A 72,089-nucleotide genomic window follows, 5' to 3' on the forward strand; every position below is an offset into this window, starting at 1 on the left:
TACAGGTAGAGGTATAGACTATGGGAGGCTCCCTACTACTGCCTGCATCACTAATGTCACTATTAACTAGAGGTGTTGCTGATGTATGGTGGATGTGTGGACCTGCCAGGCGGTTGACCCCCCATTTTGAAAGGAGATTGTCAGGGCACATGTGCTTTGGCCAGTCTGATAACACCATTGCCTATTATTGAGGTTACAGCTAACCAACTTCTGGGAGCTGCACATGACACAGAGGCTCGGGACCAAACCAGGAGACGGCAGAACCGTGACGCTCCTTGGTCCGAGGGTACAGATAACATCCACACCAACCTGTTGGGGGTCCCAATAGGGGTCCCCCACGAATTCCAGGCATTAAACAGAAATGATGGTCTGTGGCATCTGATGCCCATCATTGGCCCAGCTATTGTTGATGCTAAACAAAATGCCTGGATCAATTATATTTATTATAATTAACAGCGATTTGTTAACTACACCCACACAGCACTTACGAGGATGGCTGAACAATTGGATGCTACCTCTCAAACCAGTAGACAAAATATACTAGCACTGGACATGATTCTGGCCAACCAGGGAGGTGTATGTAAAATGTTTGGAGAACAGTGTTGCACGTTTGTCCCTAACAATACTAGTCCGGATGGGAGCATTTCAAAAGCTCTGAGTGGGTTGGCAAGGTTATCGGTGGAGATGAAGGGTCTTGCAGGTGTGGAGGAGAGTGGACTGTTCCCCTGGCTGGGTGGTTGGTTTGGTAAGTACACTGCAATGATGATTACTGGATTTCTGACCCTAGTTGTTGTTTTTCTTATGCTCATGTGCTGTGCTGCCTGTATCATACCTTGTTTGAAGAAGTCTGTTACAGATGTGGCAAGGGCCTCTGGTATGATGCCGTTGCTTGATGCTCCAGTTGGAGAGGCTGATACGGATTCAAGCTTTCGCATGAGAGTGGGCCTGACAGAGGAGGACCCTTGGTTTGCTGTAGTTGATGTTGTCGAATGAATAAAAAGTGATGTTTGTCCTCCCTGTTGTGAAGGTTTGAAGTTCCCGGGTGGCGACGAGCCCACCTGGTACAGGTTGTATAGAGGGATGGACCTGAGGGTTTAACATTTTCTCGTTTTTTGGTTACTAATGTGTGATTTTGGTTAACAAGGCTTCGAGGCGGTCCATGGCCAATTGGCAGCTACATCCCTGATGACATTTTAAAATAGAATCGCGGTCGATATGTGATTGGCTGAAGGGGGGGGGGGGGTCTGTGCCATGTTTGGGGAGCAATGTTGTACTTTCATTCCCAATAACACAGCAACTGATGGTAGTCTTACTGTTGCCCTAGAGGGTCTTCGTACACTTAATGGGAAGATGAAGCACCACTCCGGGGTTGACACCTCTATGTGGGACTCCTGGATGGATACGTTTGGTAAATATAAGACCCTGATCTCCTCTGTCCTAGTGTCCGTTGCTGTTTTTGTGGCTATCCTAACCCTGTGCGGTTGTTGCTGTATTCCTTGCGCTCGCACATTAGCCACTAGAGTGATTACCACTGCCATTACCCCTATGCCCAAGGACCAGGCCCATATGTACCCGCTTTTGGAGGTTGAGGACCCTAATGAGGCCTTTGCACCTTTTCAGGAACCCCTCCCTCCTGACTTCTCCTCTTGGCCAGTGTAGTTCTTGGAGTGGTCTCCTTTTTGTCCTTGCTCATTTACCTCGCTTCGCTGCATACTTGAGGGGGCTTCTTGTTTTCGTTATATCCTTATTTTTGTCTCTGCTATAGTTTTCACGTCTTAAAAGACGTGAAGAGGGGGACTCAAAAATTTGGTTTCTACCAAATTGTTTGGTTGCTTTTATTTTTCAGACGTGAAGAGGGGGATTTGTCATATATACATATATGACAAATACGTGGCCTAGGGCCCTCCGGCTGCTTTAGAGCCTGCTTGTGACCATAGGATTAAAAGCTTGCACAACACACCCCATGACTAAAACACAAGACTGCTGTTGCACAGAACAAGGTTCCCCATTGACACAATGGTTCCCCATTGTCACAAGGATGCTAACCGCACAAAACAGTTATAGAGCGCCAAACTAAACCGCCTGACTTAAGTCATTGCTCACACCCCTCTAATTAGGAAATACCCTAGCCCCAGACAGTAACTGCCAGTTACAGTTCCCCTTATCTCACGACTCCTTGACACACAGACATTTCATCGCATGAACACACACACTTCACTCCCCTCTCTACTGGTCGGGTGCCAAGAGTAGAGGACTCTGCTGTGCACCAATGGGGCTCCTGCTCTGGCTAGAGCAGGCCCGCCTCCAACTCTTCAGGACCAGTCAGAAGACCAACACGACGAGACTCTACCTACATTGTTCCATGTATTTAATCTGCTGCAATCTCTGTTTAGGCAGCCTCTTTCAGCTGACTCCATACTGAGTCATATGACAAGGTCCGTGCACGCTAAACTGCAGGACAAGATATCTTTGACTTTAATAAACTGCCTTTTGCTATACTTGATTCCACTCTGTCCAGCGTCTTGATTTGGTCTCTCTCTCTGGTAGTTATTCATCAACAGTTGGAACAGCATTGGAACGTTTGCCTTGTCTCTTCTCTTGTCTCCCCACTCGCAGGGCGCTCCAAGTGTCTACCGAAAGCTTTGGCATCGGGATTATGCTGTCCTTTTGTTCATTGGCAAATTCAACAAGGCAATCCTTTCACTACAAGTGACTTCTTGGTGTAGATGTAAATGTAGACAAGGAGGCTTGTGGCAGTATTTAATGCTCATATCACTGTATGATTTGGTTTTTCAGGTTCATTACACATATGAACATGCCAATAATAGACCCACACAGAACACCTTATGTAAAATGATATTTCCAATTCTAACATTTGTATAAAAAAAGGTCATCAAAATGTAGAGACAGATAGATTGATTGATTACGTAAGTATTCAACCTCCTGAGTCAATACATGTTAAAATCACGTTTGGCAGCGATTTGCAGCTGAGAGTCTTTCTGGGTAAGTCTCTAAATGCTTTGCACACCAGGATTGCATGTTAGTCTTCAAGCTCTGTCAAGTTGCTTGTTGATCATTGCTACAAAGCCATTTAAGTCTTGCCATAGAATTTCAAGCCAATTTAAGTCAAAACTAACTAGGGCGCTCTGGAACATTCAATGTCGTCTTGGTAAGCAACTCCAGTGTATATTTGGTATTGTGTTTTAGGTTATTGTCCTGCTAAAAGTTGAATATCTCCCAGTGTCTGTAAAGCAGACTGAACCAGGTTTTCCTCTAGGATTTTGCCAGTGCTTAGCGCTATTCTGTTTATTTTCATTATAAACATCCTTGCCGATGACAGGCATGTAGCCACCACCATGCCACATTTTTTTGCAGTATTACTTGTGCCGTAATTGCAAACAGGATGCATGTTTTGGAATATTTGTATTCTGTACAAACTTCCTTTTCACTATGTCATTTACGTTATTATTGTGGAGCATCTACAATGTAGTTGATCCATCCTTAGTTTTTTATCACAGCCGTTAAACTGTTTCAAAGTCACCATTGGTCTCATGGTTAAATCCTTGAGCGTTTTCCTTCCTCTTCGGCAACTGAGTTAGTATGGACGCTTATATCTTGGTACTGACTGGGTATATTGATACACCATCCAAAGTGTAATTATCAACTTCACCATGCTTAAATGGATATTCAATGTCTGTTTGTTTTTTTACTTCTTCGCGAGGCATGGGAAAACCTCCCTGGTCTTTGTGGTTGAATCTGTGTTTGAAATTCACTGCTCATCTGAGGGACCTTACAATTATCTGTATGTGTCGGGTACAGAGATGAGGTAGTAATTCAAAAACCCTATTAAACACTTATCAGATGAGTCCATGCAATTTGTGACTTGTTAAGCACATTTTTACTCCTGAACTTCATGCTTGCCATAACAAAGGGATTGAATACTTATTGACACAATACTTTTAATTCATTCATTTGTAAAAATCTCTAGAAACATAATTCCACTTTCACATTATGGGGGATTGTGTGTAGGCCAGTGAAACTCAATTTAAACCATACAACAAAATGTGGAAAAAGTCAAGTGGCGTGAATACAGTAATGAAAATGTTCCACTTGGCCATAGCCTTTTTATATGAAGAAGTCATGTCCCGGTCGTGGATGGCGTCCGAGAGGACTTCTGTCTGCAGCACAGAGAGGAGTGTCACAATGCACTTGGGATATGTGAGGTGAAAGGCGTAATAACACCTCATGAGATACGTCACATTGGCATAGATGTCCTCTTTTGGGAAGGTCACCACAGGCATGGTTCCAATAGCCAGTACGCAGTTGGTTTCGCAGGCAATCACGACAGGGCTGAAGAGTGGTCTCTCCTGAAGAAAGGTGTTGGGGTCTTCTGCAGACTGACACAAACACAAAGAGAAAAACAAATATGACCACAAAGACAATTCACACCCTTTAGGTAAGAAATGTGTGCATGTTTTAGAATTAGCCAGGATGGAAGGTGCCGGTTCAGCGCATCTGGCCTCCAGTGCATCTCCACGGCGCAGGATATCCTTCGCCGGCTCTGCGCACTGTGTCTCCGGTGAGTCTGCACAGCCCAGTGCGTCCTGTGCCAGCGCCTCGCATCTGCAGGGCGAAAATAACCATCCAGCCAGAACGGGTTGAGCAGGCTCTACGCTCAAGACCTCCAGTGCGCCTCCACGGCCCAGTGTATCCTGTGCCTGTCCCCAGAACCAGGCCTCCTGTATGTCTCCGCAGCCTGGTGAGTCCTGTGCCTACCCCCAGACCCAGGCCTCCTGTATGTCTCTCCAGCCTGGTAAGCCCAGTGGCAGCTCCACGCACCAGGCTGCCAGTATGTCTCCTCAGTCGGTTGAGACCTGTTCCGGCTCCACGGAGGAAGCCTCCAGCGATGATCAATGGCACGAAGCCTCCAGCGATGATCCATGGCACGAGGCCTCCAGTGATGATCCATGGCACGAAGCCTCCAGCGAGGGTCCCCGGTCCGGAGCCTCCAGCGATGGTCTCCGGTCCTGAGCCTCCAGCGACGGTCCCCAGTCCGGGGTCGGCGACGAGGGTGGTGTAGCGGGGTCTGCGTCCTGCACCTGAGCCGCCACCGCGGATAGATGCCCACCCAGACCCTCCCCTATAGGTTCAGGATTTGCGGCCGGAGTCCGCACCTTTGGGGGGGTACTGTCACGCCCTGACCTTAGAGAGCGTGTGATTTGGGGTGGGCATTCTATGCTTTGTTTTCTATGTTTCTTTATTTCTATGTTTTGGCCGGGTATGGTTTTCAATCAGGGACAGCCGTCTATCGTTGTCTCTGATTGGGAATTATACCTAGGTAGCCCTTTTCCACTCCTTTCAGTGTGGGTAGTTAACTTTGTTAGTGGCACTATAGCCCTGTAAGCTTCACGGTTGTTTCTTTCGTTTCTTGTTTTGTTGGCGACATTCTAATAAAAGGAATATGTACGCTCACCACGCTGCACTTTGGTCCACTTCTTTTGACGGCCGTTACACGTTCATGGTAATTACCTTTGTCCAGCAGCGGTGGCTTCATGACCTTTTTGAACACTCCATAAAACTGTGCCTTGTTGTTAAAGGTCCCCCAGCGGGTCTTCAGTTCAGGTATAAAGCAGTTCCCTCGATCGAGGATCCGTCAGAGTTCATCAATAACTTGACAGACAGACAACCAGACCGAATTCTCGCGAACTCACTGTTTTACATTTGACCGAAGTAGTTTACCCCCGTCCCTGCTATGGCTTCTCACGCTGCTCATTTCCCACACCGTATCTCATTTGAGATTCGGTCTGGTGTTAACCAGGCTAAAGAAGCATAGGCCTACTTAAAACTTCTTAGGGCTGCAATCCCTTTAACGGGATCGATATGACAACAGCCAGTGAAAGTGCAGGGCGCCAAATTCAAACAACAGAAATCTCATAATTAAAATTCCTCAAGCATACAAGTATTTCACACGATTTAAAATATACACTTCTTGTTAATCCCACCACAGTGTCCGATTTCATCTGAGGTCGGCGCTCAGAGCCCAATCAAGACAAAAAGATATCCGCCATATTGTGCAGTCAACAGAAGTCAGAAATAACATTATAAGTATTCACTTACCTTTTATGATCTTCATCAGAATGCACTCCCAGGAATCCCAGTTCCACAATAAATGTTTGATTTGTTCGGTAATGTCCATCATTTATGTCCAAATAGCTACTTTTGTTAGCGCGTTTGGTAAACAAATCCAAAGTCACGAAGCGCGTTCACTAAAAGCAGACAAAGTGTCAAAAAGTTCCGTAACAGTCAGTAAAAACATGTCAAACGATGTATTGAATCAATCTTTAGGATGTTTTAAACATAAATCTTCAATAATGTTCCAACCGGAGAATTCCTTTGTCTTCAGAATTGCGATGGAACAGAGCTCGCTCTCACATGAACGTGCATGTTCAGGTCATGGTAGACCTTACTCAATCCCCTCTCATTCGGCCCCCCTTCACAGTAGAAGCATCAGACAAGGTTCTAAAGACTGTTGACATCTAGTGGAAGCCATAGGAAGTGCAAAATGACCCAAATCCCGCTGTGTATTCGATAGGTGATGAGTTGAAAACCTACAAACTCCCACTTCCTGGTTGGATTTTCTTCTCAGGTTTTTGCCCGCCATGTGAGTTCTGTTATACTCACAGACATCATTCAAGCAGTTTTAGAAACTTCAGTGTTTTCTATCCAATACTAATAATAATATGCATATATTAGCAACTAGGACTGAGGAGCAGGCAGTTTACTCTGGGCACCTTTTCATCCAAGCTACTCAATACTGCCCCTGCAGCCATAAGAAGTTAAAATGAATATATTTGCTTACATTATCCAGTTCTCTGAAGCAGGGATACGCTTGAAGTATCTTGGTAGGCCTCTCCTGCTCCTTAGTAGTAGTAAAAGTTGCATTTATACGGAAACACACTCCACTATTTCAATTTGTGTACTTACCACCCAACTGTTCGACCTCTGGGGTGCTGCATCTAGATAGTGGGGATCTCTCCAAGATCAGGGTTGAGGAGGTGGATTCGTCAGTCTCATCAGTGGACATCTCCTGGCTGCTCTGAAATCTAAGGCTTTGTGGCCTCTTTCTTGAAGGGGTCGCTCCCTGCTTCTTTTTGGGGGTTGTCACATTCTGAATCCTTTTCAAAAGCTGCTTCTTCACAGATTCCTAACAAACAACAAATAGTTTGTGTTATAAATTACATTAAACAAAATCGAATCCAGAAATGAAACGATACAAGCAGACACATGTTGCCCTGATTGATCTGGATGAAGCACATCCCTCCTATTTTGAGTGTCAGATGTTTACACTTTGGCTGCCAGGTATCCAACAGTGCTGCATTTGGAAACATGTGTTGAATACCTGAGTAGTGACTTACCTACTCAGCTCCACTGGTTGTAGATCTGTCCCGCAGCATTGGGTAGTACTCTATGAGACGCTTCACCATTACAGTGAGTTCACGGCTGCATGAATACTGGAAGTCATCCCCTGCCGCTCTCTTAAGGGAAATCATGCTTGTTACTGTATTCCTGATTAATCGACAGCGAAGACCGTTGGAAAGGATATAGTCTCCTTGTCCAGCACGCTGTTTTTCAAAAAAGGTGTTTCTTGATTGCTCCAACTCTGTGTCTGTGTATAAGACATACTGTGGGCTGACAAGCTGTACGGTTCTGGTGGCACCATGTTGGTCTCTTGGGTTTGGAGGGGTGGGAGGATGGAGGGGACAGGAGGATGGAATCACAGGTCCCAGAGGAGGTGCCTGGTCTACACAGGTCTGATTCTTGACCCTGTATAAGACATATATTCATTCAATAGTAATTATAAAGGCAAAGAACACCACACTGTAACAACAACCTAACAGCAAACACCAAAACAAGTACATCTGTAGATAAATGTATTGTAATGATGGCCAGTAAATGCTACTTTGATAACAGGAAACACTGTCTGCATGGTTAGATTAAATGTCTCCCAAATGTCCAATTCTAACATTATGTCATTTTCACCATGAGTAAATCTCCAAATGGTTCTCCTTCTGAAGAAGTGCTCTGGCCCGGGAAAGAGATCACGTAAATCCTCCTTAGAGAGGCTAGGCAGCATGTCTGTGCTTATATTAGCAGCTGAAAAACACATGTAACCACATGGTAAATAGTTAAGTAATTAGCAACTAAATCATAGTCTATAGACGCAAAGTGTCAGGTTGATATAGGTTGTGAGACATTAGCATACTGTCTTCCCTTTCCAGTTAATGCAGGAATGATTTACCAAGCTAGCTAATGTTAGCTAACAAAATTAGACTTCCAGTATATCATTAACGTTGACGTCAATTAGTTTAAACCGAAAGATTGTGCAAGCTAATGAAACTAACATTAACGCTAAATTGTCTCTCATATTGAAAATCTTATTTCATCTTTGCTTGCCTAGCTAAGATTGTAGACAATGACTGACACCATCGATAATTTAGCTTCGCCGTCTTTGGCGCCATTTCTATTTATTTTCTTTTGTCAATAGAAAGGGCACCAAAGACTGCGAAGCTAAATAATCGACAGTGTCAGTCATTAGGTCACATTTACACCTCATTAACACTATTTCTGGAAATAAAGCACCCTCAATCTAACCAAAGTTCAATTTCTTTCAACGAATGGTCGTTCATGCAGTTATTAACTGCTAAAAGTCAACGTTACCTAGTTAAAATTAGCATGCTAACTTTGTTTACCAACTTTCCAATTTAAATTAACGTTAGCTTGCTAAGGAGAAAGGTAGACGGGTATAAACAAATGAACATTACCTTTTAATACTGAGGTTGATATATGGTCCATGCCTGGATATGTGTAATCCATTCCATCTTCATTCATGGTGTTGTTAGATGACTCAAAGATTTGCACCGTATTTGACTTTTTAGTTTTTTAGGTGGAAATCTGGTGGAAACCGGCTCCCCGGTCCGGCTCCCCGGTCCGGAGCCTCCAGCGACGGTCCCCAATCCGGAGCTGCCAGCGAGGGTCCCCAGTCCGGGGGCGCCAGCAAGGGTCCCCAGTCCAGGGCCTGCAGCGAGGGTCCCCAGTCCAGAGGCGCCACCAAAGTGGGGGGAGCCAGAGGTGGAGCGGGGTCTGCGTCCCGCACCGGAGCAGCCACCGAAGTAGATGCCCACCCGGACCCTCCCCTATAGAATCAGGTTTTGCGGCTGGAGTCCGCACCTTTGGGGGGAGGGGGGGGGGGGGGTACTGTCATGCCCTGGCCATAGAAAGGCTTTTATTCTCTATTTTGGTTAGGCTAGGGTGGGCATTCTAGTTACTTTATTTCTATATTTTCTGTTTCTATGTTTTGGCCAGGTATGGTTCTCAATCAGGGACAGTTGTCAATCGTTGTCTCTGATTGGGAATCATACTTAGGCAGCCTGTTTTTCCACCTTAGTTGTGGGTAGTTGTCTGTGTTAGTGGCCTGTATAGCCCTAGTCAGCTTCACGTTCGTTTAGTTGTTTCTTGTTTTTGTTGGCAACATTCATAAATAAAAAGAAATGTACGCTCACCACGCTGCACCTTGGTCCGGTCATTTCCACCCTGACGACGGTCGTGACAAGTGTACAATTCCTTCCATCATGTGAAGAGAAACCACCTTCAACACCTACTTGATTGCACACGACCAGATGAACAGCCATCGGAGGAAAGCCAAGCACCACCGGAACAAGTAAGTAGCTAGCTAGCATTTTTTTGGTTCTTTGGATTTAAAAAAAATAATTTAATGAATGGACGAAACACGGACCAAAGTCATACTGTCCATTAGGCTATTCGATAATTTTCGCCATAATGACTCTTATGGCTAAAGCTGGGTTAATGTGAAAATAATCGATTATAAATAGGAACAAAACACTTAAATAGCACTATTGGTGAAACTAAATACAATTTCAAATAATCATCTGTTTCTTTGATGTGTTGTACACAGGACAACATTCATCCCGATCATCTTCTAGCTAACTCCAGCATCACTGATCAGCAACTCCATACATCTGACTCAGATGAAGGGCAAAGGGGCATTGACCAACATGGAGCTGTCACAGTGCAACAAGTAAGTTACTCGGTTGGTGGCAATCTACTGAAATGTACCATATTTTTTTAAGTACTTCGATTTACTAATAGCATTCATAGTCAGTCTTCGCAACCACTTCTCCTGTCACAAACATTATACTTGTCATGAACTAGTAATGTCCAGCCTCAGGATACTACATTCAATGTCAACATTTTTTTTGAATCTGACAACACATGCCACTGCTTTTGTGATAAATGCCAGAGCCAAGCATCGTCTGGTTGAGTTCATTCTCAGTGCTAGGTTGTCCACCTTACTATTGTTGATCCCTTATGTCCTTATGTTAATGCATATGTCATAAGAACATCTGAATATCATAGGTATACATGATGGTGTGTTCCAACCTCCATGATTGATGACATCCCCACCTCTCTCTCTCGCTATCTCATTTTCAGAAAGGTGTGAATGACATTGTTGCTGGGGTACAGCAGTATCAATCATCACTATTGGACAACCTCAGGAAGCAGATGGAGGCAGTGCTAAAGAAGCATTCAGGAAGCACATCAGGGCAACTTGAAAAAGATGCAATGAATATATTTGACAATTTCATTGGGCCTTTTGCTGGCGTTGCAACAACATTTAGACAGGACAGTGTTATTAAGAAGCAGTTTAGCTGTTTGGACGCAGAGGAAATTCACATTGTTCGAACCATATGCAGGATGAAATGTGGAGGATCAAAAGACCTTTTCATCAAAGACAAATGATTTTATTATGTACCATTAGTCAAAAGTCTAGAACAGTTCTTATCACAACCAAGGATTTAGTCTATGGTTGAAAAGGGACCCCAGATGTGCAGGGGAAGGTTTATTCATGACATTGTTGATGGTGCTCTTCTAAAATCACAACCCTTATTTTCAGAGAAACCAAATGCATTGCAGATTGTTCTGTACATGGATGAAATAGAGATCTGTAATCCACTAGGATCCTTAGCATCAAAAAACAAGTTGTTAATGGTGTACTACCCCCTAGGAAATATAAATCCAAAATACAGGTCTAAACTGGCTGCTATCAGGCTACTTGCCATGGCTAGATCAGCAGACCTCCGTCAATCTGGTGTAGATGTAATATTGAATAGAATCAAGGAAGACATGGATGCATTGTACAGTGGGGTTAAAATGCTAACTATTAATGTAGAGAAAACGATATCTGGTCTCTCTCTCTGGAGACACCCTGGCACAACATGAACTAGCAGGGTGTAAAGAGGGTGTGGGCTTTGCCTACAGTAGCTGCAGACACTGAGTGTTCTTTTGAGGACATGCAGTCACACTTCAATGAAGATGCATATACTAAAAGGACATTGGAGAAGCATGTCAGACAGTGTGAGGAAATAGAAAAGGCACAGACTGACTTGCTTCGCAACAACCTTGAGAACAAGATATGGGATTAATAGACGGAGCAAGTTAGTTGAATTCTCAGCCTTTGATATCATGCAACAAACTCCGCAAGACATTATGCATGTAATTCTGGAGGGCATAGCCTCATTGGAAATCAAATGTGTTTTGAATCATCTTGTTGTGTCAGGACAGATTGATCTGGACTCAGTGAATTCTGCTGTTCTTGGTTTCCCTTATTCCCCTCTAGATGTTAGAGATCGGGCCATCCCCAATTTCTGTTAGTACATTAACGTCAAGTGATGGTAAACTAAAACAGTCATCTGGGCAAATGCTTGTCCTGCTAAGGATATTGCCATTTGTTTTGGAGAGTTTGGAAGTCAATGCATACAGTATATACGACTGACAATTGAGCTAATAGAGATTGTACAGATAGTATTTGTTCTTTCCATTGTGACTGTGTCTAGGTTGAAGTTACTCATTGAAAATCATTTGAAGCATTGGAAGGAGCTTTTTCCAGACCGCAGTGTTACACCTAAACAGCATTATATGATACATTTGCCATCACAGATAAAGTCATTGAGTCCAATGGTTAGACATATGTGTATGTGGTTTGAGTCTAAACATTGTTTCTTTAAACAATGGGCTTCCAAGCTCAATTTAAAAAAAATATTTGTACATCTTTGACCAATCAGAACCAAATATATGAAAGCTGCCAAAATGTAGACAGTTCAATGCACCCAATTGTTTCAAATGAAAGGGAGATGGGACCTGTATCAGAGGTTAAAGATCTACAATATTTATGTGGAAAATTGAGGGACTTCCTAGGTTTCAATGAAGTAAACCATGCTGTATCAGTCAAATGGCTTGTAATTAATACAACTCAGAAGTCCATGATCTATGCCAAAGTACTGAATGGTAATATGCCAATATGACTGGTTAAAAACATATTTCTTGTTGATTCTAGGCTTTATTGTTTGCAATATCAACCATTTCAAAATATACGCTTTGATAGAAGCATCATGGCTTATCAAGTTGAGGTCCCACACTTTGCACAGGCCACTGAGTTAGTGGATGCTGAAAAGCTGGTTGATTTTACCTCAATATTACACAATTAGCAACAAGAGCCAAACTTATGTACAAGTCAAATACCGTCTTGGGGAAGTAATAGAATTGTACAACAGTTCAAATGACTCAGTGTGTTCCCCAGATATGAAAAGTGTACTGTCTTTGTTCTGTACTGTATTTTGTCTACATGACTGCTGTGCTGTGTGTAAGATTGACAATAAAACAGTGAATTCCATTTGGTCATTATCTGTTCTTAATATGAGAAGAGATGAAAAAGATAAGATCCTTGAAATAAGAAATTCTGACTTTGACAAAGCAGTTTTGGACTTGTCAGTGTTGATCAAACGCCTTTATAATTCTGTTAATTATAGTTTCGAGCATTAAGTTACTCAGAACCAGTAACACAACCTCAGTAACAAGTTATATAATCTTATTAAGATAATTAAGCACAAAAAAGCTTGAAACAAGTGAAATGCTCCAACATAAAAACTGTCTGATAAGAAGAAATATCTTGTCAGACAAAAAACAAGCATATATTGCCTTGATTTAAGATATTTAATCTTACTTAGATTTCAATTTTTGCAGTGCAGACCCAGATTAACATCAACTGTTCAGAGGAGACTGTGAATCAGGCCTTCGTGGTCGAATTGCTGCAAAGAAACCACTACTAAAGGACACCAATAATAAGAAGAGACTTGCTTGGGCCAAGAAACACGAGCAATGGACATTATACCGGTGGAAATCTGTCCTTTGGTCTGATGAGTCCAAATTTCAGGTTTTGGTTCCAACCGCCGTGTCTTTGTGAGACGCGGAGTAGGTGAACGGATGATCTCTGCATGTTTGGTTCCCACCGTGAAGCATGGATGAGGAGGTGTGATGGTTGTTACCAACAAGTGAGGTCTCGAACTAAAAGGTACAGTACATGAACACACTTACCGCTGGCTACTATATGGAGACAAACAACAAACCATTTTTAATGAGCTGTGAAAAAAAGATAACTATTTTCCATTGCTCATTAGACTGACCCAAGCCAACCCCAGTGAATAGGCCATGTTGTATATGGTACATTCTACTCTCTCTTTCTTCTTGTGTGTGTAGGAGCTACCACTGTACTGTATAGGGGGTATGCGCTTCTTCTGGGACAACAAGTTTGACCATGCCATGGTGGCCTTCCTGGACTGTGTGCAGCAGTTCAAGGAGGAGGTGGAGAAGGGAGACACGGGATTCTGCCTTCCCTACAGGTCAGTCAATTAGTCTAGCAGACATCATCGAATTATAATTGTAATCATCTATGGAATATGCCGAGAGTCCAAGGATTAAGCTGTCAAAAGCTGACCAACTTCAGTTATTTGTGTAAATTTGGTAAGTTATACCACTAAATTAATTCGTTTATCTTTCTTCATTTTTCCAATTCATAAAAAAATCACTCCTTTTCATATTCAGATTTGACAAATACGTTCCCTTGTTTCTTAATATTTCATTTATTCTACTTTCTTGCACTAGTAACACATCTGACAGAATGATTTAGATGAGTATTTGGATTTGATTTTATTGAGGTGTTTTATACAGGTGTTTCTGTAGATTTGAGGAACTGCTGAACACTGTTGGTTTAGACGTTTCTGGATACAATACTGCCTCCTAGTAGTACTGCCTCTTATTGGAACCCTCACAGATTCCAAGGTAGAAGTCCTCATTTGGGCAGCAGGTGGTTTAGCAGTTACTGTATGTCTGTCTGATCAATCCAAAATACAAAAGAGCGACAGACTCAGGTCCCTTGGTGCATCACACCACGGATCGCGTCACGTAGCCAGCCAGTACAGTGCCTTTGAGCCGGTGCTTGGTGGAGTCATAGACCCCCCGTCTAGAGCTCTTGGAGGAGAGCTTGGCACAGATCTCGCTGTGTTTCTCCAGGCGACTAGGATCAAAGCACCGGCCGCAGTGCTCACACTGCTTCAGCTTGGAGTTGGCTGCACTCATCCCAAATCGATGTTTCAACACCACCTGAATGAATGGATGTTATCAGATGGGCCAAATAATGGGCAGCTGGGCAACAGACACAAGATATACAACATGTACAAACCAGATGAGGCTGGTGGGAGGAGCTCATTGTAATGGGTTCATTGTAATGGCTGGAATAGAATAAAAGGAACGGTATCACACACATCAATCACATGGAAACATGTTTGATTCCGATCAATTCATTTCATTCCAGCCATTACAACGATCCTATCCTCCTATAACTCCTCCCATCAGCCTCCTCTGATACAAATGCACGTGATCACCAACACTACACTAGATCAACAGTTAGCATGGCTTTGGAATGTCAAGCTACTTTACCTGTCTGTCCTCCTTTTTCTCTTCCATGTTCAACCCCTTGACTTCCTTTGGCTTGTTCACAGTGTATCTCGTGGCTGTCTGCTTTGGCTTACTTGACACACTGCTTTCTTCTCCATTTCTCCTCACCTCTTTAATCATTTCTTCCTCTTCTTCGTTATCTCTTATCATCTCCCATAGGTCAGAATCCACCTTCATCAGGCAGATCTCCTGGATGAACTTCTCCACCTTTTTTCTGAAACGTTCTTTTGCATTTTTCTCCTCCAAAGCCTGAGCATCCATCTTGGCCCCACTCTTAATCAGGTTCAATTCTTGGGTGACACTGATCAGCTTGGCCTTCATATATGCCATCACCTGCTCAGCCTCTGAGTTAAAGACGTCCCATACCATCTCATCTGGGCATGGCGGTAGATCCTGTACAGTTAGGGTCTGAGTCTTGAAATGAACGTGTTTCTTCACAACCTGCCTTCTGTACTTTGAAGCAGCAGGACGAGGGCTGCCCTCTGGTCTGACTGGCTGGAATGGCTTCTTCTTGGCATCATTGTTTGGCACAGTGACTCTGGCTCTAATGGGAGGCAGTGGCATCTTGGTGACCATATTGGCTCCATGGACTGCCTTCAATGGCTTGGCACTATGGAGGTAGATGTCTTTCACCACGCATGTATGATCCCTCTTGGTACGGATGGGTTGCAGTGGCTTCCGGATGGGAGGAACAGTAGCCTTCCCTGACTGCTGAGATGTTGGAGCTGCATGCAGTCCTTGACTCTTCCCATTGCAGATGGACCTCTTCTTCTGCAGTACTGGGATTCTGGAGGGAGGATGTGGTTTCTTTTCCACAGCCTTCAAACTGGCAAGTCGCTGCAGAGCACCCTTTCTTTCTTCAGTCAACTCCAGTACTGGGATTCTGGAGATGTTTAAACTGTTTTGTTTGAGCGCAGGAAGCTTCTCAGTGGCCTTGGGTTGAGGTGGCAGCGCAGGCTGAATGGAGTTGCTACTGGCAGCTCCAAGGTTCCCTGTTAAAGCATTATCTTCCTGTAGCGACTGCAAGAATCTCCTCCTCATCAAGGAGATTGACAGTGGCATTCTTCTAACCTCGTTCTGCAACTAAATTTTCATCTAGAAGAACTGTCTATACTTTATTGTGATCTACTGTGTTAACTATATCTCAGGAGGAATCTGCTAGATTGTCTTGGATACTAGTGTTCTATTTTCAGCAATCAGACACCAGAATGTTCAAACAGAACATTTGGAATTTATTGATCAGTTGTGACATCATGATTGGTTCACATATAATGAGACTTCTAGAATCTCACACACTTATGTGGATGTGATGTCATAATAGACCATAATATACTGCCCAAAATGGTGAATGTGACCTACCTGTGTTGAGCTGCTTGCCCTCATCTCATATTTAAACATGCCACTTTTCTTTGAGGTGAAACATATTACTGAACTCTCTGAATTGTCAATTTAAAGATATTTTGCCAATTAATTCATTACTAAATTTAGCTAATATAGTTAATTCAGAGAATCTTACCTTTGCCTTGGCAGTCTTGTCCAGATCATCATGGCGTTTGTAGTTCTTTATGATAGCCACATTAGCAGCTAATTAGCATTTCATTTTGGGGGGCTAAATACAGGCAACTAAATTGATAAGTCACCTTGTCCTACAGATATTTCCATGATTATAAAAACATCACACAAGGGTAAGCCTACATGAAACACATCCCTTATTTTAAATGCTTCTAAAATTCCCTATGGGGAGAAATGAATGTTGTAAAAACGGTTGGAACCATTTCCTTGTTTGACTGCTATGTTTTATGGGTATTATGACTCATACTGTTGTACTCTATTGTACTTACACAAATAACTGGAGTTGGTCAGCTTTTGACAGCTTAATCCTTTGTCTCTGCATGATCATTTACCTCCAACTAGTCACTAGCATGAGAAATGTGCAGATTATTTTGTTTTAGCGTACTGGCCTTAGATTTAAAAAATGTGGGTGTTAGCAGCTGTAGATGTTGCACCAGTTTCTTTCATACCCCTCAAGAAATAAACACAGGCAGCGGCGGCTCCTACTCCATCAAGACCCAGTTCAACTCGGAGGAGCAGTGGACCAAGGTGCTCAAGTTCATGTTGACCAACCTCAAGTGGGGTCTGGCGTGGGTGTCGTCTCAGTTTTACAACCGATAGAGGAGGAAGATGAGGACTGTGTGAATCTCAAAAGTTCTTCTTCTACAATGCTCTCCTTGCTTCCCTATGATGTTTTGAGAGTTTGGGGAGAAGACTGGAGGAAGGACTTTTGAGATTCACCACTGGTGTGAGTTCCAATCCAATAAGTCTTGTTTCCTTGTTTGATTTCCGTATTGACCGTTTGAAAGGATAAGATAAACTATTAAATTGTACACATCCAAGTCCACCTAGTCTAGTAGGTGTTATGAAGGGAGCTATCTGAGACTTTTGTAGCAAATCCCAGGATTGTGTCCTAATAGTAGCCAAGTGGCTTTTGGTTGTCTTTTTTCCTTCTTATGCACAGATCTTATGACACTCGACAGGTGAAAGCATCAGATGTTTCCAATTGACCTATTCAATTCTGAAAGATCATTACACATGAAGGGAAGGAGAGAAGGACACGTTGAACTACTGAGATGCAGCACTGGAATGGGTTCTTATGTATCACAAGCTTCTTACTTTGCTCCAGAAGCAAATCTAGAGAGTCATGAATCTGGTTTTCTGCCTATTTTTCTTCAATTGGTTTGTGTGTGAGGTTCAATCCCACCCAAGCCACAGAATAATGTACATTGTGCATGTTTTAATAGTTTTTTACTGTGCTGATAAGGTAAAAATTGTTTAATTTCACAATGCGTTTAACAGCATTGGAACATGTGTCTGGTCTGTTTTCGTCTCCCCACTCGCAGGGCGCACTGAGTGTCTACTGAAATCTTGGTGTGGATTTAAATGTAGACAAGGAGGCTTGTGGCAGTATTTATTGCTCATATCACCGTGTGATTTGGTTTTTCAGGTTATTTACACATATGAACATGCCAATGATAATGGACCCACACAGAACACCTTTTGGAAAAGTATATTTACAATTCATTTTGTAAAAAATAAAAATAAAAAAAGGTCATCAATATTGTTTTAGACGGCAGGAAGAAGTGAGGGGAGTGGTGATTTAAGGGAGATATCTTGCAGCCTGCTTGCTCCTTCCACAAGCCTTATATGGACTTCCTACCCCAACAAGGAAATCCTATGGATCACTAAGGCATGGAGTGCTTTAGAGGACGCGGACTGCACAAAAAGAGGACACGGACTGCACAAATAGGGAGAGGACAGAGGGAAACGTGTGTTATGGAGAGTGTGAGAAGAGAGAGAATTATCTGTGTGATTACCAGTTGTGACATGGACTGTCTGATTACCCCCACTGTGTACCAAACTGGTTTGGCTGAGGACCCGAGTTTTAGGATTTCCCCTGGAGAACGGAATGGACAACGAGAACGGATTGTGGACTGGTTGCTGAATTCCCCCCTTTCCCACAGTGTGCAAATCTCCCTAATAAATTCCCCATTTGTATTCTAGTTGTGCTTCGTGTGCGTGTTTGGTTATTGAACTTGGTGATGTGGAAACCCCACCTCCTTGAGCCTGCTACAATATATATAAACTCAGAAAAAAAGTAACTTTTTCAGGACCCTGTCTTTCAAAGATAATTCGTAAAAATTCAAATAACTTCACAGATCTTCATTGTAAAGGGTTTGAACACTGTTTCCCATGCTTGTTCAATGAACCATAAGCGATTAATGAACATGCACCTGTGGAATGGTCGCTAAGACACCAAAACAGCTTACAGACAGTATGCAATTAAGGTCACAGTTATGAAAACTTAGGACACTAAAGAGGCCTTTCTACTGACTCTGAAAAACACCAAAAGTTGCCCAGGGTCCCTGCTCATCTGTGTGAACGTGCCTTAGGCATGCTGCAAGGAGGCATGAGGACTGCAGATGTGGCCAGGGCAATAAATTGCGAGACGCCTAAGACAGTGCTACAGGGAGACAGGACGGACAGCTGATCGTCCTCGCAGTGGCAGACCACGTGTAACAACACCTGCACAGGATCGGTACATCCGAACATCACACCTGCGGAACAGGTACAGGATGGCTACAACAACTGCCGAGTTACACCAGGAAGGCACAATCCCTCCATCAGTGCTCAGACTGTCCGCAATAGGCTGAGAGAGGCTGGACTGAGGGCTTGTAGGCCTGTTGTAATGCAGGTCCTCACCAGACATCACCGGCAACAACATCGCCTATGGGCACAAACCCCCCGTCGCTGGACCAGACAGGACTGGTAAAAAGTGCTCTTCACTGACTAGTCGCGGTTTTGTCTCACCAGGGGTGATGGTCGGATTCGCGTTTATCGTCGAAGGAATGAGCGTTACACCGAGGCCTGTACTCTGGAGCGGGATTGATTTGGAGGTGGAGAATCCGTCATAAGGTCTGGGGCGGTGTGTCACAGCATCATTGGACTGAGCTTGTTGTCATTACAGGCAATCTCACCGCTGTGCGTTACATGGAAGACATCCTGAGGGATCATGTCGTACCCTTCCTGCAGGCTCATCCTGACATGACCCTCCATGCTAATTTTGTGCGTGATTTTCTGCAAGACAGGAATGTCAGTGTTCTGCCATGGCCAGCGAAGAGCCTGGATCTCAATCCCATTGAGCACGTCTGGGACCTGTTGGATCAGAGGGTGAGGGCTAGGGCCATTCCCCCCAGAAATGTCCGGGAACTTGCAGGTGCCTTGGTGGAAGAGTGGGGTAACATCTCACAGCAGGAACTGGCAAATCTGGTGCAGTCCATGAGGAGATGCACTGCAGTACTTAATGCAGCTGGTGGCCACACCAGATACTGACTGTTACTTTTGATTTTGACCCCCCTTTGTTCAGGGACACATTATTCCATTTCTGTTAGTCACAAGTCTGTGGAACTTGTTCAGTTTATGTCTCAGTTGTTGAATCTTACGTTCATACAAATATTTACACATGTTAAGTTTACTGAAAATAAACACGGTTGACAGTGAGAGGACGTTTATTTTTTTGCTGAGTTTATATTGATTACCTAAGTATTCAACCTCCTAAGTCAATACATGTTAAAATCACCTATGGCAGTGATTTACAGCTGTGAGTCTTTCTAGTAAGTCTCTAAATGCTTTGCACACCACAACTGTACAATATTTGCACATTGTTCTTACAAAAATTCTTCAAGCTCTGTCAAGTTGTGGTTGATCATTGCTATAAAGCCATTTTCAAGTCTTGCCATAGTTTTGACTTAAATCGGCTTGAAAATCTAACTAGGCCACTTTGGAACATTCAATGTCGTCTTCGTAAGCAACTCCAGTGTATGTTTGGCCTTGTGTTTTAGGTTATTGTCCGGCTGAAAGGTGAATATCTACCCGTGTCTGAACCAGGTTTTCCTCTAGGATTTTGTCTGTGCTTAACGCTATTCTGTTTATATTCATCATAAACATGCTTGTGTTACACCCCTGAACAAGGGGAGAAAGAATCACAATTGTGATACGGAATGTTTACTCATTGAACTTTTAGTGCAATGAGAAAAAGACTGCGAATTCTCCGTGAACTTGAGTGGAGACCAGAGCAATCGATCTCAGGCTCATAGATTAAGAGCATTTAGTAGATCACAGATTAACACTTTTACCCACGACAACATAAAGTAATCAACATAACGTTTACACATTCCTCTCACAATTCGTACCCTTTGTATGCTTGACGGATTTTAACACAATTATATAAATGTTATCAATCTATCAACTAATACTGAATGCATGATCTTCTTAACCTTAGATGTTTTAAGATCCTCACATACTATGAACTTACTAATACTTTTTAATGTATAACAGGCTATTAGTATTTCCTTTAACCTGTCACACTTGCTGATGACAGGCATACCCATAACATGATGCAGCCACCACCATGCTTTAAAATATGGAGTGGTACTCAGTTATTTGTTGGATTTGCTCCAAACAATGCTTTATATTCAGGACATAAAGTATATTTCTTTGACACATTTTTTGCAGTATTACTTTAGTGCTTATTGCAAACAGGATACATGTTTTGTAATACACTGCTCAAAAAAATAAAGGGAACACTTAAACAACACAATGTAACTCCAAGTCAATCACACTTCTGTGAAATCAAACTGTCCACTTAGGAAGCAACACTGATAGACAATAAATTTCACATGCTGTTGTGCAAATGGAATAGACAAAAGGTGGAAATTATAGGCAATTAGCAAGACACCCCCAATAAAGGAGTGGTTCTGCAGGTGGTGACCACAGACCACTTCTCAGTTCCTATGCTTCCTGGCTGATGTTTTGGTCACTTTTGAATGCTGGCGGTGCTTTCACTCTAGTGGTAGCATGAGACGGAGTCTACAACCCACACAAGCTCAGGTAGTGCAGCTCAACCAGGATGGCACATCAATGCGAGCTGTGGCAAGAAGGTTTGCTGTGTCTGTCAGCGTAGTGTCCAGAGCATGGAGGCGCTACCAGGAGACAGGCCAGTACATCAGGAGACGTGGAGGGGGCCGTAGGAGGGCAACAACCCAGCAGCAGGACCGCTACCTCCGCCTTTGTGCAAGGAGGAGCAGGAGGAGCACTGCCAGAGCCCTGCAAAATGACCTCCAGCAGGCCACAAATGTGCATGTGTCTGCTCAAACGGTCAGAAACAGACTCCATGAGGGTGGTATGAGGGCCCGACGTCCACAGGTGGGGGTTGTGCTTACAGCCCAACACCGTGCAGGACGTTTGGCATTTGCCAGAGAACACCAAGATTGGCAAATTCGCCACTGGCGCCCTGTGCTCTTCACAGATGAAAGCAGGTTCACACTGAGCACATGTGACAGAGTCTGGAGACGCCGTGGAGAACGTTCTGCTGCCTGCAACATCCTCCAGAATGACCGGTTTGGCGGTGGGTCAGTCATGGTGTGGGGTGGCATTTCTTTGGGGGGCCGCACAGCCCTCCATGTGCTCGCCAGAGGTAGCCTGACTGCCATTAGGTACCGAGATGAGATCCTCAGACCCCTTGTGAGACCATATGCTGGTGCGGTTGGCCCTGGGTTCCTCCTAATGCAAGACAATGCTAGACCTCATGTGGCTGGAGTGTGTCAGCAGTTCCTGCAAGAGGAAGGCATTGATGCTATGGACTGGCCCGCCCGTTCCCCAGACCTGAATCCAATTGAGCACATCTGGGACATCATGTCTCGCTCCATCCACCAACGCCACGTTGCACCACAAACTGTCCAGGAGTTGGCGGATGCTTTAGTCCAGGTCTGGGAGGAGATCCCTCAGGAGACCATCCGCCACCTCATCAGGAGCATGCCCAGGCGTTGTAGGGAGGTCATACAGGCACGTGGAGGCCACACACACTACTGAACCTCATTTTGACTTGTTTTAAGGACATTACATCAAAGTTGGATCAGCCTGTAGTGTGTTTTTCCACTAATTTTGAGTGTGACTCCAAATCCAGACCTCCATGGGTTGATAAATTTGATTTACATTGATCATTTTTGTGTGATTTTGTTGTCAGCACATTCAACTATGTAAAGAAAAAAGTATTTAATAAGAATATTTCATTCATTCAGATCTAGGATGTGTTATTTTAGTGTTCCCTTTATTTTTTTGAGCAGTGTATTTTTCATTCGGTACAGACTTCCTTTTCACACTCTGCCATTTAGGTTAGTTTTGTGGAGTAACTACAATGTAGTTGATCCATCCTCAGTTTTCGATCACAGCTGTTAAACTGTTTTAAAGTCACCATTGGCCTCGGTGAAATCCCTGAGCGGTTTCCTTCCTCTCCAGCAAATGAGTTAGGAAGGACGCCTGTATCTTTGTAGTGACTGGATATATTGATACACCATTTTTACGTTCCCCAGTTTCTATGTTGTTGTGGGTTTTTGTGTGTGTTTTTCAGGAAATGGCTTCCTGGATTCCCCTAAGCAGCTGATTGGTCGGCCCCATTGATGATTGGAGTTCTGACCCTGCGCTCTCGTCAGATACAGCTGTCTACAATTACAGATACCTTCTGTAGCTTTAAAAGCCAAAGTTCCTTTGTTAGGAACTGGGAGCTTCTTGAAATGTCCTGTGTTGGTTGTTGCTCAGTGAGAGCTTTTGGATATGGCCTGTGTTGGTCGTTGCTCAGTGAGAGCTTCTTGGTATGTTGTGTGTTTCGTTGGTCTGTATAATTTGTAAAGTATTTTGTAGCTGGTCCTGCTAACGTTTGTGTATGCCATAGGACTGTGTTTTTTTTAAGTGAAATTGTTCACTTCTCGGTTGTAATTATTGTTTAATTTTTTCCCAGGGGGGAAGTGGAAGGCACCGTGGGAGTGTTTAGGCAAGAGGCCTGCGGGCATACATATACTTGTAGTATGTACTATGTCTATGCACACTAGGTAAGACCTGGGCGGACCATCCCCTATATTTTGGTTACTGCGCCAGTTGGTGGTAGGTAGGAGAGGGGGCTTTAACTTCTTTCTTTTGGTTCTGTCCAGCCCCTTTTCCCCAAATTACAGTGTGAAGGAAGAAATAAATTCCCTGTTAACAGTAATGTATTCTGCCTCTGTTATCCTTACCCGCACCTACAGTCACATACCTCTTTCACTACACATGGAGTTGTGTAGCAGGGTGTTGCGTTCCCTCCAAGAGGCGTGCGTAACAACCATCCAAGTGTAATTATTAACTTCACCATGCTTAAACTGATATTCAATGTCTTTTTATTTATCCACCTACAAATGGGTGCCCTTCTTTGCAAGGCATTGGAAAACCTCCCTGGTCTTTGTGGTTTGAAAGTCACTGTTCAACTGAGGGACCTTACAATTATCTGTATGTTCGGGGTACAGAGATGAGGTAGTAATTCAAAGTCTGTTTACCCTCCTGTTCTGGTCGAGTTGAACCGATTTACAAGTTCTCTCTGAAAAATTGAATCTGATCTTCATAAGGTTCCATGACTTTGTCCACACAAAATAAATGTAGGTTATTATGTGGTTGAGACTACAATTAGTGAAAATTTGAGTTCAGGCACATGCCCATTCATCAGATGGACACACTTTCTCTCCCAGACCTCCACATGGATGTGTGTTTGAGCACACACGTCACTCCCCTTTTTGGCTTCCATTGCAACCCCGACAGGAACCTTTCCCCAGGGTAACTGGTATTCAAACAATTGCAACATTGTTTCAATACTATACCGAACTTTTCTAGCAGCACAATGATCAAATGACGTACTGCTCTTGATCATGACACTAGGAAACTGACGTAGTCTGTGATAAATAGCACAATATGTTTGAGTATTTGTTACTCAAAGATGAGTTATCGGGCCTCCCAGGTGGCGCAGTGGCCTAGGGCACTGCATCGCAGCGCTAGCTGTGCCACCAGAGACTCTGGGTTCGCGCTCTGTCGCGACCGGGAGGTCCGTGGGGCGACGCACAATTAGCCTAGCGTCGTCCGGGTTAGGGAGGGTTTGGCCGGTAGGGATAACCTTGTTTCATCGCGCACCAGCGACTTCTGTGGCGGGCCGGGCGGTAACCAAGGTAGCTAGGTGCACGTTGTTTCCTCCGACACATTGGTGCAGCTAGCTTCCGGGTTGGAGGCGCGCTGTGTTAAGCAGTGCGGCTTGGTTGGGTTGTGTTTCGGAAGACGCATGGCTTTCGACTTTCGTCTCTCCCGAGCCCGTACGGGAGTTGTAGCGATGAGACAAGATAGTAATTACTAACAATTGGATACCACGAAATTGGGGAGAAAAGGGGGTAAAAAAAAAAAAAGTTATCAGCAGATAGAAGTTCAGAACTTAAGTGGATATGGATTGATAATAAGCTAAACACGTATTGCACAGAGTCCATGCAATTTGTTACTTAAGCACATTTATACTCCTGAACTTCATGCTCGCCATAAAAGGGATTGAATACTAAGACTTTAGTCTCTAAATCTCTACAAATCCTTTTTCATTATTTCACTTTCCGAAGGCACTGAGATGGGCTATTCAGGCAGTCGTTGGGTTGCTAGCCTTGTACGTAGCTAGCTCTGTATTACCAGTTAGGCTATTCTGCTTTTCTCTGGTAAACAACACACCTATGCTCAAGTGTGAAATCATGTTTCACAATATACTAAAATAACTTTGCTATTATTTAAGTTATGTTGGAATTTAGATTTATACTGCACAATTTGCAATGAATGAGAATTATCTTTGACGTAACTCTTTGCTAACAAACCACAAAGTCATACCAACAGTCGGTGAATGGTTTATATGCATTTCTATTAAGTCCCTCCCTCTCCATTTTGGGGGAAAGCCTCATGAAAAAAATAGACAAAGTAAATTCCCAGTCCAATATAATATTTAAATCAGTCAAGTGAAAATGACTGCTTTCTTTAACTTGTCAATGTAAACCTAACAGTGTTGTATCAGCCAGGCATGCTTTCAACTTAGGTCATCAGAAATAGAAACTCCCCCATCATTTGAGCCCTTAAAAATAGTTCATGGCTCACCATGGGGAGGGGGGTAATTGATTATATTGTTGGGAAATATAGAGTTCAACTTACGATACAACTCAAGCAAAAATATTTTTAAAAAAGCTTCTCAAAACAAATGGATGTAGGAAAGTGGTGCCGACAGACAGGGCTGCCATGCTTCTAGCTTACAAGCATTTCGCTACATCTGCTAAACATGTGTATGTGACAAATACAAATTGATTTGAGCTGTTTGGTTTTCCCACAACACACATACTGTAACTTCAGTCCATTTTCCTATAGCCCTCTGAAGCAGCCCACTGGACAGGCCAAGCAAGGTCTTTCTCTTATTTGTGGTGTGTGTACGTGGGCAGCCATTGGGTCCTACAGACAAGCCATAGACTGGCACTGCCCCTTCGCGTCTTAGGAGGGGTGAGGATAGGGAGGGCACTTCAGATATTACTCCTCCATCCTTTAGTCTGTTTTTACCTCCTCCTTCCCCCATCCCCATATCCAGAAGGGAGGGCGTTTGAGTAATGTGGCCCCCACAGGGGCCCTCTGGGGTGGCATTGGGAACCTCAGTTCGAGGCACTGCTGTTGTATGCGCTGGAGGTGGAGGGCGTGGAGCCCGACGCCAACGGCCCGGCTCCAGTGGCCAGGGCCTTGCGGAAGGGGGGCATGAGAAAGGGGTCTTGGGCCAGCTGCAGCACGTCGATGCGCTCCTCCTTGCGGTAGGCCAGGCAGCGACGGATGAAGGCCTGACGGAGAGAGAGAGAGGTATAGAGGCACCGAAGTCAGATAAATTTTTTAGGAGGTAGATCAGCATTTTATATTGCAAATAGATTGTGGCTTCCATCAATAATTGTCTGCATCATTTCCAATCCCCCGATAGATACACACAGTACAAGTCAACAAAAATAACACTACTCATTCAAGGGTTTTTCTTTATTTTTACTATTTTCTACATTGTAGAATAGTCAAGACAAACTATGAAATAACATATGGAATCATGTAGTAACCCAAAAAGTGTTGAACAAATCAAAATATATTTTAGATTCTTAAAAGTAGCCACACTTTGCCTTGATGACGCGTTGCATTCTCTCAACCAGATTCATGAGTCACCTGGAATGCATTTCAATGAACATGTGCGCTTTGTGGAATTTCTTTCCTTCTTAATACGTTTGAGCCAATCAGTTGTGTTTTGAGAAGGTAGGGGTGGTATACAGAAGATAGCCCTATTTGGTAAAATACCAAGTCCATATTATGGCAAGAACAGCGCAAAGAGAAATGACAGTCTGTCAATATGGAACATTTCAATAACTTTTTCGATTGCAGTCGCAAAAACCATCAAGCACTATGATGAAACTGGCTCTCATGAGGATCCCCACAGGGAAGGAAGAGTTACTTCTGCTGCACAAGATGAGTTCATTAGAGTTAACTGCACCTCAGATTGCAGCCAAAATAAATGCTTCAGAGTTCAAGTAACAGACACATCTCAACATCAACTGTGTGAATCAGGCCTTCATGGTCGAATTGCTGCAAAGAAACCACTACTAAAATGACACCAATAAGAAGAAGAGACTTGCTTGGGCAAGAAACACAAGCAATGGACATTAGACTGATGGAAATCTGTCCTTTGGTCTGACGAGTCCAAATTTGAGATTTTTGGTTCCAACCACTGTCTTTGTGAGACGTGGTGTGGGTGAACGGATGATCTCCGCATGTATGGTTCTCACCGTGAAGCATGGATGAGGTGGTGTGATGGTTTGGGGATGCTTTGCTGGTGAATTCAAGGCATACTTAACCAGCATGGCTGCCACAGCATTCTGCAGCAATACGCCATCCCATCTGGTTTGTGCCTAGTGGGACTCATTTGTTTTTCAATGGCACAAAACACAACTCCAGGCTGTGTAAGGGGTATTTGACAAAGAAGGAGGGTGATGGTGCTGCATCAGATGACCTGGTCTCCACAATCACCCAACCTCAATTCAGATGGTTTGGGATGAGTTGGACCGCAGAGTGAAGGAAAAGCAGCCAACAAGTGCTCAGCATATGTGGGAACTCCTTCAAGACTGTTGGAAAAGCATTCCAGGTGTAGCTGGTTGAGAGAGTGCCAAGAGTGTGCAAAGCTAGCAAGGCAAAGGGTGGCTACTTTGAAGAAGTAAAAAGTAACACTTTTTTGGTTGCTACATGAATCTATGTTATTTCATAGTTTTGATGTCTTCACTATTATTCTACAAAGTAGAAAATAACAAAAATAAAGAAACCCTTAAATGAGTATGTGTGTCCAAACTTTTGACTGGTACTGTGTGTGTGTGTGAGTTATAGATATGTGGCGTACAGCAGGTCAGCCACCAGGGGGAGACTCGTCGAGGCCTGGAAACAGATGGAGTATACATCACGAGGCGGTGGCTCCATCTGCTGGACGTGCCAGGTCTCAACGGTCTCTCTGGACAGGACTAATTGGGGTTGATTGGGAGCTGGTGAGTAATCAAGGGCGGATTGCTCACCAGCTGTGCAAGGCCCATAAAGCTGCCAGAAGGGCAGCACACAGGAAGAGGACATGGAGAAGTGAGGTGATTTCCATGTGGTTGGATACTGTTACCCGAGCTAAGCCGAGGGAGTTGAGTTTGTGTGCCCGACAGGATACAGGAAGACCCGGAGCCCAGGAGAAGGTATCCCGGAGAGGGTCTCATGGGGGAGACCTGTTCTTTTTGATTTATTATTTAATAAACACCCTTGAAACCGAGCTAATCATACTCTGTCCGTGTCTATCTATATCTATATATATATATCTATATATATATATATATATATATCTATATATATCAAATAAGCAAAAATGGGGAGATTTGATTATGTCAAGTCTTAGCTGATGGAGATCAGATACACCCTCCTACCCTGAAACACACACGCTGGTCCCCCCCGTTGTGACCATTTTCCCAAGCATCAAACCTTTTTGAATATGTTGTGACAAGTTAAACTTCTTGACGCTAGGGGTCAGATTATTAAAAAAATAATAATAATGTTCCCAAGGTAAACTGACTATTTCTCAGGTCCAGATCGTAGAATATGCATATAATTTACAGATTAGGATAGAAAACACTCCAAAGTTTCCAAAACTGATTTTGCAGGCGAAAACCTGAGGAAATCTAACCCGGAAGTGATTAAAAAAAATTAAAATAAATCTGTTTCATTTCCCGTCTTTCTTCCATTTAAAGGGGTATCAACCAGATTCATTTTCCAATGGTTTCCTCAGGCTGTGACCAGGCTTTAGACATAGTTTCAAGCTTTTATTTTGAAAAATTAGCGAGATTTTTCAAAACGCGTCAGATGTCCTTTGATTAGTTCCTGCCCGCGACAGATGTAGCTCGACATTTTCTTTCTCTGTAGTATTGAATAGGTTACCGTCCGGTTGAAAAATTATCGATTATGTATGTTAAAAACAAACTGAGGATTGATTATAAAAAACATTTGACATGTTTCTACGAACATTACGGATACTTTTTGGAAATTTCGTCGAACGGAACGAGGCTGTAGTTTTCTGAACATAACGCGCAACCCAAATGGCGTTTTTTGTTATAAAAGTAATATTTATCGAACGAAAATAATATTTATTGTGTAACTGGGAGTCTCGTGAGTGCAAACATCCGAAGATTATCAAAGGTAAACGATTAATTTTATTGCTTTTCTGACTTTCGTGACCATGCTAATTTGGGGCTAGCTGTTCTAGCATTGATTGATACACTCACAAAAGCTTGGATTGCTTTCGCTGTAAAGCATATTTTCAATAGGTGGATTAACAACAAGCTAAGCTGTGTTTTGGTATATTTCACTTGTGATTGCATGATTATAAATATTTTTAGTAATATTTTGCGCCCTGCAATTCAGCGGTTGTTTAGGAAAATGATCCTGCTAAAGGGATCCGTAGCGCAGAGAGGTTAAAGGAACGGTGGATGCTTCACTCAAGATACAATTCAATCTGGGTAAATGATTGTAAAGGGATGGGAGGTTGATTCCATGGTTTAGCTGACAGAGTGTGTGTGCATGCAAACGTATGTGTGCGTTTACAAATGTGTGCTGCATACCTTGGCTTCTGTGGTGACCACAGGTTTGGGGGGAAACTGCACCTCTTTGGCTTTCAGTATGGTGTTCTCCTGCAAGATGTCCTGCTGGGACTGGTTGTGTCCAAATGGCTGGAGAGAGGAATAAAATGAAAGAGATTTACAGAGGGAGACAAAAGCGATAGAGGGGGGAAAAGAGGCAGGACTTCTTTGAAAGAATACAAACGCCAAGACTTTCAAGATCATTGTTGCTTGAAAAGGACAAAAGTAGACGGTCGAAGGGACTAGCAAATAAATACTTAAGTGTAAAGTTTCAGTAACCTCGCTAGAACAGCTGGTTCTAGAGTAACGTTTCAGACGGTGACGTTTGTCAGGCACGATGTTAGCAAGACATCGCAAGGACGCACAGCGTTGTGAAGGGGAATCCATTCACGCGCTCTACTTGAGCGTGGTGTGTGTGTGTTTACCTTGCGTCCGTAGAGGCTCTGGTAGAAGATGACCCCCACCGACCACACGTCCACCTTGTTGGAGATCTTGGGGGGTTCCTTGCCGACCACAAAACACTCTGGGGGCAGGTACCTGCAGAGGGGGCATTATAAATTAGTTAGTAATGTATACTAAACAAATATATAAAACGCAACATGTAGTGTTGGTCTCATGTTTCACGAGCTGATTTAAAAAGAACACAGAAATGTTCCATGCGCAAACTGTCAGAAACCGTGTCAGGGAAGGACATCAGTGTGCTCGTCTTGCTCCTCATCGGGGTCTTGACCTGATTGCAGTTTGGCGTCGTAACCGACTTCAGTGGGCAAATCCTCGCCTTCGATCGCCGCTGGCTCCCTGGAGAAGTGTGCTCTTCAAGGATGAATCCCAGGTTTCAACTGTACCAGACAGATGTCAGTATAGCGTCGTGTGGGTGAGAGGTTTGCTGACGTCAACGCTGTGAACAGAGCGCCCAATGGTGGCAGTGGGGTTTTGCTATGGGCAGGAATAAGCTACGGACAACAAACACAATTGCATTTTATCGATGGCAATTTGAATGCACAGAGATACCGTGATGAGATCCTGAGGCCCATTGTCGTGCCATTCATCCACCGCCATGTCGGCCCTGTGTCGCAAAGATCTGTACACCATTCCTGGAAGCTGAAAATGTCCCAGTTCTTCCCCCATTGAGCTTGTTTGGGATGCTCTGGATCGACAGCGCGTTCCAGTTCCCGCCAATATCCAGCAACTTTGTACAGCCATTGGAGAGCGGGACAACATTCCACAGGCCACAATCAACAGCCTGAACAACTCTATGCGAAGGAGCTGTGAAGCAAATGGTGGTCACACCAGATACAGACCGACTGGTTTACTGATCCACGCACCTACCTTTTTTTTTTTTTAAGGTACAGTATCTGTGACCTACATATCTGTATTCCCAGTCATGTGAAATCCATAGATTACAGCCTAGTGAACTTCAATTGACTAATTTCCCAATATGAACTGTAACTCAGTAAAATCTTTAGAAATTGTTGCATATGTCGTTTTTTTTCTTCGTTTTTTTCTCCATTGTAGATTGAGTGTATGAATGTTATAAAGTTTCCATTGCTGACTGTTATATGTGTATGATTTTGCTTATATGTGTGTGTAAAGCGCGTACCAGTAAGTCCCTGCTCCCTGGGAGGTCAGCTCCATCCCATCCACAGAGTTGTAGCTGTCGTCATCCATGATCTTGGACAGGCCGAAGTCGGTGATCTTGATCTCGCCGCACGCCGTGCCGTTCACCAAGAGGATGTTGCCTATGGAGAGAGAGAGATGGGAAATGTAGTGAAACGCATAACACACATTGTGATGCATCTTTTGATTGAGGTAATTTGTGGCAAGCAGTTCATTGTATTACATACATATGATCAAAGCTCCCTCTAAGCTGCACGCAAGCTCGTAGTAGCCCCGGGACTGCCGCGCAGAAGAAATACAATACAGTATTAGCCCACAGAGAGAAGCACGAGATTAGAAAGTTGAGTAAAGTTGAGTTTTCCCTGTTAGTTAACAATATCAACGTTTCCCCTTTACTGTGTTTGTGATTGAATCAACGCAATATTAGCCACTTTCAACACACCGAAACAAAAAACTATGCAAGAGATTTTGTTGTAGGCAGAACGCATTGGAGCAGGATTCTATTGCATTGACATGCACAACTCAGCCCATACTCCAAATAGACCAGACCAGTGCGGCATAACCACATCAGAGCTGCAGAGGGCCTACATACAAATAAACCATTGCCATATATGGATCTGTGCCACTTACTTTGAACGGGACTGTTTATACCATGAGCGGTTGTGAGTAGATGCGCTTATTTTGAGATCAAAGCGGGAACTGCATGTAGCCACGTGCACATTTTGTTAATATTCTTTGCTCGTTAGGGTGTTATTAGCCCAGTTATAGATGATTTGTAGTCAGCAATAGGGGAGTGTACATTTCTAGCCATCTTTGAAAAGCGAGTCAGGTAAAGAGCTTTTGTCTTAAAGGGCCAGTGTTGTATTTTGAGACATGCTTGAATAAGCTAATTAGCCAATAGGCAGAGGGTAGCATAATTTGTCTGATTCTCTGTAATAATGGTATAGGAATAATAACTTATTTTATTTGGTAAAGTGGTTTCTTGCATCAAACAACATTTTCAGTCACCTTGTCTGAAAGGACAAGTGGATAAACAGGTTAATGTCAAGCCCTGCATGTTTTTTTTCAAAAGTCTCATGGAATGTAGGCCTGCATCAAACACCACACATTGGCTGTTACTGTAGGCTGAATGATAGAAACTCTATTTCCATGTTAAAATGTTATGGGATGGCTTTTCTCCATTGTTTTTTATGGTAGGCCTACATTATGATCAAATAGACAGTCTACTTGGCCACTTAAAACAGTAACTTAAAGCGGGTACAGCCTCAGTGTTCACAGTAACCGCGCGCCGGAAGTTGCACAGAATTTTCACAACGTTCAAGTTTGCGCTCAGCGGACCTGAAATGACCTCAATGCTGAAAAAAATTAGAGGGAACATTGCATATGATAAATACATTTTACCTTGAACTTTATTTGGTGTGTATGCTACAAAATACTATTAAAAAAGGGAAGACTGGGGCCTCCCGGGTGGCGCAGTGGTCTAGCTGCGCCGCGACCGGGAGGTCCGTGGGGCGACGCACAATTGGCTTAGCGTCGTCCGGGTTAGGGAGGGTTTGGCCGGTAGGGATATCCTTGTCTCATCGCGCTCCAGCGACTCCTGTGGCGGGCCGGGTGCAGTGCGCGCTAACCGAGGGGGGCGGGTGCACGGTGTTTCCTCCGACACATTGGTGCGGCTGGCTTCCGGGTTGGAGGCGCGCTGTGTTAAGAAGCAGTGCGGCTTGGTTGGGTTGTGTTTCGGAGGACGCATGGCTTTCGACCTTCGTCTCTCCCGAGCCCGTACGGGAGTTGTAGCGATGAGACAAGATAGTAATTACTAGCGATTGGATACCACGAAAATTGGGGAGAAAAGGGGATACATTTTTTTTTTTTTTTTAAGACAAAAAAAGGGACGACTATAGTGGACCGGCTAACTTAAAACCCATGGACGGACCATGCATGGACGTCACAGCAGGGTTAAACAATCAAATACTGTCAAATCAGCTGCGCTCAATTTAGTTTGCAAGTTGAACTAATGGAATAGTACCAAAGGTGAAAAATCAAAGCTAAATCTAGCGCACCTTAAATACCGTCAAGTGTTTGACACACACATATATATATTTGACCCGATCACTCCTGCACAGCTCAAGCCTACTCCTGCAACAATTAAGGTTAGGATTAGGGTTATCGGGGGCAGGTTAGGGTAAGGGTTGTCAGGAGCTGACCGTGGCCCGACTAACCTGGCTTGAGGTCATAGTGGATGATGGGAGGACGGATCTCGTTGAGGTACTTGAGGGCATTGACGATCTGCATGATGATGGAGCGGCCCTCCTTCTCAGACATCAGCTTGTGCTGCTTCAGGTAGAAGTCCAGGTCGTTGCCCTCGCAGAACTCCAGCACTGTGCAGAACCTGGGGAAGAGAACACACAGAGTGAAGCCTTTTAAAATTAGGAGAAAACCCTAGAATAATGGAAGTCACCATACAGACACCGAACTAAGGGTTAAATTGACTAGATTGACTATGAATAAAAGCATGGATGAAAGTTCCTATCCATCCATCCATGGGTTAGTGATGGAATGACTTACGAGTCTGTGTCCAGTGAGAAGTAGTCATACAGTTTGACTATTCGGGGATGGTCCAGTTCCTTGTGGATCCTGTACTCTCTGCAGGCATGCCTGAAGCAAACATGGATGCACTATGGTCAAACACTGTAGTGACTCAACACACACACACACACACACACACACACACACACACACACACACACACACACACACACACACACACACACACAGAGTAGATGTCTACAGTGTTGGACCTAAGCATTCACATGAAGACACACAGCCGAGAACATCTTGGAAAATCCCTACAACCGGATAATGGATGTACATATTAAGGGGGTACTACATCAACCAAATATACATCAACCATCCAAGGAGTTTGTGTGTGATTTAAGTTAAACCATTATTTTATGGGCTGATTCAAATACTTAAAACACTGCCAACGACTGAGGTAGAGTTGGAGGCAACTGATTTAATCTCAGAATTTTTCTTGGATGATATATATATGAGAAGGCAGCAATTATTTACTCAAATCTAAAGTAAAAAGCGAGAAACTGTGTTGAATATGATACAACCGGCAACAGCAGTACATCAAACTCGTTTTCCATAAAGTGCTTTCCAGTCTACTTAAAATTATTATTCTGTGCACCGAGACGGCTGTTTGGCGGACACAAAATGGCCGTCCAGCCGCAGGTTTCCTTACTTGTGGTAGTTCTCCTTCTTCTCGTCCCTCCAGTTCTTGTTGAGCTGGTGGATCTTAACCGCCACGTATCTTTGCTCCGTTAGGTCAAAGGCCTAGGGATGAACACAGAGTGAATACAGAGTCAGACCAAAACAATGTTATAGAGTAATATTCAGTTCATTACATGGATGGACTTAGGGTGCCTTTCGTAAAATTTCCTCCAGTGTTACAGAGTGAGCTCTGGGTCGTTCGTAAATTCAGAGCGTTGTCAGATTGTCCGTTCACTCGGAGCACAGAGCGGACACTGGACGCTCTGGTCAAGGAGTAGGGTTAATCTGAGCATTCTAATCTCACAACAGCAATTGAGCACCCAAGCTAACTGGCTAAAGTTGGCTAGTTTGCTAGCTACTTCCAGAAACAAATGAGAGAACACCTCACTCTGACCATTTTACTCAACCCTAGCAGAGCTGGTTAGACTGTTTTCATGTTATTTTGGTTCAGTGACAAAGCTGTTTGCCGACGTTTACTGACAACAAGCCTAAAAAGTGGTCACCTTGTAAACTTCACTGAAGCCACCTCGTCCCAGGAGATATAATAGCAGGTATCGGTCGTTCAACGTGGGGTGGTCTTTAAATCTGAAGAGAGGGAGAGACCACTGGTCAGTTTCTGAATGAGGATTGATCAAAAGGAACAGATACATTCCAGGAGGATAAACATACAACAGGACAGTCCACTCCAAAATGTTCTGTACTCTTGCTGGTCCTGGAGCGCTACAGGATGTGCTGGCTTTTGCTCCAGCCCAGCACTAACCCACTAGATTCAAATAATCAAGGTCTTCAATCTGCAGGTTGGCATTTATTGTCATGAATCTTGCCCTGGAGGCAGCTCTGCAGAGTGGTCACTACCTGGTGTGGCCACAAAGTCAACAAATCGTATTTTAACCCCAACCACACTGCCAACTCTGATGCTTAACCCTAACCTTAAATTATGGTAAAATTTTTGTTTTCATGGATTTTTACAATATAGCAAATTTTGACTTTATAGCTGGCCCAGCTAGCGGCAATCTCTCAGTTCTGCCTCCAGTGCAAGATTCATGACAAACATCAACCTGCCTTCAATCTTCAGGACCATGATAAGATAAATCTACTTTGTAGTGAGAACGAGTTTGGTAATTGGAATGGAATGCAGAAAAAGAGAGGAAGGCCAAGGGGAGCGTACGTGGAGTTGTCCTCGTTGTGGATCCTCTTCAACTCCCGGATGTGGAGGTTCCTGACGCGCTCCAACCTCTCCAGCTCTGCCTGGATCTCTGCCTCCTCCTACAGGAGACACACACTTGTTAGTCACTCAGTATCACACACACTTCATATAACAATCATGTCTAATGACAGTACTGTTTGGATTTATTGTGTATTGCATTTCTCCTGTTTCTTTACAGAGATGACAGCGGAGAAGGACAGTACCTTCTTTAGATGCCCAAGCCGGAGTTTGAAAATCTCCTCCTGCTCGTGATATTCTGCAAGCGACAACCTGTGTGGTTCAAAGACAAAAGGGGCAACTATAAAACAAAGTCATCTTCTTTCGGTTTTCGTCTCTATTGAAGACTGCCCCAGTTAGGCGCTTAATCAACGGACCAGCTACACCTATGTGGAAGCTTGCTGTTCAGCACCTGAACAACTTGGATGTGCATATTTTACCCTTGTTGGAGTCTAGCTTGAAATATCTTTATTTATGCTACCTTACTAGAACTTATTGATTACTTTGCATGTATAATGAATGTATATGTTTGTGTCAATGGAGGGTGGATAAGAACTAGGTGTATGGAAAGTTACTGAGTGGGACAATGGGGGGGAGGCAGGAAGTTTACATTCGGTCAAATAACTATTGGTAAATCTCATGGATCCTATGGAGAAAGGCAAAGGGCAACAGTCTGGTTTCATTTACTGATAAGGTAAGACAGCCGTGGAGTAGGGAGGAGTGAGGAATTTGGCCCAAGGTCAGGACAGATGAAGTGAGAAGGAACAGTTCTATTACACACATATACTTACATGCCCAACAAGGTTCTAGCGGGGAGGCGTGGCCATGACTACACCAGTGAGAGGAACCAATTAAGTTCCTGACTAGCAATCGAGAAGTATTGGCTGTCTAGATGTGCAAGGAGTTGACTCCGCCTAGTAGGAGAGTATAAATATATGTGCTTGTGTAAAAATGTCTTGGTCTTTACAGCTGTATGACCCAGTGGGTGAATAAACTTGATTTGAGCTTTTCCTAGTCAACCGTTTGAGTTTTTAACTCTGTTTAGAACCTAACACCCTCTTCATTAATGGCTCTCTCACACGCTGCGATTTTTTGTAAATTCTAACATCTTTTGATATCCTCCACTGTAAGAGAAAGAACAGCTGGTACATTTTGAAGATTTGCTATCAGAAGAGTGCATACACTTTGCGACTCTGCCGTTGTGACACTGTCCGTGTCATTTCCACTATTATGAATAAAGTTTGATTTTATTTCATCATTCAAAATAGCAGATTCAAACAAAAGGCTTATTTTTGAAATCTGTCATAATGTATATGTTCTAGTTGGCCAACAATGGCTATGTTAATAAAAGGCAGTCCAATTCAGATATTTTGCCACTAACTAGTATTTTGACCAAATCAGATCAGCGCTTTTGACAATAATTGGACAAAAGATCAGAGTGGCATACTACATTAGAAGCTAAATCTACTTAGGGTTTTCAAAAGCTAGCCAGCTTCAGTTAGTGTCACATTCCAGCTCAGGCTTCATCCGTATTACAACGGTGGATATTGTCGCAGATCATCCATTCTGTTGACCAGATACTCAAGCGGCCGCTCTAACAATGAAAATAAATTTCTTCAAAAATGGAAGGCAGTCGGGAGGCAAGATCAAGTGGGAGTTGGACCATTCTAGCCAATGAGAGGGCAGATACGCATGTGAATAGGCACAACACTGACAGTGTTTTTTTTTTTTTTTTTTTTTATCAAAGTTGCAGGGATGTTATGTGTCTTACTTATATTAGTACACTAGTAACAATCTAAACATTACGAAACATCTATTCATTCAAATAAGCCTCACGTAGCAAATAAGCCATTGCAATTTTCTGGGACCAAATTTGACACGCTCTCAATGACCTCCATATACAAAAACGTCTCGCTTGGTTAGTGGGGAAAAAAACGAAATAAGATGCACCACCTTCTGGAGAAGATGGATAACTGGGCCCAAAATCTCTCTCGGTTCGCCTCTTCCTTAGGGTGCGCCTCAGTCTTGTTCCTCAAATGACGCAATCTGATTTCATTGGTCCTCAACTCGCAGCTCAGACACTTCATTCAGTATAAATGGAGTTAGCCTGCCCCAGAGCAGGTTAGTTTTGATGGTTTCTTTGCCATAGAAATTTACCTGGCTAAAAGGTGAGCCATTTTCATGTTACCGGTTATCCCAAGTAGACTCAGAGTTGGACAAAAATACCTTCCCAACTCCTCAAAACAGATTCGTAGTATAGGGCTCAGAATTGGGCTGCCTGTGTAAACAGAGCCAGTAAATGTAGTTAATACATTGGCATTAGATTTAGATATATTTGGTTGTTTTCACAAAATAGTGTGAAATACACACAAACTAAATGTAGGGAAATGTTGTTGTGATGTTAAAAAGATGAACCAATTGCTCCATCTTTTCTACAGCACATGCCAGCATGCAGTGTTTCTATTGGCCAAAGACAACACTCGTGTGGAATCTCCCTTGTAGTGTTCACACAGCACGAAAAGTGCAAAGCTGTGACAGAAAATTCAGACATTTGGTGTTGTCCGGAGCTCGCAAGTGCAATAAATTGGATGTCGTTGACCCTACCATACAGTGACTCATGAGCTCCCGTTTTTCACGAACGACCTAAAGATCATGAAAAATAGCTGCGACACATGAATCGTGCCACTATCGTTCCAAACTCGTACTGTGGGGGCTTGACATAAGTCAACGACACTGGCCAAATCGACCCCTAGACCCTCTACACTTGTGGAGATCTGAGAGGATTTAACAGGTGTAAGCAATATCGTAATAGCTTCAATTTGTCCTCTAATAAGCTAGGTGGAAGTTTCACCATATTGCCTATATAAATCTAATCGTCTAAAATTCCTAAAAGGGCATTGGGACACCCTTTCCCTATACCTGTGTCGTGTTCATAAGGACACTCAAGGGAAAACATTTGGCAACAGAAAAGGAGGAGAAGGAGCCTTTCTTATTGGACAAGTTCATGTAGTCCCTCCCTGTTTTCCTTTGTTTTATTCCATTTTGTTCCTAATGAACATGACCCACACAAAGACAAGCCAGAGGCACAATTCGTCCTTACGCTTCGTTGTCTTGTCCGTTGGTCTTGCTCTTGCGTTTGTTGGTGCCGGAGCTGTTGGGGGCAGTTGGAGGCTCCATGGTGTTCGGTGTGGTGAGGAGGGTGAGGCTCTGGGCTGTGGTGGTGGTGGTTGTAGAGGGCTTCCTCTTACCCAGCAGCTTCCTCTGTCTCTCTATGTCCTCCCTCTGAGAGTTTATCCTCTCCTGCTGCCTGGGAACACACACACAGAGGCAGACACAATGAGGGGCAATGAGGATGGCACAGTGCTGGGCCATTGAAATCATAGTCATTCTATTTATTTCTATGCGTTAGGAGTAAAGTGTATGTATGTGTGACTTTAAGCTGTGTGTGTTCACTTGAAGAGGTTGTGTGTGTGTGTGTGTGTGTGCGCGCGTGTGTGTACACTGACTTGATGAGGTTCTGGAAGGCGTATCCGTCGGTCCATTGCTCGGTGAAGGAGGCTCCGTGTCTCACGGTGGTGAAGTGGCCCAGTCGCAGGCGGTCCTGCATGCTTTTGTCCCGGCACGTCCTCTTCTCCTGCTTCGACTGGACACACACACACACACCGCTGATTACAATTATTTACTTCTAATCAGGGTCTGATTTTGACCTATGACACCAGGTGAGTAGAATCTCAGGCCAATTAATTAAAAGGGCAATTCCACGACTTTTCAACCTCAATCATTATCTTCTGCCCATACCAGTGTCTACACATGTGAAAACAGCACTTTTCTATGATCTACAGTAAAAAAAAGATGAGGTTCTAAAAAATGGTTCTGTGAAGAAAAACAGTGATTTTCAAAACCTGCAATATGTTTCTAGCCAGAAGGAGGATATTTTCTTGCTCTCCACATCACTGCGAAACTCATGTTTGAAAATCACTGTTTTAACTTTTGATGACGTCATCGGGTAGAACTTAACTTTATATTTTTCCCCCCTACAAAACATAGAAATACACCTTTTTACATATGTAGACACTGGTATTGTGCTGGAGATAACAAACATGAGATGGAAAAGTGGTGGAATAGCCATTTAACTACCAGGTAGCTAGTACTCTGGACCTCCAAGGGTTAGGATTTACCTTGAGCCAGGTTGTGCTTCTTCTGCGGTGTGAACAGACCCTTATGCCACTCGGCATCGATTTTGCACTAAGTACTGCTCGTTTTAAAGTTTAACCATATCAGCTTGTTGTTTTGGACATTTAGAACCAAGGGTGTCCATGGAAATACATTCACCTTCTCGATAAGCAGCTTTTTGCTCATGGTCACACACTTGTTGAGGCGCTCCTTGTACCGCTCCAGCGCCCTCTGTTGCTCGTCTATCTGGCGCCGCAGGTCACAGTTAGTCTAGGAAAAAAAAAAAAATGTGTTTGTATACAGTAGTAGTTTTGCCTCCCTAGTTATCAGACACCTACAGCTACTATCACAGTAACTACCCAACATCATTTGACAATTACATTGAGATGTAAACTAAGATGATTTGCAAATAAACAAGCAACGTTTTGGTCACATTAAACATTTTGGATTCTCCTACACAGTTTTTCTTCTAACGGGTAACTCCAATGCCGTAGAAAGAGATAAAGATGTGAAACAATGTCTTACCCTCAATAAGTCGTCGATTCGTCCCTCCTTCTTCTCTAGGTCAGAGTTCTTGTTGTTCTCTAATGCTGTCAGCTTCTCAAGCGTCAAGTCAGACTGGGGTGTGTGTAGGAGAGTGAGTGAGTGGGAGGAGAGAGAGAAAAGGAGAGACGGGAAAAGCGAGAGAGAAAAAGAGAGACGGGAAAAGCGAGAGAGAGAAAAAGAGAGACGGGAAAAGCGAGAGAGAGAAAAAGAGATGGGAAAGCGAGAGAGAGAAAAAGAGATTGGAAAAGAGAGGGAGGAGAGAGAGATTAGTACAAAAGGCACTAATGACAGAATGGACAATGCATCCATCAATAGGGTTGATTAATCAACAAATGCGTAGTTAGGCTGGTGGTCAATAACCAGCTTTCCAATTATTTCCAAGTTAAGGATAGGATTACTTCAACTGCCTAGTATGGAGTGGCACAACATCAGTGCGTTCTAATATGGCAGAAGTGGATGTGAGCTGTGCCAAGGGGAGACCATTGTCTAGCCATGCCAGGTAAGGCGGGAGGGCCAGGCAGAGCTGTTTACCTGAGTAGATTTGTGACAGGATGAGGAGGAGTGGAGCAGAACAGGCTTCAGAGAGCTGGAGGAGGGCTCGGCGGGAGCTGCTGAGCCTGTGGACGACGGACTGCCCTGCTGCACCTAATGAGATAGAAGGGGGGGGGGGGGGGGGGGGGGATATTTCAGACTGTTCCCATCGATCTACACTGAGAGTCATGTTAGTCGTTAAGTGAGGGAGCATAAAGAGGGCTGGTGCTCACCGCCACTGGGGGGTTAGAGTGTGAGTGTTGACAGGAGGAGCGCACCAGGGGAGGGATGCCCCGCGCCAGACTGGTGGCAGGGCAACTACCACCAGCAAACTGAGTCAAAGCATGTGCGCGCGAGAGAAACAGAGAAATGATTGAACCATTGAAGGATGAAAGTACAAGCACAGACAAAGAGTCTGAAGAAATGCTGTATTTCAAATCAAGCGTGTTAAAGTGCTTCACATGAAGGTAATGAGATATCAGACAGCCATGTGTTAGCAAGAAAGCTACGCAGTTCAGGAATTTTTCACTCACCTCAAAATAGTCGCTAATTTTGTGACTTCTGGCGCCTCCCTTATCGTACTGCTCTCCTTTCCTCTTCCTGGTTCTCTGGTCACTGGGCTTCTTCTCTGGTGTCTAAGCAACGGGGTACACAGTACACACCATTGGAGGAAAGACAACTACAGAATAACTTGTGTCCATCTTTTCTGGGTTACCTAATTTCCATTGATCGTGTGTGTGTGTGTGTGTGTAACTATACTTGTGGGGACAAGAATAGTAAACAATAAAAAATTACCAACTGGGGACATTTTGTTAGTCCCCACTGTTAAGTTCATGTTTTAAGTATCCCTATATATCTGTTATTACGAGGCTATCACTCAGTCAAGAGTGCGCCTGCGCAGGGAGTCTTGTTGTCGATGGACCTAGCCTTGAGTGTAATGGCTACCTTGTAGTGTGTTCATATAGTATAGTAAACTTTTTAAAACTGGAACCTTGTCGTTGTGTCATTGAGTTAACATTGGTAGCAGAGGATGGTTAATAACTACAATGTGCCACCTCGCTTAGACGAGAAGAGGTCGTACGAAAGTTGGAAAAATGAACTTTAATCTGGACACGGGTTACTAATCTGAACGTGAAAAAGCAAGCACTTGCGGTGGTATTATCGCTCGAGGGAAGAGCGAGAGATACAGCACTGGAAATATCCGTTGAGAATTTGAACAAGGATGACGGTATGGTGAATTTGATCAGAGCACTGGATTCTGTGTTTCTTAAAGAAGAGAAAGACCGTGCCTACGAGGCATATTCAAACTTTGACAGTGTTACGAGAGATATTTCGGTTGCAAAGACGGACTAGATCATTGATTTCGAACAGAGGTACAATAGGATGCACAAGTACGATATGGTTCTCCCGGATGCACTGCTATCTTTCAAGTTGCTAGATACTGCCGAGAAACAGTTGGCTTTGACTGCTTGTACTGTGCTGACTTTTGCATCAATGAAGTCCGCACTAAAAATAATTTTGGGTGAAAAGACGTCTGTCGCGCCAATAACAGGTGGAATGCAAGTGAGTGACGCAGCATATTACACTGAGCAGCAAAGAAAAGGCGCCAACAAGTCACGTTCTCAAGACAACCAGAAGATGGCGCCATTTCCCGGCACAAATCCATTGGACAAATATGGAAGGAGATCAAAATGTGCTATTTGTCAGAGCACTTACCATTGGGTTAAAGACTGTCCTCATAAAAATGTAAACACAGAGATAGAGCAGTGTAACATTACACTGTTTTCAAATGAATCTTCTTCTGATACTGAGATTTTTATAGTTGAATCCTTAGGATCTGCTGTGATTGATACTGCATGTACACGGACAGTGTGTGGCGCAAAATGGCTTGATAGCTATGTCAGTGAACTAAGTATGAAAGAAGTACAAAATATGATTGACACACCAAGCAACAGAGCTTTCAAATTTGGAGATGGGAGAATGGTCCATTCTACCAAGAGAGTTAAGATACCAGCAAAAATTGGTCAGACAAAGTGTCACATTGAAACAGAGGTGGTCCCTACAGATATCCCCTTACTATTAAGCAAAGCTTCCCTCAAGAAGGCAGGGGCTGTACTAGACATAAAAAATGACAAGGCAGTGATGTTTAAACAACCAGTGACTCTTGAACTTACTACCTCAGGCTACTATTGTGTAAACATTTTAGACAAAGCAATCGCAGAGTCCATGCAAAAATGAGATTCTGACTGACACAGAGCACATGGAGATTCTGACAGTCACAGAGAACATGAACACAAAAGAAAAACACAAAGTACTGTTAAAGCTTCAAACAGTTTGGACATGCTACAGTTGACAGACTTCAGAAGTTACTCAGCAGTTCAGGGAATAATGATGATAAGTACGAAACTGGAAACAAAGTGTACTACAAACAAGTTGACTGTCAAGAGTGGAAAGGACCGGGAGTAGTCATTGGTCAAGATGGTGTGGTGATATTTGTGAGGCACGGAGGCATCATTGTCGGGGTGCATCACTCAAGATTGCGGAAAGTAAATGATCCACAAGATAGACGGGCTGTTGCTGAGAATCGGTCTCCTAATGAAAATGACAAAAAGGACACAGTAACAGACACAAACCTACCAGATGTCGCATCCAATGATATGGACACTGAAACTTGACACAGGAAATGGAGCAGAGACCTTCAACCATGCCAAGGGTAATACTGTTGAGCGTTCAAATGAGGAAAACATTCAACAACAGCCACATGTGTTAAGAGAACATGGTTGTTCCAATCTGAAAACTGGACAAACAGTTAATTACAAGGACAGAGAAAGTGGTATTCTACATACAGCAACCGTCATTGGACGAGCAGAGAAAGCAAAAGGAAAACACCAGAACTGGTACAACTTGCAGTACTCTGAACCAGCTACACTTTCTGGTACAACAGGGTCAGCTGACCTGTCACTTGTAGATAATATCAGAATTGAACCAATGGAAAATCGAGAAAAACAGAATGACATTCAAAATGATTATGTACTTGAAACAAAGGACGTGTCTGACTCAGCTAAGCTAGATGAGCTCAGTAATTGGAGGAAAAATGGAGTGTTTAAAGAAGTCAAAGACATTGGCCAAAAATGCGTCTCAACAAGGTGGGTGTGTACCCTTAAAGAATCCTTAACTGGAATAGTGCCTAAAGCACGTCTAGTGGCTAGAGGTTTTGAGGAGCTGGCTGCTAAAGAACTCCCAAAAGACTCACCGACATGCGCCTCAGTCACTCAGATTGCTGATGAAAAAATGGAAACTTAATTCCATAGACATCAAATCTGCATTATTGCAGGGAACAGAGCTGTCAAGGGACATTTACATCCGACCTCCACCTGAAGCTAAAAGCGAAGGAACACTGTGGAAACTAAAAAAGTGTGTGTATGGACTGGCAGATGCATCGCTCTACTGGTACAACAAAGTCAAGGCAACAATGCTGAATACAGGTGGAAAAATGTCACAAGTGGATCCTGCAGTCTTCTATTGGCTTGATCAAGACTGCAATGTGACTGGAGTACTTGCCTGCCATGTTGATGACTTTATCTGGGGTGGCTCACAGACCTTTGCTTCAACTGTGATTCCACACCTCAAAGCTGTTTTCTAGGTTGGCCGTGAGGAGCATGATCATTTTTTGTTATGTTGGCATAGAGTTTATTACAGTTGATGAAAAAATACTGATGCAACAGGAGAGCTATATCAAGAATCTTCAACCCATTCACCTGGATTCTTCAAGAGCCGTACAAAGGAATTCCCCTCTGTGGAATTGAAGCTGATCAATTGAGGTCAAAGATAGGACAAATTTTATGGGTTGCTAGACAGAGTAGACCTGATGTAATGTTTGATGGTTGCAACTTGGCATCTAACACAAAACTGTCACACAACCCATTTGTAATGGGGATCTTGAATAATACTTGGACATTTAATTATGTTGTTGATGTTTTATTTGTCTTTAAAGAAAAGGGGGAGATTGTTAAGTTCATGTTTTAAGTATCCCTATATTTCTGTTATTACGGGGCTATCACTCAGTCAAGAGTGCGCCTGCGCAGGGAGTCTTGTTGTCGATGGACCTAGCCTTGAGTGTAATGGCTACCTTGTAGTGTGTTCATATAGTATAGTAAACTTTGTTAAACTGGAACCTTGTCGTTGTGTCATTTTGAGTTAACACCCACAAGGTCATATGCTATTTCTAGGGGGTTTAGGGTTAAGGTTAGAATTAGGTTAAGGAAAATAGTATTTTGAATGGGACTGAATTGTGTGTCCCCACAAGGTTAGATATGCAAGACTGACTGTGTGTATGTGTGTGTGTGTACGCACACACACACACACAGGCCAGTGGCAGCTCCTAAGAGGAGGAAGGGGAGGACCATCCTCAGTGAATTTATATATATATTTTTTTTAAAGTTAAATTAAATAAAACGTTTTCCTTCTTAGATAAAACTAATAAATATATTCACGTTAGCAAATAATTGAATAAAACACACTGTTCTGCAATGAAGTTCTACAGTAGCCTCAACAGCACTCTGGAGGGTAGCACCATAGTGTAGCCGGGGAACAGCTAGTTTTCGTCCCCTTCTGAGTACATTGACTTCCTTGCAACTGTTGGACTAATGATTACACCCTAGATCAGCTAGATGCAGAGAAGAGTGTGCAAGGTGGTTTTGAATGTGTCGCTGCCTGGATTACTCAAATGTTTCTCTACCTGTTGTAGCGACCTCATGATGGGTATAGGGAATATTTGAGTATCATGTAGTAGCCTAAACTTATCGACGTTACATTGAGCTGGGCGAATGGAACATGAATGACAGTCAGCCAATATGCTGTACTAGAAATAAGGCCGCCCCTGGCACACGCATGTAGTCATACTGACCTCCAGCTCCTTGTCGCTCAGAGAGCCCACGCTGCACAGGCTCTGGTTGGACGACTCGTTTATTCCCGAACCCTGGAGGAAACAACAATACATTGGTCAACAAGAAAATGAATGCTAAATGCCTCTGTCCTGCAATAGCTTCAGAAAGTATTCAGACCCCTTTACTTTTTCCACATTTTGTTGTGTTAGACTGAATTTTAAGTTTACTTATTTTAGAACCTTTTTGTCCTGAATAAAGCATTATGTTTGGGGCAAATCCAAAACAACACTTCATTGAGTACCACTGGTCATATTTTCAAGCATGGTGTTGGCTGCATAATGTTATGGGTATGCTTGTCATCTGCAAGGAATATCGTTTTTTAGGATGAAAATAACAGAACACAGCTATAAGCACAGGCAAAATCCTACATGAAAACCTGGTTCAGTCAGCTTTCCACGAGACACTGGGAAATGAATTCACCTTTCAGCAGCACAATAACCTAACACAAGACCAAATCTATACTGGAGTTGCTTTACAAGAAAACAGTAAATGTTCCTGAATAGTCTAGTTACAGGTTAAACTCAAATCTACTTAAAACTAATCGCAAGACCTGAAAATGGTCTTCCAGCAAAGATCAACAACCAATATGACAGCGCTTGAAGAATTTTTAAGAGAATAAATGGGCAAATATTGTATAATCCGCACAGCTCTTAGAGATTTACCTAAAAAGACAACTGTAACTGTTGCCAGGTGCTTCTACAATGTATTGACTCAGGGGTGTGAATACTTATGTAATTGAGATATTTATGAATTTCACTTTCAATACATTTGCTAAAATTTCTAAAAACACATTTTTTTACTTTCTCAATATGGGATATTGTGTGTAGAAGGCTGAGATGTTTTTTTTATTTTTTTATATTTCATCCATTTTGAATTCAGGCTGTAACAACAAAATGTGTTACAGGTCAAGGGATATAAATACTTTCTGAAGGCACTGTATGTAAGACAGGTTAATTCAATGAGTATCACACAATAAAGTATTTAAACCACACACACATTTACATACAGTTGAAGTTGGAAGTTTACATAGACCTTAGCCAAATACATTTAAACTCAGTTTTTCACAATTCCTGACATTTAATCCTAGTAAAAATTCCCTGTTTTATCTCAGTTAGGATCACCACTTTATTTTAAGAATGTGAAATGTCAGAATAATAGTAGAGAATGATTTCAGATTTTTTTTTTCTTCATCACATTCTCAAATGGGTCAGAAGTTTACATACACTCAATTAGTATTTGGTAGCATTGCCTTTAAATTGTTTAACTTGGGTCAAACGTTTCGGGTAGCCTTCCACAAGCTTCCCACAATAAGTTGGGTGAATTTTGGACCATTCTTCCTGACAGAGCTGGTGTAACCGAATCAGGTGTGTAGGCCTCCTTGCTCGCACACACTTTTTCAGGTCTGCCCACAAATGTTCTATAGGATTGAGGTCAGGGCTTTGTGATGGCCACTCCAATACCTTGACTTTACTGTCCTTAAGCCATTTTGCCACAACTATAGAAGTATGCTTGGGGTCATTGTCCATTTGGAAGACCCATTTGCAACCAAGCTTTCACTTCCTGACTGATGTCTCGAGATGTTGCTTCAATATATCCACATCATTTTCCCTCATGATGCCAACCACTTTGTGAAGTGCACCAGTCCCTCCTGCAGCAAAGCACCCCCACAACATGATGCTGCCACCCCCGTGCTTCACGGTTGGGATGGTGTTCTTCAGCTTGCAAGCATCCCCATTTTCCCTTCAAACATAAATGGTCATTATGGCAAAACAGTTATATTCTTATTTCATCAGACCAGAGGACATTTCTCCAAAAAGTACGATCTTTGTCCCCATGTGCAGTTGCAAACCGTAGTCTGGCTTTTTTATGATTTTGGAGCAGTGGCTTCTTCCTTGCTGAGCAGCCTTTCAGGTTATGTCGATATAGGACTCGTTTTACTGTGGATATAGATCCTTTTGTACCCGTTTCCTCCAGCATCTTCACAAGGTCTGTGCTGTTGTTCTGGGATTGATTTGCACTTTTCGCATCAAAGTACGTTCATCTCTAGGATACAGAACGCGTCTCCTTCCTGAGCAGTATGACGGCTGCGTGGTCCCATGGTGTTTATACTTGCGTACTATTGTTTGTACAGATGAACGTGGTACCTTCAGGCATTTGGAAATTGCTCCCAAGGATGAACCAGACTTGTGGAGGTCTACAATTTTTTTTCTGGGGTCTTGGCTGATTTCTTTTGATTTTCCCATGATGTCAAGCAAAGAGGCACTGAGTTCAAAGGTTGGCCTTGAAATACATCCAATTGACTCAAATGTTGTCAATTAGTCTATCAGAAGCTTCTAAAGTCATTACATAATTTTCTGGAATTTTCAAGCTGGTTAAAAGCACAGTCAACTTAGTGAATGTAAACTTCTGACCCACTGGAATTGTGATACAGTGAATTATAAGTGAAATAATCTGTCTGTAAACAATTGTTGGAAAAATTACTTGTGTCATGCATAAAGTAGTTGTCCTAACCGACTTACCAAAACTATAGTTTGTGAACATGACATTTTGTGGAGTGGTTGAAAACGAGTTTTAATGACTCCAACCAAAGTGTATGTAAACTTCCGATTTCAACTGTACATACATATACAGTACCAGCCAAAAGTTTGGACACCTACTCATTCCAGGACTTTTCTTTATTTTTACTATTTTCTACACATCAAAACTATAAAATAACACATATGGAATAATGTAGTAACCAAAAAGTGTTGAACAATTCAAAATATAATTTAGATTTGAGATTCTTCAAAGTAGCCACCCTTTGCCTTGACAGTTTTTTTCCCCCACTCTTGACATTCTCTCAAACAGCTTCATAAGGTAGTCACCTGGAATTAATTTCAATTAACAGGTGTGCCTTGTTAAAAAAGTTATTTTGTGGGATTTCTTTCCTTCTTAATGTGTTTGAGCCAATCAGTTGTGTTGTGACAAGGTAGGGGTGGTATACAGTAGATAGCCCTATTTGGTAAAAGACCAAGTCCATATTATGGCAAGAACAGCTCAAATAAGCAAAGAAAAATTACAGCCCATCATTACGTGAAGACATGAAGGTCAATCAATGCGGTACATTGCAAGAACTTTGAACGCTTCTTCAAGTTCAGTCGCAAAAACTATCAAGCGCTATGATAAAACTGGCTCGCATGAGGACCGCCACAGGAAAGGAAGCCCCAGAGTTACCACTGCTGCAGAGGATAAGTTCATTACAGTACCCAGCCTCACTAACAGACACATCTCAACATCAACTGTTCAGAGGAGACTGCGTGAATCAGGCCTCCAAAGTCAAATTGCCGCAAAGAAACCAATACTAAAGAACACCAATAAGAAGAGGCTTGCTTGGGCCAAGAAACACGAGCAATGGACATTAAACCGGTGGAAATCTGTCCTTTGGTCGGATGAGTCCAAATTTGAGATTTGTGGTTCCAACCGCCGTGTCTTTGTGAGACGCAGAGTAGGTGAACGGATGATCTCTGCATGTGTGGCTCCCACTGTGAAGCATGGAGGTGGTGGTGTGTTGGTGCTTTGTTGGTGACACTGTCAGTGATTTATTTAGAATTCAAGGCACACTTAACCAGCATGGTTACCACAGCATTATGCCATCCCATCTGGTTTGTGCCTAGTGGGACTATCATTTGTTTTTCAACAGAACAATGACCCAACACACCTCCAGGCTGTGTAAAGACTATTTGACCAAGAAGGAGAGTGATGGTGCTGCATCAGATGACCTCGTCTCCACAATCACCCAACCTCAACCCAATTCAGATGGTTTGGGATTAGTTGGACCGCAGAGTGAAGGAAAAGCAGGCAACAAGTGCTCAGCATATGTGGTTACATCTTTTCCAAGACTGTTGGAAAAGCATTCCAGGTGAAGCTGGTTGAGAGAATGCCAAGAGTGTGCAAAGCTGTCAAGGCAAAGGGTGGCTACTTTAAAGAATCTCAAATACATTTAGGATTTGTTTAAGACTTTATTGGTTACTACATGATTCCTTGTGTTATTTCATAGTGTGGATGTCTTCAGTATTATTCTACAATGTAGAAAATAGTAAAAAAACAAAAATAAATTAAAACACTGAATGAGTAGGTGTGACTTAATATGGTGCAAGTCTGTCTTCCCTATTAATTTGGGGTTGGAGTGGACTTTAATTAGCAACACTGGCCCTTGGTAACATCAAGCAGTGTGGGCACCTTGTCTTGCTGATTATTCCATTGGTGGGTGGGTGTGCATGTGTGTGGTGTGTGCCCGGTGGTGTGCCTTGCCACGGAGTGCTGCTGAGACAGATGATGACTGATAAACTGCAAACTGGATGCCAGAGCAGCACTGTCACACACACAGAATGGATGCAGACACAATTTAATGGAGACAGACCTTGGCCACTCCGACTCCTGTGAAGCGAGCCTCAAGCAGCTCCTGCCGCCGAGGGTCCAGGCTGTGCAGTTCTTCCATCATGTCTACAGAGAAGAGAGAGAGAGAATGTGTTAGTTAAAGAGTTCAATCTTGGTTTCATCAGACCAGAGAATCTTGTTTATCTCATGGTCAGAGACCTTCAGGTGCCTTTGGCAAACTCTAAGCGGGCTGTCATGTGCCTTTTACTGAGGAGTGGCTTCCGTCTAGCAACTACACGGTTGTCAAAACATCAAGCTAGGGAAAGCGTTCAGGAAACAGACCTTGTTGGAAATACTAAACTCCCCTATAGAAAAAATGTATTGTGAAAAAACGATTGGAACCATTTCCGTGTTTGACCGCTAGGTTTTATGGGTATATGACGAAAATACTGTGGTATCAAAGACTGTACAGTATGAAGATAGGCAGAAACTGCTTCTCCAATATAAATCCCTGATCACACTTGTAGGTGATGTCATGGAGACGTTGGCTTGCTAAGCTCATGCGCAGAAACATGTCTTCGGGTCTAATGGTCGTCTCGCACCGAACTACGCATGTGCAGGCCATCAATTTAATTGCACTCGTTTGATATGGCCTGGTGCCCCGGGTAGCGGAGTTTGTTCATTTTAGAACATTCCATTGGTCCTTAAGTGAAATCTCCAACCTCCCGGGGCACCAGGCCATGTAAAATGAACTCCACCGTCAGGGTTGCTATGTTAGCGGGTTTCCCGCAAAATTGGGCTACTTTGAAAAATGTATTGGTCGCGGGTTACGGGTTTTTGGGCTACTTATAAGTTTCACAGCGCCCACCATGGCATTTAAAGAAAAAATAATAATAATAAAAATAATAATAAATATATATATTTCACTGTGACATGCTGCTGCTGACTATCAGGCAGGGAGGCCGTTGCTGAGTGAATGGTGAGGAGGGCTACCATTTGAAACAATAAAAAGGTTGACATGACGAGTCCTAGCAAATCAATTTGTGCTACTTGTGTAGCCTACCTGGAGCTAGCAAACGGATTTAATAAATAGCCTATAACTTGAGTAATATTGTTTTAGCCTTATGTTATTATGCAATTATTAACAACCATGTTTAGTTAATTAAATTAGAAGTTATCAAAGCTCTATCTGCAATTGTTAGAATGCATTAGATTGACTTAACAGTCCAAATAGGCTACAGGTAAAGAATTAAATCTAAATACTGGCTATTGTTGACAAGCATATTCAGATCAAACATATCATTAATATTTAATTCAGTGATTGAAATTACGACCCCATCCACAGCCTATTCCAGCAGGCTATTGGGAAACAAGCATTTCTTACCTCGAAATCACCAAACTATTAATGTTGAATAAATGAGTCTTAATTTGGACTAAGCAGGCTGATAGATCATTCAGTTGACATCTTGCCTAGGTTACTGTAGACTGATGTAGGCCTATCAAGGGCTGTAGGCTACCTGCATCTATCTAAGCCAACCATGGCAAAGCTGAATTACAATCATACACCCAGATTTTTGTCCGTAGCCTATGCCTATTGAAATGACAAGTCAATCTCGCAAAATAGGACATTTATAACTGTTTGCAGTCTCAACATCTGGCACAATTGCCAGAAAATAGCCTAACATTCTTTTTTTTTTTTTTTTAAGTTAATCCGGGTGTTTCTTGCTCAGAGGATTGAGATCCTCTGTACAACTTTCATCACTCAAACTCCCCTGTCAGATTTATCTAGTCATGCACATGCGCAAAAGGGACTTATTTAAGCAATAAGGCCTAGTGTGGTATATGGCCAATATACCACGGCTAAGGGCTGTTCTTAACGCGGAGTGCCTGGATACAGGCCTTAGCCGTGGTATATTTTCCATATATCACAAAACCCTGAGGTGCCTATTATCAACTGGTTAACAACGTAATTACAGCAGTAAAAATAAGTGTTTAGGTAACCAGTTTAAAACAGGGAAAGGGGAATACCAACTGACTAGTTGTACAACTGAATGCCTTCAACTGAAATGTGTCTTCCGCATTTAACCCAACCCCTCAGATTGGTGCGGGGGACTGCCACAATTGACATCCACGTGTCACCTGCCTTGCTCAGGTGACCTTGTCAGCTCGGGGATCCGATCCAGCAACCTTTCGGTTACTGGCCCAACGCCCTAACCACTAGGCTACCTGCCACCCTGGGAGTTTGTGGTACTTGGCTAATATACCACAGCTAACGGCTGTATCCAAGCACACCACATTGCATCATTCTTAAGAACAGCCCATAGCCGTCGTATATTGGCCACATACCATACGCCCTCATGCCTTATTGCTTAATCATAGCAGTGAAACGAGTTAAACCAACAACCATTGATGGAAAATGACCTGGTGAGTTTAAACGGGGTGAATGATCTTTTCTCTTGCGATATACTCAAATTAGTATATTATGTCATGTCAGTTCACAAGAATTATAACTTTGATGAAAACCTAATTTTGCATCTAAAGTAGGTACAAGTTACATTGGTATTCCTTAATTGGCTCAATAACGTAATGGGAAAACAATTATTGTATAAATGTGGCAATTTAGCTCGTTTTCAGCCCTTTTGGGCAGGTTTTGAATGGTCATTGGATTAGATGTGTTAGCTTACAACTGGCAACCCTTTTCACCTTTGAGATTTAAACAAACATGTCTTGTGGCCCTGGTGCCCAAGATAATTTCGAGGACAAATTTCTTATGACTAATGTTTTATTGACTAAACACTGTCTAATCTGTTATGATCCACCTGGCTAAAAATGTATCCAAGACAAATAATCCTAAAACATACAGTACCGGTCAAAAGCTGACACAATCATTCCAAGGTTTTTCTTATTTCATAGTTTTGATATCTTCACTATTATTCTACAATGTAGAAAATAGTAAAAAATAAAGAAAAACCCTCGAATGAGTAGGTGTCCAAACTTTTGACTGGTACTGTAGGTAGCTAGAAAACCCCTCACCCTCTCTTTGCATCAAACAAATGCAAAGAGTATGCATGTATGCATCAAACATGCATACAAGTTAGGTAGTTAGTTTGATAACTATATAGTTACCTAGATGGTACTCTCAAACCCAGAACTAAAATATCGTGTTATTGCGTCAGATGCGCGATTGTGTTAGCTAAATGCATCTGTCCACGAGAGATTATGGTAAACTAGTCATAAGATTGACAAAGCAATGTATGACATTATCGCTACTACATTTTGTCTTCTGAGGATGCTCTGTCTGGTGTGGCACTCACATAGACTACAAAAAAATGTAGCACTGTGGTGGTCTGCTGTGTATAACATTTGCCATGTTCTTAGTTAGTCTAATTAACTAGATCTGAGATTTCAGTTTCCAATGCACGGCTAACCTAACGAACCTCAGCCAGGTCCGTAATTTGCGGGTAAATTAGTTACGTTAGCTAACCAAGTCAGTGCTAACGTTAAGTATTATAGCTAACGTTAGTACAGCCACATATTGATTGTCGGAATGGGAAAAAAAGTATTACTACTTAAACTTGGCTACTAGTAGTTATAATTACGTTACTCTGTCTAAAGCACTGCTTTAATAGCTAGCTAGGCTAACTATAGTTAGTTATTGAGGAGGCTGGCTAACGTATGTAGTCAGTCGAAACAACTTTGTTTACCTGTAGCGCTGTCGTTTGCAAGGTCCGTGTGGGGGTCTTTCAGTCCCTCGAGGTCAGGCGATAGCTAAGTTAACTAGCTGCTGATGTCCCGTTGTCTCTCAAAAAGACCCTACACTTAAACCCCCCAAAAAACGCTCACATCAGCATTGTCCATCTGTTGACTTCTCTTTCCCTCTGAACACCAGGAGGCCGAGAATCCTCGGGGTTTCCAAGCCCGCCTTGCAGGCTGTAGCCCATGCACATGCAACTCCGAGCTCGAGGGTTGTTGTTGTAGTTTCTTTGGAAAGGGCCTTTCTTCTTTGGTAAAAAAAAACAAAAAAAGTTTTATTATGTATTTTGTTTTGGCGAATGAATGTCGAAATCCTTCACCTGCCGCTGAAAGAATAAAACTTTAACTTGTTTCTCTTGCGATAAATTGGTTAACATTAGATTGAATTAGCTAGCATTCGCGAGTCATCGATAAAAGACCAGAGATGGGTGGATTCAATCCATCTGCGTGCTCGACAGACAGGGTGTGCTAGCTACCTCGCATCGACAGTCTGCTGCGGACATAACCCCGAACTCCCACCAAATTCAGTCAGATCAATTAGATTTTGAGACTGTTTATGCAATGTAAACAACAAGTGTGCTACAATTTGTTAGGTCTGAATACAACAGGGGAGGGGGAGCCACTGACTGCGTTTACAGAGGCAGCCTATTCTGATCTTTTTTTTCACTAATTGGTCTTTTGACCAATCAGATCAGCTCTTGGAAAAATCCGATTTAAACGTGTCTAATGTCATTGCTCAAAAGACCAATTAGTGGAAATTAAATCAAAATTGGGCTGTCTGTGTAAACGATGCCTAAGAGAGCGCACAACCCAAAACCATAGTAGAGTGGTTGCAGTTTGCGTTCAGAAAAATGAAGTTGTAGTGGGCCGTACATGGGCTATAGGGTGATTTAATATGCCTGAGCTCTGTCAAAGTGTTCCTGGATTACATAACCATGTCAAGAATGATGTTGCTCAATGCTCGCCTGTCCAGGCAGAATGGATTATTCCCCTATTCCCACTACTGAGCGGCAACCCAGTACTAATAGCACAAACTCATGGCGCATCGAACTCCAATCAATGACACACCCCTTATGAATTCCTTAACTCGATGCTCTCGGAGTTTGTGCTATTAGTTCAAATAAACATAACTGCGAATGTGGACGTAACTAGCTATTTTACAGTGAAAGCGAGGTAAATTATCGGATAAGAAATGACCAATTATCTAGTATTTTCTGTAATTCTAGACTTTTATTTTAATCAGTTATGTTTATTGCTTTATCATCTTATACACTGGAAGTGATCTTTATTCACTCTGGACAACGTTGTTGTTAACTTGTTGGTTCCTTGAAGCGTGTAGGTGTTTAAGCTACAGTAACTGTTTAAAAATATACTCGCTGTTGATATAATTTAGGTAAAAAGACAGTCAATAATAGCAATCGTGTAAGCACATGGAAATACTTTTTAGCGAATTATTTATTTCAGATCAATGACTGAATTGGCGGGTTTTGAGTGACGGACTGTGAAACTCAAACTTCCATTTTTCCATAGTACTGGTGTTGTGCCTATAAGCCCCCCTTCGCGTGAAAGCGCACGCACTCAATTCTTCATTGCTGCCACTTGCTTGCTAGTTGAGATTTCTGATCACGTTCGGCTGCGTTTCATTTTATTTTTGTCGGTTTGATCGTGGGGGAGGCACTAGTAATGTCTGGAGTTTTCGGTTTGGCTATTTGTTTCAAGTGTATTAGTCTATAAATAAATCTCTTAGCCAAAATTCGTTGTATCTCCCATGTCTTATTCGACTAGTAATTGTTCTGAAATGTTTATTGCTTGTGTAACAGTATAGCTTCCGTCCCTTTCCTCGCCCTAACCTGGGCTCGAACCAGGGACCCTGTGCACACATCAACCACAGTCACTCACGAAGCATCGTTACCCATCGCGCCACAAAAGCCGCGGTCCTTGCAGAGCAAAGGGGAACAACTTCTAGGTCTCAGAGCGAGTGACGTCACCGATTGAAACACTATTAGAGCGCACCACCGCTAACTAGCTAGCCATTTCACATCGGCCACACTTGCCTACATTTTACTCCCTCCTCTATGTTTAATATAACACACATACATTAATTATTATTTTCGGTTGCCTATCCTGACGTGAAGTTTGTTCTATAGAAAGTATTTGACTCTGATGTGTGCCACAGAAAGTATTTGACTCTAGCCTCAAAATGAAGGAAAATTAGAAGGGGGGGAGGATTTCGGCAAGGCCTTTAGAAGTGAACAAGCAATTACCCTGTTAGTGTCTTCCTAATTATTGTCCACCTCCCCACAGAAATGGCACAGTTGGCTCAGGTCATCTAGCAAAACATAATGTCAAGTAGTCTATACATCTTTACATGTATTTTTCTGAGCAAATAGGGAACAGGGAACAAGGGAATAGTATAGGTTTCTTGTAACACAATTATTTAAATACATGTGTTTTAGTGGCCATCTAGTCAGAAGTTGGATCAAAGATAACCTTGAAAGATCCATATAAATGTTTTTTTTTTTATTATCTAGAATTATATTAAATTAGAAATGTAACATACCAGTGTTTTGGAGGAGAGTGACTGCTACTACTACAATCGACTACTCCTTCAGAACAGATTCAGCAAACTGGGGAAAACATTTGATGGGCATTTCAGTTTTCCCCAACAAAATGATGTTACACTTAAGATTCTAATTTGCAAGTATACAACGACACAGCTATAATATAATATATGACAGTTCTGTTTGGCCTTTTAGTCAGTATACTTTCAGTAGGTTAATTGTACATTACTTATACTCTCATACTTACTTTCAAGGCAGACCCCACAAGAAGTAACATCTTGTTGGCATGGATGAGGAAGTGTACCACACGCCCATCTGGAGATATTACACCCCTTCTCTCTCAGGAATGAACTGAACATATATGTTAATACAGAGGGGAATCTGAGAATGCAGGGATTCCAGCAGAGTGTGAGTTGAAGTAATACAAATCTGGAGCTGACAAGGGCTGGAATGTAAATGACATGTGATCATCTGGGATTATCTAACATCTGAGAATGGGCAGGCATTCCCTCGGATGAAGAGCATCTCCGTCTTGCTGATTATGTGCTGTCATCCAGGTGGAAATGTCACCTTCATATCTGATGTAGGAAAAGAGATAAGAGATAAGTTGAGTGTCCTGTGAATATGTTTATGTATATGTACGTGTGTGGTATATACATTTTTAAATGTAGTTTCTATTTATTATTATCATTATTGTGTTTTGTGGTTGAGGGGTGGGAGGAGGTTGATGGGGATGGTGGAGGTGCTGGGGGTGTCCTATTGGGGGCGAAGTGTCACGGATCCCTCTGGAACTTTCATTGCGCACACCTGGCCCCTAAGTTGCTAGCTAGCATTAAACTTATCTTTATAATAAACAATCAATCTTAAAATATTCACTAGTTAACTACACATGGTTGAGGATATTACTAGTTTAACTAGCTTGTCCTGTGTTGCATATAATCAATGCGGTGCCTGAAATTGTGTCACTTCTCTTGCGTTCAGAGTAAGCAGAGTCAGGGTATATGCAGCAGTTTGGGCCGCCTGGCTCGTTGTGTTCAGAGTAAGCAGAGTCAGGGTATATGCAGCAGTTTGGGTCGCCTAGCTTGTTGCGAACTGTGTGAAGACCATTTCTTCCTACTGTTGGATTCGACATTTTGAACATTGAGATATTAAATATATGATAGGAGAGAGGCATAGAATCAAAGGAGAAAGAGACTGGGCCTCTGTAGAACGACAGATAGCTGTGGAATGTGTTGGAAAGTGTTTGGGGACGGGAGCAGAGCACCATGTTGATACAGGGGAGACAGATGGACATCTGTGGATTACATGAAGGAGGGGTTGAGGTCAGGAGGTGAGGACAGATTCCCTTAAGGGAGTAATAAGGGTTTGGTATCCTGTTAACCTCTTTCTGTTGAACCATAAGATGTAAGGATTGGAGAGAAGGCGTGTCTTAAGTAGGATGTATATAACTGTGATGGAGAGACATGTTTTGGTGTCTGAATACAGCTGTACAGAACCTTTGGGAAGAATTCAACTTGGTTAAAGCTTCTCTAGTGTCCATGAGTTATTTACTCTGAAAAATAAGAACCTAACAGATGGTGAGCTTGCCAGGAGTTCAACACGATTTGTAGTCAAACCAAAGAGTCCAGATCAGTGGAGCAGAGCTGGCAACAAACAAGGTAGGCTAGTTCCTATATCTGTTTCCACTCATTTTGACATCTTGGGGAGATGAGAATCGTTGGCTGAACTAATTATGGGATACGGACCTGGAGAGCCAAAGTTAATTCTGTAGGCCCATTGTGTAACGACCGGTCGTAGCTTTTATAGTAAATGGTAAGTCCCGGGAAGGTAAACTCATACAGGCTGGTACCTGTAGGGTAAGTCCTAGGGGTAACTCCCTAGTAGGTTGGTTCCTGCTAGTACTATAAAGTCAATAGTAAATCCCAGTGGGTTAATACCTGTGATTACTATTAATATAGGGTGAGTCCTGGAAGGTAAGCCTGCGCAGGTTGGAACCTGCGAAGGGTAAGTCCTAGGGGATAAATACCGGCAGGGTTGGTTCCCTGCATAAACTATAATAGGGTGAGAGCCTAGTTGTAGTAGCCATATAAGTATATAGTAAGTCCCGAGCAGAATAGATCTGTGGAGGGTAAGTCTCATAAGTCCCGAGCAGGATAGTTCCTGTGGAGGGTAGAATCTCATAGATAAAGTCCCGAACATAAAATGCCTGTGAAGGGTAAAATCTAATAGAGAGAGGGGAAGTCCTGAACAGGGTAATCCCGTGGAGGGTAAAACAATAGTGTAACGGTATATAGACCCGTAAGAAGGGCAAAAGGCCCAGTAACAGTGGCCGTGAGAGCGCAGGGTGTGAGTGTGTGTGTGAAAGAGGTTGGTTTATGCCCTATGGGGAGAGTGCGCGATGAGAGATGATGTGGGTTATCAATAATAGTGATATTTGAGGAAGTACTGGAATAGGACATAAAGTCCTGTCCGTATTCTGCAGTAATCGATTCGCAGACGCTATGGTATCGGTTATAATACAAGGTGCCCTGACCAATTAATTATTATCGGGGAAGTGTGTAGTGCTATCTTGGAAAATAGTTAACAGAAGGTGTGTATTATAGACGGGAGTGAAGAAATCTAAAATACCCTGAACACCGTCAGGAGTGTTCAGGGAATAATAACTATTGATATGGCGGCAAACGGACTCGTTGCTCCCTGTAATATAGAGATAGCGGAATTGAATGAAGCCATGGAGGCGCTAAAAGAAGCGCACAAGCATTCTACCAATTCAGCTGGAAAATGGGAAAAATTTAGCAAATTAGATCAAATTGGACAACATTTTCCTGCTAACGGTGAATTCAAATCAAATAAAGAATTCAGGGAGGCAAGTATGACTTGGCACAAGGACATAAAACCAGAATCAAAAGCTCAATATACCAGTGTTTTGATGTCAGCATTCTATCAACAGAAATGCATAACGATAAACCCAGAAAGTGTAACACACCAGTATACTAATACAGAAGGACTGGGAACGGGAGTGTATTGATAGAATTTGCGCTTCTTCTTTGATGACGGGGTTGAACCCGGTGATCAAAACGATAATTGCGGGGGTAGTAGATTTAATTCAAGACGATGTTTTGAGAGTGGAATATGACTCCGCTCACCTCGCAGACGTGCGAGGGGTTAATAGGGCCATAGAGAAAAACACTAACTATAGTTTCAAAGGCAGAAATAAGACTAAGAAACGTAGTGAAAAAACATCAAAGCGTAAGGAGACCGCTCCGTGTTTTAGATGTGGGACTATCGGACATTGGAAGAATGGGTGTAAGGTGATACTGGAACCTACTGCATTAGCAGGATATGCCGCTATACAATAGTTTGCATCTTTTTCAAAAGAGCAACAAGTAATCGTTTTGAGGTTAGCAAGAATGGAACTTTCACCTAGCGGTGTATAGTTTCTATTCGATCGATATGTGGTTCATAGAGATTACAGTTTCTATGTGATGGAAACGTTTTAGATCACGTTTTACCCAACTTTTAGCAGAGTACCGATGGGATTTACAAATAGTCCCACTTGGTATCATTTTGCATTGAAACAATCGGTAAAAGGGTGTCTTGTAGGTTCTATGTTGGTACAATACGTGGATGATTTGTTATTAGCGTCGAAAGACAAAGACATTTATATGCGAGACCTCACCACATTGGTAGACTATTTGGCAGAGCAGGGTCATATATCAAGCACATCTAGCAAAGCAAGAGGTAACATGTTTGGGGTTTTCGATTTTTAAGGGCAAGATTCACATTACCCAGGATCGGGTAGAAACCATGCGTCCTTTGGCACAGCCAAACACTCCTCGCACGCTCAGGAAAACTTGAGGAGTTTTCAATTTTGTTAGACATTTTATTTCGTCATTCTCTGAAATTGCTGAGCCACTTACAAAGTTGACGAAAAGGGGGAAGGGTCCCCAGGAGAGGATAGAGTGGAATCAAGAGTGTGAGGAAACGTTTGTCGAGTTAAAGAAGCAATTGAGTCAAGCGCCAGCATTGGGATTGCCAAATTTAAAATAAATTTTTGTTCATGAACAAGAGGGACATAGTAGCGCGGTGGTTACGCAAAATCATGGGGGTAGAGAGAGACCAGTAATGTACTGGAGTAAATCGCAAGACTCGGTGGCAAAAGCAATGCCACCGTGCCTTAGGGCGGTACATGCGACTGAAATGGTGTTGCATAACACGGCTTCCATTACGATGGGTAAACAAGTAGATGTGTATGTTCCACACGCAGTAGCAACCATAGTGAACAGCATGAAAGCACATGTTACTAGTGCAAGATGGACAAAATGGGAGTTAACGTTAAATGGGGAAAATCTACAATTTCATAAGATTGGTGCTTTGAATCCTGCGTCGTCACCATAGCAGCACCCACCTGTAGCACGCGCTCCAGCAGGTATATCTCTCTGGTCACCCCCAAAACCAATTCTTCCTTTGGCCGCCTCTCCTTCCAGTTCTCTGCTGCCAATGACTGGAATGAACTACAAAAATCTCTGAAGCTGGAAACACTTATCTCCCTCACTAGCTTTAAGCACCAGCTGTCAGAGCAGCTCACAGATTACTGCACCTGTACATAGCCCATCTATAATTTAGCCCAAACAACTACCTCTCCCCCTACTGTATTTATTTATTTTGCTCTTTTGCACCCCATTATTTCTATATTTACTTTGCACATTCTTCCACTGCAAATCTACCATTCCAGTGTTTTACTTGCTATATTGTATTTACTTCGCCACCATGGCCTTTTTTAGGCCTTTACCTCCCTTATCTCACCTCATTTGCTCACATTGTATATACTTATTTTTTCTACTGTATTATTGACTGTATGTTTGTTTTACTCCATGTGTAACTCTGTGTTGTTGTATGTGTCGAACTGCTTTGCTTTATCTTGGCCAGGTCGCAATTGTAAATGAGAACTTGTCCTCAACTTGCCTACCTGGTTAAATAAAGGTGAAATAAATAAAAAATGCCGTTGCATGGGGAGGGTGAATCGCGTACATGTGACCCAGATCAGAGTACTCCAAAACCTAGGCCTGATTTGCAAGAGACAGCATTGGAATCGTGAAAATTATTGTATACAGACGGCTCTAGTTACATGAACACAGAAGGGAATAGAGTAACGGGGTACGCTGTCTGGAGGTAGATGTATTATTAGTAGCATGTCAATTACCCAGTACGCATTGGTGAAATGTGAAGCTCATATTAGTAATACAGATAAAATCACCGTAGGTAATCGTAAAGCAGGCGGAATGGCTAAGGCGGCTGCCTTGGGGAGAGAAAGTGTTAGAAAACGACATGTATATATTGTGGATATATTGGCTACATTTGCCACAGGAAAAAGTATTTTGGGTTGAAGATTCGAGGCGAAATGCCAGGGGAAGGGATTCTAAAGGTAACACATTTAAATGATATTGCCAAACACTCCTTGCAAATGCAGAAGGCCTAGGGTTTGTTTAAATCATTAGACATTTTATGTGGTTTTATTTTTAAATATATTTACGTTTGATGTCTTCTTATTCTGGAATGGGATTCTAGAATGGACGAAAGGGTGGAGGGGTCACGAGGAATTAGTATTGGGGTTACCAAACCTAAAATTAACTTTTTAATGTTTTTATGTGGTATGAAGGTTATGGAGAACCAGCAGGAGGATGAAATGTTTTGAAGAGGTATTTAAATGGTTTCCAAAGGACAGGGAAAGAAAGGGAGAGGAAACATTTGAATGGTGTTAAAAGTCCTGAATATTAAACATTCCTAATGAAGAATGATCTACTTCATTATGAATTAAATAGACGGGGGATTTCAGTTTAAAATTCATGAGAAACACCATTCTCAATCCAAATTGTACCATTACTTTAGGAGATTATTATTATTTCCGTAGGGAATTATAAAGAGTTGTAATTCTAAAATGATTAGTTATTCGAATTGGTTTATTTTTGATTTAACATGTTTTTTTTAAATCACGTGTTTGAAAGCGGGAAATTACCAGTTACCTGATGTCCTGGTCTTTGGAGTACCTATACACTGGTACTGTGTTCAGGCTGCATATAGGAAGGAAAATATATGTTCATAAGGGGTGACAGTTACTTCAGATGAATTGTGATATATGCATTGCTGATTTTATGTTGTGTTTTTGTTTTGATACAAATTTCACCAGATTGGGATCGTGGTGTGGGAATTGGGTGCTATCTTCCTGATCTGGTAACTCTTCCTAGAGGTCGCCAGTAGAATAAGGGAGTATGTACTAATTTAGAAAATGTTTTTTTAGCAGTAACATTATGTTATGCTTTTTGACATTTGTCTTAGAGATGTTATTAAGAAAAGGTTAATGTCATAATTTGTCATAAAGTTAATGTTTGTCTGGTTTCCTGAAACAGAAATTTAATGAACTTAACTGTTGTTATGATCTGTGTTTTTCTTTAGGTTATCATGGAAGGTGACGTCAGATCGTGTCTTAATGCATGGTAGAAATAATTTGACCATAGACAGTGTGTCTAAACCTCAAAACCCTCCCTAACCGGCTGAAGAAAGAGCGACGAAGGCGTGCAATGAGAGACAGTGACTTACCACTCCTATCTGAGTCCGAGCCATAAAACAGGGCCGGGGTGGTGAGAGCGCGTGTGGAGTGAGTGTGGAGAGAGACAACAAGCTCAGGTGAGAGACTCGTGTACGTGGGAGAAACGGAAGTATCTACTTGGATATTACAATTGGGACATTATCAAGGGCCATGAAATGTGACAGGCAAAAGTTACATGTGACGTTGGGAAAATGAGCTGTAAACGATATCTGAAGAAGACACGCTAGAATGATAAGTGCCGGGTGAAGGAAAGGGGGGGTGGTGGTATACGCCCTGCTAACTATTTTTTAAATTTTTTAAAAATTTGATCCCCTTTTCTCCCCAATTTTCGTGGTATCCAATCGCTAGTAATTACTATCTTGTCTCATCGCTACAACTCCCGTACGGACTCGGGAGAGACGAAGGTCGAAAGCCATGCGTCCTCCGAAGCACAACCCAACCAAGCCGCACTGCTTCTTAACCTGTTGAGGACAGAGGGCGCTGTTTTCACTTTGGGGGAAAATCGTGCCCAATTTAAACGGCCTCGTACTCAATTCTTGCTCGTACAATATGCATATTATTATTACTATTGGATAGAAAACACTCTCTAGTTTCTAAAACCGTTTGAATTATATCTGTGAGTAAAACAGAACTCATTTTGCAGCAAACTTCCTGACAGGAAGTGGATAATCTGAAATCGATGCTCTGTTCTAGGGCCTGCCTACAAATGTCCTTGATATTTATTAGTATACATGCACTTCATACGTCTTCCACTAGATGTCGACAGGCAGTGAGAGAAGAAATGGAGTGTATAACTTGATCTGGGGTCGAATAAAAGCTCTCGGCATGACGTGTCACCAGTTTCCTGTTTTCTGGAGAGCGCGTGAAGGGACCTGGTTTTGCCTTCTGAAAAGCTGTCGTTATAGACGACTAATATCTCCGGCTTTGATTTTATTTGATACATGTGACAATATCATCGTAAAGTATGTTTTTTCAATATAGTTTTATTAGATTATTGAAATTTATTCGGGACGTTAGGCGTGTTACGTTGTGTGCCTTTGTTCAGGAAGGAGAGCTTCGCGCTACTTTGCTAGCTTTCCGTGCTAATTGACTGGAGAAGAGGACATTCTAAAACCAAACAACGATTGTTCTGGACAAAGGACCCCTTGTACAACATTCTGATGAAAGATCATTTAAAGTAGGACCCATTTTATTATGCTATTTCATATATCTGTCGAACATGTGAAATAGTCGTTTGCGCCCAGATTTTGGGCACGCTCTCGCTATAACTAAGCTGGATGTCGTAATGAAGTTATTTTTTAGAATTCTAACACGGCGATTGCATTAAGAACTAGTGTATCTATCATTTCCTATACAACATGTATTTTCTAGTAACGTTTATGAATAGTTATTTGGTCAGAATAGTTGAGTGTCATAAAAATATCTGCACATTCTGGGAAAAAGATGCTACGTTAGCACAATGTATAACCACTGATTTCAGCTCTAAATATGCACATTTTCGAACAAAACATAAGTGTATGTATAACCTGATGTTATAGGACTGTCATCTGATGAAGGTTTATGAAGGTTAGTGAAAATTAATATCTTTTGCTGGTTTATTCGCTATCGCTAACGTGCCTATTGCTATCGCTAACGTGCCTTGATGAATGAATGCGGTAGTGTGGTAGGCTATTGTAGTAAGCTAATATAATGCTATATTGTGTTTTCGCTGTAAAACACTTAAAAAATCGGAAATATTGGCTGGATTCACAAGATGTTTGTCTTTAATTTGCTGTACACCATCGATTTTGCTGTACACTGACCTTCAATGTTTTATGATGAGTATTTAGGTATTTGACGTTGGTGTCTGTAATTACTCTGGCTGCTTCGGTGCTATTTCTGACGGTAGCTGTGATGGTAGCTGCAATGTAAAACTGATTTATACCTCAAATATGCACATTTTTCGAACAAAACATAGATTTATTGTATAACATGTTATAAGACTGTCATCTGATGAAGTTGTTTCTTGGTTAGTTTGGTTGGTTCTTGGTTAGTTAGGTTGGCTTTGTGCATGCTACCTGTGCTGTGAAAAATGTCTGTCCTTTTTTGTATTTGGTGGTGAGCTAACATAAATATATGTGGTGTTTTCGCTGTAAAACATTTAAAAAATCGGACATGTTGACTGGATTCACAAGATGTGTATCTTTCATTTGCTGTATTGGACTTGTTAATGTGTGAAAGTTAAATATTTCTAAAAAATATCTTTTGAATTTCACGCTCTGCCTTTTCAGTGGAATGTGGGAGGAGTTCCGCTAGCGGAACCCCGGTGCCAGACAGGTTAACACAGCGCGCCTCCAACCCGGAAGCCAGCCGCACCAATGTGTAGGAGGAAACACCGTGCACCCGCCCCCCTCGGTTAGCGCGCACTGCGCCCGGCCCGCCACAGGAGTCGCTGGAGCGCGATGAGACAAGGATATCCCTACCGGCCAAACCCTCCCTAACCCGGACGACGCTAAGCCAATTGTGCATCGCCCCACGGACCTCCCGGTCGCGGCCGGCTGCGACAGAGCCTGGGCGCGAACCCAGAGACTCTGGTGGCGCAGCTAGCACTGCGATGCAGTGCTCTAGACCACTGCGCCACCCGGGAGGCCCCTGCTAACTATTTAAACTAAGAATGCATTGAGATACTGATCTTATTTTACCAGGCCACTCATGACAGGGAAACAGGGATAAAAGGGGGCTGTAATTAGAAGAGTTATGTTGTTAAAGTTGTTTATAAATGTATGCTCTAACAGGGATGATGTGTGCGAAATTGATCAACTGGAATTTGAGCCTTAGTCACAGAGTAAGCACTGAGGTCAGTCATTCTAAATTGGGGTTGGATAATTTATCAAATGTTTTAGTTGTGATTGGGATACAGCGAGAGAGAATTGCTAAAGCACGATGAGGGGTGGGGGCGCTGCGAACATTTATGTGGCCGAGAGAGTCTCGAGACACTTATCTCTAAGTGTCATCCTGAGGGGAGGTGGTTTGTTTGGAGGAATCACTGGATGATAGCTTGGGACAACCATGAAAGTTTTTTTTGTTTTACCTTGTATTCAGAATTGTTATGTTACAGCGCATCAATGAGTGGTGCTAAGTTATTAAAAATGTACTTTGTTTCTCTTTTCTTTTCACGTCAATATGTTTTTAGGTTTCGTGGAACATGAGGGTGTTCATTGTTCCAGAGGAGGGAATGATGTATATTGACTAACTGATTTGAGAATGTGTTAGTATGTTTATAACTGTAGAAAATTCATTAGGAGTATAGTGTGTTATGGGTTAGATGTAATGATAGAGGAGTATCATTCCCCAGAGACTGTATATTGTTACAGGAGATAGCTCATAGAAGAGGGAGAGCAGCTACCTGTACACAATATGGGGATTTAATTGAACATTACACATACCTAGATCATGGTGAGAGTAGAAGAGATAGTGGTGGCATTTCAGACACTATGGTAAACTTTCAGGACACCTGCGACTCATAGTTTTGTTAGGTTGGATATTATTCCCAACTCGTTTTGTTTTTCTCCAATTTCTAACAGCCGGCGAACATTTGACTAGTATGTCTTGTCTGCACAACCATTAAAATGATCAGAGAGAAAAAAAAATTGAAAATCCTTTGTGCCGTAGTAGTTGCTCAGTGAAACATTATTGACAGTATATTGAGATGTTATTCACACTACACTCAGAAAAAAAGAGTGCTTTGAGGCACCACTTGTACCTGTAGGGGAACCCTCTTTAAAAAAAAACACACACATTTAAGATCAGGTAAAACTCTATTTTTGAGAGTGTAGATTATTCATTGTCCCACAGCTCACTGACTAACTGTCACGATCGTTAAAATGGAAGGACCAAGGCGCAGCGTGATTTGAGTTCCACATCTTTTATTTAGTGAAACTTAAACAAAACAATAAACAAACAACGACCGTGAAGTAACGTAGTGCTACACCACACTAACACAAAACAATATCCCACAAATGCAGGTGGAAACAGGGACACCTTAAGTATGATCCCCAATTAGAGACAACGATAATCAGCTGCCTCTAATTGGGAACCATACTCAATCCCAAACGTATAAATAAATAGACTGGAACACCCCCTAGTCATGCCCTGACCTACAACACCATAGAGAACCAAGGGCTCTCTATGGTCAGGGCGTGACACTAACCCAGTCTAAGTAGGCTACCCCTCAAGTACGGTCATATAAAAATATTTTAAAAACTGTTGCATTAGGTATAATGGACCTCCTAAATATTTCTGTTGAGCACTTTGGCATTTACAAGCCAGTTGCTAAAAGTCATTGGAAGTAGTATACAGATACTGTATCCAGTTTCTGTCTGGTTCTCTACTCAGTCATGACCTCCAGAGAGTCTGGAGTCAGGCCAATAACTAACTCCAATAACTGAATCAGCCTTCTTAATCAGTTTATTGATCTTGTTCCTGATGTGGAAAATGTAATATCCAAAATAACCCTTACTACCTCAGTCTGGAAATATGATTCACATAATATGACGGTATGAGTATGATATTAAACAATTAGCCTAGGCTTTTGTGTTCATATTGACATATTATAAAGATGCACATTATGTACAATTTCAGAAATGGCGCGATCAACAAAAATAAACGTGTCCAAACTGTGCCCAAACCCTTGGGGTGAGGGCAAAAAAAGTAAGTTCTGTGGGGCCCCACAGCTTGAGGTTTGAAAAAATATGGGGAAAAATCAAACCAGAGGTCCAGGACTGACACTAAATTCGTCAGACTGATGATAATGCATACCTCCATGTGAGTGAAAATATTGTCGTCACAAGCATATCAGTTGATATTTTCTTTGTTGAGGCAGACTGCAAAAACGTTTTACATCCACACAAGCAAGGAGACTTGTGACTTTCCTTTGAAATTGTACAGAAATAAGGACCATTACATACTTTGTGGTTTCAGCTAGTTAGTCTAAAGGCAGCAGGGTACGTCCCCATCCTGCTTCTCGGGAAAAATAAGAAGATGGGGGCCAGGGGCGGGTTTAAAGCCCAGGTTCTCACCCCCTCTAGGAACCTGTCAGAGGAGGAGACGGTGGATCACACTGCCTTTAGATTTGTGTTTGAAAAGTTACTCTACTGTATGCATACTTGATATACGCTGAATGTACAAAACATTATGAACACCTGCTCTTTCCTTGTCATAGACTGACCAGGTGAAAGCTATGATCCCTTATTGATGTATTTGTATTTATTATGGAACCCCATTAGTTCCTTCCAAGGCAGCAGCTACTCTTCCTGGTGTCCACCAAAAATTAAGGCAGTAATGAACAATATAATACAAAAATTTTAACATTAAAATACATTTTACAACAAACTGCACAATACATTAACTGTCAGCCCTCCAGCCACTACTCTACTACAGCACAATCCAGGTGTACGTGTGTGTATAGTGTGTTTGTATGTCACATATTAAATAAGAAGGATTATTAAACCTTGAGACAATTGAGACATGGATTGTGTATGTATGTGTGCCATTAAGGGTGAATGGGCAAGACAGAATATTTAAGTGCCTTTGAATGGGATATGGTAGTGGGTGACAGGAGCACCGGTTTGAGTGTGTCAAGAACTGCAACGCTGCTGGGTTTTTCACACTCAACAGTTTCCCATGTGTATCAAGAATGATCCACCACCCAAACGACATCCAGCCAACTTGACACAACTGTGGGAAGCATTGGCGACAACATGGGCCAGCATCCCAGTGGAACTCTTTCGACACCTTGTAGAATCCAAGTCCCGACAAATGGAGGCTGATTTGAGGGCAAAGGAGGGAGGGGTGGGGTGCTAGTGCAAGTGCAACTCAATATTAGTAAGGTGTTCTCAATGTTTTATATGCAACTTAGTGTCATATTGCAATGAGAACATAGCATTTTACAAACATCATCATATGACTCTAAGGGAGTCAAATAAAGTCCCACAAGGGATGGATGCAGATTAACACAAATATTATTTACTTAATTTGTAACCAATGATGCTACTCTAGCCGAATAACCAGCGGATGAGTGAAGTATTTTTATGAAGAAAAAGCATGTTTTTAAGAAAGCAAGTACCATCACACTCAAACTCAAAATGTTGGTGTTTTAAACCAATATTACAACCGAGTCCAAAAAATGAAAGGTGGTTTGCACACAAAAATATACAAAACGTCCGAACTTCCTCTTGAGGTTTTTTGCTTTTCAGTAGGCAGGGGGAAAACTTACACAAACGTTTCAGTCTCCACCATCTTCAGTGTATGTCTGTTTCTCTGGTTTCAGGCATCAGTTATCTAGAGTGAGACACAGGTGTGAATGATAGTAATCAACAGGACCACGTTTTTGGAAGAAACACACATTTCATTAGGCGAGGTGCTGGCTAGAGGAGTAGAACAGAGATTCTGGTCCTTGGCACAGGTGTGAATGATAGTAAGCAACAGTTGATTAACAGTTGACTTGCATTCTCACATGCTTTTGGAGTGGATCATGCACTCACCTATAACAACGACACTTAAAATATATCAAATCTATAGTGAGCAAATATTGGCTGAAGTTGTATATTTTTTTGCGTGTGAACAATCCTTAAATTTGTTCAATTGCTATTCAAATTAATGAACAGTCAGTGGCGGGAAAAGTACGCAATTGTCATACCTGAGTAAAAGTAAAGATACCTTAATAGAAAAGGATTCAAGTAAAAATGAAAGTCACCCAGTAAAATAATACTTGAGTAAAAGTATTTGGTTTTAAATATACTTAGGTATTAAAAGTAAATGTAATTGCTAAAATATACTTCAGTATCAAAAGTCAAAGTAAACATATCAATTATTAAACATTCCTTATATGAAGCAAACCAGACGTCACCATTTTCTTGTTTTTTTATTTACGGATATCCAGGGGCACACTCATACATCATTTACATAATTTACAAGTGAAGCATTTGTGTTTAGTGAGTCGGCCAGATCAGAGACAATAGAGATGACCAGGTATGTTCTCTTGATAAGTGTGTGAATTAGACCATTTTCCTGTCCTGCTAGCATTCAAAATGTAACAAGTACTTTTGGGTGTCAGGGAAAATGTATGGAGTAAAAAGTACATTATTTTCTTTAGGAATGTAGTAAAGTAAAAGCAAAAGTTGTCAAAAATATAAATAGTCAAGTAAAGTACAGATTCCCCCAAAAACTACTTAAAGTAGTACTTTATTTTTACTTAAGTACTTTACACCACTGTGAAAAGTTGATTCTGAAATGATGTCTTTGCTGTAATACTGTAAGCACCAGGAGAGTGCTGGAATCTCCACCTGTGTTTGTCATAATAGGCTTTTTATTTTTCCCAGAATCCCACAGTGGTATCACTAGTAATTCTAATTCCCATGATGTATGTAGATTTTCTATGATGTAGACATATAGCCAGTCAATTTGAAACCACATTATTTTACTGTAACTGGTCATACACAGACTTTTGTGGTCATATGTGATTATTGAAAATTAGTAGCCTAACAAGTCTCTACTGTCACGAATATCACCGAAGGTGGCTCCCCTTCCTGTTCGGGTGGCGCTCGGCGGTCGTCTTCGCCGGTCTACTAGCTGCCACCGATCCCTTTTTCCTTTTCGTTTGTTTTTGTCTAATTGGTTTCACCTGTTCCTTGTTGGGTTTTTGGGGTGGGTACTATTAAGTTCGTTTAGCCTGCTTGTGTTTGTGCGCGCTTGTTGTTATTGTACGTAGGAGGTGTATTGTTGATTTGGGTTTTCGCTGTCCGGTTTATGTAACAGTGGTCTTTGGGTTGTGTTTGCGCCTGTGTTTTGGTTTCACCTATTTTTGTACCTGTTCCTGTTTACTGTGGACATTAAAGCGTTTTTTCCCGTGAAACTTCTGCTCTCTGCGCCTGACTCCACACCCACCATTCTCCTAACGTTACATCTACATGTCCTCAGTCACATTTGCAACCAAATTATTTGAACCATTGCAAATACTGTTGTTTTTATCTTTCGTAATGTTGTTTAAAAAACCAATATGACACTTGTTTCCACCACAAAAGTGTATTACCTAATAGTAAGCATGGTTTTCAGTAACGGCTTGTGAGCCAGCCAACCAGGTGAACGTGGTCACCATGGAAGAGGCAGTTGAAGAGGGGCCCGTGGTCACCATGGAGGAGGGAACTGATCCCAATAAGGGCAGGTAAGCCAGAAAGTTGAGTCTTAAGCAGAAATAACACGGGGGACTCAATCAACCAAGTGCTACAGCAGTAAGCATTAATTCACATAGACAGCGTAGCGTATGCCAGCGTAATTGTCAGGAAAAGCCATTATAAAGAGTTGTATTCTCATTCCTCAAGTTTTCCAGACATGGTCTAGGCTACATGTCCATGATCTAAATAAACAGGAGTAGTTGGTGCAGCTCAAAAAACTTGACTTAGCTAAGTATGGAAAATCATAACAATTCCTCGAATTCCCTTTCTACAAACAACCCACTCAATCTCTACACCAGATTTGATTCATTTCAACCACTTTGTTTGAACTGTACAATCAAATCGTCTGTAAGCAACAACGGTAATAAGGTCAAGAAAACGACATTGAAAATGTATATATCATTCCAAAACTCAACCCAGTTGATAAATGTAGAATAACGTTGCATTCATACATTGCTACATTGTTTTTCATAAGTACTTGTCCATACTGAAAGGATCAACGCAGGAGATGAGAAGCAGGTACAGTTAGTGAAGGTTTAATAACTGACGACACTAAACAGAACAGGAACGGCGTCTGGACAGGTACACATAAAAACAATTAATACGGACACAGGGAACACCACCGAGGAACGAAGGAGTCCAGGTGAGTCCAATGAGCGCTGCTGCGCGTAATGATGTGACAGGTGCGTGTAAAGACGGGTAGCCTGGCGCCCTCGAGCGGCAGGGAGAGGGAGCGGGAGCAGGCATGACATATATATGATATTGGCTATTATCGGGAGCTACCCGGAACTTATCCCAGTCTGCGTGATCAAAACAATCTTGATGTATGGATTCCGATTGTTCAGACCAG

General features: G+C 42.4%; 1 protein-coding gene across 1 annotated transcript; it reads right to left on the reverse strand.

The window, feature by feature from the left end:
* Positions 1 to 25,142: 25,142 nt before the first annotated feature.
* LOC120046294 (serine/threonine-protein kinase tousled-like 2) lies at positions 25,143 to 54,452 on the reverse strand. Its single transcript, XM_038991383.1, has 19 exons — positions 53,813 to 54,452; positions 50,152 to 50,234; positions 45,713 to 45,784; positions 41,340 to 41,441; positions 40,807 to 40,920; positions 40,255 to 40,347; positions 39,889 to 39,999; positions 39,063 to 39,199; positions 38,657 to 38,863; positions 35,763 to 35,829; positions 35,521 to 35,618; positions 34,856 to 34,937; positions 34,324 to 34,415; positions 33,645 to 33,734; positions 33,299 to 33,468; positions 31,066 to 31,204; positions 29,891 to 30,002; positions 29,448 to 29,555; positions 25,143 to 26,117 (listed from the first exon to the last, which is right to left on the reverse strand). The coding sequence occupies exons 2-19, from the start codon at positions 50,230 to 50,232 to the stop codon at positions 25,938 to 25,940; spliced, it is 2,055 nt and encodes a 684-aa protein (XP_038847311.1). The 5' UTR covers positions 50,233 to 50,234; positions 53,813 to 54,452; the 3' UTR covers positions 25,143 to 25,937.
* Between the last annotated feature and the right edge of the window lie 17,637 nt (positions 54,453 to 72,089).

The sequence above is a fragment of the Salvelinus namaycush genome, chromosome 4 (genome assembly GCF_016432855.1).
Source record: "Salvelinus namaycush isolate Seneca chromosome 4, SaNama_1.0, whole genome shotgun sequence".
NCBI classification, from domain to species: domain Eukaryota; kingdom Metazoa; phylum Chordata; class Actinopteri; order Salmoniformes; family Salmonidae; genus Salvelinus; species Salvelinus namaycush.

Excerpts from the sequence above, each read along its gene's own strand:
- LOC120046294 (XM_038991383.1), bottom strand. The coding sequence starts at position 50,232 with ATGATGGAAGAACTGCACAGCCTGGACCCTCGGCGGCAGGAGCTGCTT. Across the intron at positions 33,735-34,323 it reads AAGAAGGAGAACTACCACAA|GCATGCCTGCAGAGAGTACA; the intron begins GTAAGGAAACCT and ends TGTTTGCTTCAG. Across the intron at positions 29,556-29,890 it reads AGAGCCTCTACGGACGCAAG|CCATTTGGACACAACCAGTC; the intron begins GTAAACACACAC and ends TCCTCTCTCCAG.